The sequence below is a fragment of the Chionomys nivalis genome, chromosome 19 (genome assembly GCF_950005125.1).
Source record: "Chionomys nivalis chromosome 19, mChiNiv1.1, whole genome shotgun sequence".
In the NCBI taxonomy this organism is placed as follows: Eukaryota; Metazoa; Chordata; class Mammalia; order Rodentia; family Cricetidae; genus Chionomys; species Chionomys nivalis.
In genome coordinates, this window is record NC_080104.1 from 39,054,419 (window position 1) to 39,126,347 (window position 71,929).

A 71,929-nucleotide genomic window follows, 5' to 3' on the forward strand; every position below is an offset into this window, starting at 1 on the left:
CTCTACAGTTTGGGGCATTTGAGCACCAGTTTTGGGCACATTTGGTTAATTTCATGTGGTAGAGCCTTGGTGACTTATTAGTCAGAGTTCTCTAAACAACAGAGCACCTGATACAATGGTACAATCAGTCTCTCTTCCCCATGGAATTTATTGGAATGACTTACAGGCTGTTGTGCAGCTAGTCCAACAATGGCTGGCTATGTACTGAAACTTCAAAAAATCCAGGAGTTGTTCAGTCCACAGTGCTTTATCTCTTGTCTGGTCCTTCAGTATCTGCTGGAATCCCAAAGAAGTTAGCTCTTATTCCAATGAAGGAATGGACTTGATAACGAGGTGAGGGCAAGGGAGAAATGAACAAAAGCCTCCTGTTATGGCCTTATATAGTCTTCCAGCACAAGGCGTGGCCGAAATTAAAGGAGTGTCTTCTGGCTTCATGAACTGGATTAAAGGCGTGTGTCTTCCCACCAAATTCAATCATCAAAGGAGTGTCTATCCCTCCTTGAGATTGAGAACAAACCAATCAAAAATGATCCATTACAGGTGTGCCCTCCATTTTTGGCTTGTAGTTCGTTCCAGTTGTAGTCATGTTGGCAACCAAAAATAACACTCACAATAGCAGAATTCCCTCCATTTTATTGACCTTGCGATTAATGATCTTAGCCTTCATCATTTGCTGTCTGTGCTTTCTGATTTAATTTTAAAATGTTAGTGGTTCATCCCACCACCCAAGCCTTTAGAAAACTGCAGTATGTCACACAGCATATTCTTCTTCCCAGTCAGGTTTACAATGCAATTAGTCATTAGACTTTATTTTTTCTTTTTGTTACATTCTTCTATTACTTTTATTTTCGGCTCTTTGGGTTTTAGGCTCTGTGGTTCCTTTTACTTTTTGGATTTTGTAAGAGGGTTTATATGTGTAACAGCCCTGGTTGTCCTGGAACTCCATGTGTAAACCAGGTTAGCCTTGAACTCACAATCAGAGGTGGGTAATTCTGTCTGAAGGATGTTGGGATTAAAGGTGAGAACCACCACTGTTTGACAGTTTCTGGTTTCTTATGGATGATAAATACCAGATCAGCACTGGGGTTCTTCTCAGATATCACACAGAAAATGGGATCCTATTTTTGACAGGGCTTTGGGGTGAGGATTATTAGTGTTTCCTTGTGAATTCCGGGCTGCCAGCCACCTCTCTTCCCTTGAGGTCTTCCTCTCTAAGGTTTGCCAGGCTCTACCTTTAGGCTTGTAGGTGAAGACAGCACCACTGTCCCACCCTCACCCCCGACCCCAAACCCCAACAGGTGAGTCTCCCAGGAGAGCTGGCAGTGCTTACCGCAATAACAGCACCTCCAAGTTACAATCTCCAAGTAGATAAAAGACCTGTCCTATTTAGGGATGACATCTGCTTCTGCAGAACCAGCATCTCCATGTGCTCTAGCAGCTAGTGGAGTAGTTGTTGGTGTGTGTGGACTGAAAGCATTGGATCTTGTAAAACTTTAAGACAATTCTGAAGCCATTTCTGACAATTTGAAGTCTCTCAGCCTCCGTGCCATAGTTCTCCCCTCCTCCCCTGGGAACCAAGGACCTAACAGCTATATATGCACATGTGTTTCCAGAAATTGGGGCAAGATAACCTTTAAGAGGTTGGCTCAGTTTCTGAACAATTATCCATACACATATGTTTTGATTCTGTCCCTGGGAAAGGGGATCAAAATCACCTCTTGCCTCATCTGGTCTGGCAACAGTTCTCCAGCCCATTATGGGCCCTTTCGAATAAGCAAATCATAATAGTCAAAGAACCACCCCCCTTGCTTCTGTGGCCTTCTCCTTTGAAAGTAGCCTGTACCAGCTATTTGAGGTCTCATGGCTTCCCGAATGCTGAGGGACCCTGTCATAACAAAATTAATAAAATCCTCATGCTTTTACAACAGCTGTGGTGTGATGGGTGGTCTCTGGGGATGACTGCTCCTTGGTGTTTGGACTGTAGGATCAAACAATCTAAGCCCTGACGACATCAGAGTTGGTCAGCCTGTTTGGGCTTCCACCAGTCATGCAGGGCTTCCGAAAATGTCTTTGTTTTCCATTCATTTCAGTTTCCTCTTCGAATATTCTCTGGTTTTGGTTTCATCCATTTTTATGTGGTTGACTGTTTTTTTTCATATCTAGTTATTGAGTTTTATATATTGAGAATATTCTCCCACTATTGGATATGGAGTTGTTGAAAATGTTGTCCTGATCTATAGGCAGCCTCTTTTTCTGAATGGTGATCAATGTTGATGTGCCTCTTATGGACTAGTATCTGACATTATTTATAACACCTCTTTGTATTTTCACCACAAGAAACCAATCTATCTTCTCTTCTCAAACCCAGCCGTGGTTTTATTGGTTTTTTTCTTTTTTCTCACCTTCTACACCACAAAAGAGCCCTGGTTATTTTATCACGACTGTGATCGAGACTCAGTTAAGAATCAAGTCTAGACAGGTGGTGGTGGCACACGCCTTTAATCCCAGCACTCAGGAGGCAGAGGCAGGAGGAACTTTGTTAGGGCCAGGGAACTCTAGTCTACAAAAACTAATTTTTCGGCAGACTTTGGGAACATTGAAATAAGGTAAAAGTAAAGCACTTAAACACATGAGATATACATAGCAAGTGTGGCTCTTCACAAAAAATGACTCCAGGATAGACCCAACACCTAGGAATGAACATCTATATGTTGAGGTCACAAAGAATAGAGAACTCCAAATCTATCAGGACCACTGTTACATTCCAATTGCTGTGTAAGCATCTAACGGTGACTCCAATGTACAAGGAAAAGGCACAGCTGCAGGCTGTGTCCCGTATGGACTAGTATCTGCTATTATTTATAATGCCTCTTTGTTATTTCACCACAAGAAACCAATCAATCTTGTCTTCTCAAATCCGGCAATGTTTTTTTTTTTTTTCTCAGCTTCTATAGCATAACAGTGTTCTGGTATCAAGTCCCAGTTAAGAATCAATTCTAGCCAGAGGGTGGTGGCACACGCCTTTAATCCCAACACTTAAAACGCAGAAGCAGGAGGAACTTTGTGTGTCCAGGCAACTCTAGTCTACAAGAACCAATTCCTGGACAGACACCAAAGCTACAGAGAAATCCTGTCTCAAAACACAAACAAGCAAGGACACCATCAAAAGAATCAGTTCTAGAGAGGAAGGGTTTTACAGCACTCCGAATTTTAACAACACAGAAAGCTATGGTGCTGGAAATGTCTTGTTATTACAGAGCTGGGTTGTTATGTGGCTGGTGACATTGCATTAGAAATTCTCTATCGTCCAACGACTTTCTTCCTTAAAGTTTCACCTCTATGACTTCCAAAGCTTTCCAATCAGCACTAGCTAATTGTCACTTAGTTCTCAAAAACCTGAGATCGTGCTAAGAAAACCACTGTGGTAGTTTGAGTGAGACAGGTCCCTACAATATTGGGCGTTTGTGCACCAGTTTAGGGCCCATTTGGTTAATTTCATGTGGTAGAACCTTGTTGACTTATTAGTCAGAGTTCTCTAAACAACAGAGCACCTTATACAACAGTACATTCCACCTCTCTTCCCCTTGGAATTTATGGGAATCACTTAACAGGCTGCTGTCCAGGGAATCCGACAATGGCTGGCTATGAACTGAAACTTCAAAAATTTCAGGAGTTGCTCAGTCCACAGTGCTTTCTCTCTTGGCTCGTCTTCAGTATCTACTGGAATCCCAAAGAAGTTGGCTCTTATTCCCAGGAAGGAATAGAGATGCGAACAAGTGAGGACCAGAGACAAATGAGCCAAAGCCTCCTCCTGCGTGTTTATATAGTCTTCTAGCACAGGCGTGGCCGAAATTAAAGGTGTGTCTTCTGGCGCCATGAACTGGATTAAAGGATTATCTTCCCATCAAATCCACTCTTCAAAGGAGTGTCTTTGCCTCCTTGTGATTCAGGACAAACCAATCAAAAATGATCTAGTACAGGTGTGCCCTCCTTTTCTGGATTGCTGTTCACTCCAGATGTAGTCAAGTTGGCAACCAAAAACAACCATCCTGATGGCAAAATTCCTTCAGTGGCATTGACCTTGATAGGAAGGAGCCTAACCTTCATCATTTGCTGTCTCTGCTTTCTGATTTCATTTGAAGATGTTAGTTTTTCACCCCCCCAACTCAAGCCTTTGGAAAACTGCAATGTCTCACACAACATATTCTTCTGCCCAGTCGTTTTACAATGCAATTAGTCATTGGATTTTATGATTTCTCTCTCTCTTTTTTTTTTTTTTACGTTCTTTTCCTTTCTTTCTTGCACCCCTTTTTTGGCTCTTTGGCTTTTTGGCTCTAGGATTTTTTACTTTTTGGCTTTTGAGAGAGAGTTTTTTGTGTGTAACAGCTGTGATTGTCCTGAAACTCAATTTGTAAACCAGATTAGCCTTGAACTCACAGTCAGATCTGGATGACACTGCCTGAAGAATGCTGGGATTAAAAGTGTGAGTCACCATCATCTGACATTTTTTGCTTTCTTATGGATGATAACTAGCAGATCATCACTGGGGCTCATCTCAGATAACCAGGTGTTGCTGACAGAAAGTGTGATTCTATTGTTGACAGGGCTTTGGGATGGTTTGAGAGCTGGGTGGTTTGAGAGTTGGGTGTTTTGAGAGATGGGTGGTTGAGAGTTGGATGTTTTACCAACATGAAGCCCCTGGTCAGTGTGAAAAACAGCCCCCTTGGTGGAACCACAAGACAGAAGGTTTTTGAGCCCAATAAACCTCTCAAACACAATCATCAGAATTAAACCAAATGAAAGCAAAAAAAAAAAAAAAAAGCCCAGGTTTATGAATGCCAGAATTTCTGGGTGGCCCCACAGGCTCTTGGAGAGTACTTGGGGAACTAAGCCCTTCAAACTTTTTGTATTGTTGGGCTCTAAAATGCCACCAAGGAAGAGGTTGCCCCAAGAGACACTCTCAGCACAGTTGATGCAATAGCAAGAGGAATTTTTATTCTGCTGCCACAGCAAAGATCCCTCAGCCTCAAGAGGAGGACGCCTGCTTTGTCTATTATAGGTTCTTTTAAAGGAAAAAAACTACAGAATCAGGGAGGGGTAGTACAGAATCAAAAGGGAGAGTACAGAAATCATTTGTCAACTATTTTGACTAGTTTATTTAATGGTCAGCTAACTCTAATTGATCAATGCTATGGCGGTTGCTGGATTGGTTAAACAAGGAGGAACACTTGCAGTTTCTCCGCAGGTCATCTCATCCCAGTTACAGATTGGTTTCTGTCTCTCTGTCTCTCTCTGTCTCTCTGTCTCTCTGTCTTTCTGTCTCTCTCTCTTTTCTTTTTGGAATCATGGCTCTTTGATTTTTTGATTTTTTGACTTTTGAGAGATGGAGATGGTTTATGCATATAACAGCTCTGGTTGTCCTGAAAATCGAATATTAAACCACGTTAACCTTGAACAAACAGTCCGTTCTGAAAGACTCTGTCAGAAGAATGTTGAGATTACCATGTGAATCACCACCATCCAGCAGTTTCTGCTCTCATATGTATAATAAATACCACGTCATCACTAGGGATCATCACAGATAACCTACTGTTTCCCAGAGAAAGGGTTATCCTATTGTTGACAGGGCTTTGGGTCATGGCCATGAAACTTTACCTGTGAATTCCAGGCTTCCAGCTATCACTCTTCCCTTGATGTTTTCCTCTCTAAGATTTACCAGGCTCTTACTTTATGCTTGTTCTGCACACAGCACCACTGTCCAACCCCCATCCCCAACCCAAACCCACTACGTGAGTCTCCCAGGAGAGCAAGCAGTGCTGACTGCAACCACAGCAGCTCCAAGTTAGAAACTTCCTAGTGGACCAAAGTCCCTTATTTACGGATGACAACTACTTCTACAGGACCAGCTCCTCCATGTGCCGAAGACAGGCCAAACCCATTCTGTATGAGAGGACCGTGGCTGGTTTGGAGGGAATGCACACGAGGAATTGCTACCTACCCTGTCATCTGCTTGTAGCTATTTGAATGTAGTGTAGGGGCTTCTGTGTAGTACGTGATGCTTATCCATCCCTGTGTATGGCTGACATGAAAAGAAGAGAAATATAAGAGAAAGAGACACTTGCCTTTTGTGAATATTGTGACCATGATAATCAGGCAGGGGGTTATATAGTAAAGTTTAATTACGAATGGGGTTTATATAAGTGGGCTTTAAATTGTTAGAGGAGAGGTATACAGTCGGCCCTGATGTGTATGTGAGAAAGGAGCTGTTGCTTTGTGGGGAGGGCAGGGAATAACAAGACCTGAAATATAGACATATATGTATATGTGAGACTATGTCTATACACAATATGATACTAAAAAAGTCATGAATCAAACTGTGTGGAGGGCTTGTAGTTTATGTTTGTATACCATGCAGGCCCTGACACCCAGTTGTATGTGTTCATGCATTTCTCTGTTTGTGTGTGGTTTTGACTTCAGGGTGGAGATGCATAACAGGTGCAATATAGGATTATACTTTTGTCATTTAGAAAAATATATTTATTAATATAACAGAGTTAAAATACAACGAAAGGGAATATCTTGGTGGCAAAAGCAATTGTGCCCATCACCGATTACACTTTCAACACTTTTCTTTGGAGCATACAAAAGGATTCAGAGCTCAGTCTGGAATGGGCATGACACAGATCAACAGTGCATCCGAGTACATGGGAAATTCATTCCTCATCCGTTTCCAGCCCTTGAATGGCCTGGATGCAGAGGTTGTGGATTCGATCTCAGGCTGGTCATTGGGAATATTGGGTTCCATGGAAGGTTCCTCTGTCGAGAAGTCCATGTTCAGAAACAATGTGGGTCTTCCATCCAAGGGTAATTCAAATAAGGAGAGATCACCAGGCCAGATATCCACAAAACTCATGTTGTCTCCAATGTCCCCATTAGCACACTTAATAACATTAGCCATCAGGACATCTCCTTCTGGGACTGTGACTTCTGAACAGGGCTTCAGCTCCAAGCATGAGTATTTGTTGAGCTTGATAAGACTTTGGCAACTCTTGCATTTTCCTTCTACAAACTCTTCTTTAGATTGTCTCTTCCCAGCTTCTCTAATTGTTGCATGGGCTGGTTCACTGGCTCTCCTCTTCAATAAGAAAAGAGAGTGATCAGCATCTCTGTGGCTTCTCTTTAAACACGGATGCTCAGTTTGCTGGAAACTGTTCTCACACCTCAATTTGTGTTTTAGAATATTAAAAGTTGCTGTTATGTTATTTGGTTGCCTGTATTTTAGTGATGAAAAAATTGCTTCCAAGTTATAACCCATGGTGCACATAGTCTCTACAAGCCTTGGAAGGATTTCTTTAGTTGTAGGTGTTGTATGTTTTTTTATGGGGCCCAGCCACGGTCTTTTCAGAAGTTGACATATTGTTATTCTCCTGTTGGTGGGAACCATGAGTAATTGTGCAATGGTGATGTGACAGGGTTTTGACAAGTGGTCGAAGATGGGATACTTTGTGTTGGTGATGAGCCTGTGCATACCATGTAATGTATCTTCTGCATATGGATACTGTCCTGTGACCATTGCATATAGGACGACTCCCAAGCTCCACATGTCAACAGCCAGCCCATCATAAGGTTTCCTTGCCAACATCTCTGGAGCCATATAGTGCAAGGAACCACAGAGTTTTTCCAACTTCTGCCCCTCTGCGAGCTGAATTGCCATACCAAAATCACAAAGCTTGACATTGCCATCTCCGTCAATAAGGATATTCTCCAATTTAATATCGCGATGCGCAATGCGTCTTTGGTGGAGAAAGTGCACGGCTGATACAACCTGTTGGAAGATGGGTCTAGCCTCCTGCTCCTTTAAACATCCAACCTCACTGAGGAACATCTGTAGATCCTTTCCAGCCACATACTCCATGATTATATAAGTCCTTGACTGTGTGTCAATGACGTGAAAAAAATGAATGATGTTACTGTGTTCCAAAGTCTGAAGAATCTTTACTTCAGAGTTCATCTCATCCAGAGTATTGCTTTTTTTCCTAAGGATCTTGACAGCAACCTGTGTTTTGGTGGGAATGTGGCAGGCAAGCTTCACCTCCCCGAAAGTACCTACGCCTAGAAGTGTTAAGATCTTGAACTCTTTGTCAAGGATGTCGTCGTCCCAGGGGCTGGCCATCATGTGTCGTCTCAATCCACCTACTTCTCTTGTTGGCAGGCAATGCTAGAAACAAACATTTAATCAACGTTAAGATGCAGGTCTAGCACTATGAATCCATGGTCATCAAATCTTAGATTTCCCAAACAAAACTAATGATGCACTTCAAGGACATAGAAATACTAGAAGAACCCAACCTCAAAGCAGTAGGCAATGAATCACAATAAAGATTAAAGAGGGAATCGCTGATGTGTCCATGCAAATACAAATACTTACATCAGAGAAATAATGATTTGATTATTTTCAACAATGAACTAAATGAAAATTTTTGGCCAGTCTTATCAAGTGATAAGAGATACAAATTAAATTATAGGTATAAAGGGTAATGTTCTAGCCAAATAACAATCCAGAGAATACCTTCTGGATACTTCAAATATTAAAACCTAGGGAATTTGAAAGAATGAAAAAAAATCCTAGATTTGTGTGAACATTTAAATATGATAAAAGAAAACCCCTTAAACACATGAGACATACGTAGCAAGTGTGGCTATTGAGAGAAACACATAAAGCCATGGTGCTGGAAATATCGTGTTATAAAGCTGGGTTTTTTTGTGGCTGATGTCGTTTCGGTATGCATTCTCTATCCTGCACTGACTTACTTCCTATCAAGTGTCGCCTTTATGACTTCCAAAGCTTTCCAATCACCACTGGCTAATTGTCACTTAGTGCTCAAAAAACCTGAGTTCGTGCTAAGAAAACCACCGTGGTAGTTTGAATGAGACAGGTCCCTACAAAATTGGGCATTTGAGCACCAGTTTAGGGCCCATTTGGTTAATTTCATTTGGTGGAGCCTTGTTGACTTATTAGTCAGAGTTCTCTAAACAACAGAGCACCTTATACAACAGTACAATCAACCTCTCTTCCCCTTGGAATTTATGGGAATCACTTACATGCTGCTGTCCAGGGAATCAGACAGTGGCTGGCTATGAACTGAAACTTCAAAAATTTCAGGAGTTGCTCAGTCCACAGTGCTTTCTCTCTTGGCTCGTCTTCAGTATCTACTGGAATCCCAAAGAAGTTGGTTCTTATTCCGAGGAAGGAATAGAGAAGCGAACAAGGTGAGGGCCAGAGACAAATGAGCCAAAGCCTCCTCCTGCGTGTTTAAATAGTCTTCCAGCACAAGGCGTGGCCGAAATTAAGGGTGTGTCTTCCGGCATCATGAACTGGATTAAAGGCGTGTGTCTTCCCACCAAATTCAATCATCAAAGGAGTGTCTTTCCCTCCTTGAGATTGAGAACAAACCAATCAAAAATGATCCATTACAGGTGTGCCCTCCATTTTTGACTTGTAGTTCGTTCCAGTTGTAGTCATGTTGGCAATCAAAAATAACACTCACAATTGCAGAATTCCCTCCATTTTATTGACCTTGAGATTAATGAGCTTAGCCTTCTTCATTTGCTGTCTGTGCTTTCTGATTTAATTTTAAAATGTTAGTGGGTTATCCCACCGCCCTAGCCTTTAGAAAACTGCAGTGTGTCACACAGCATAATCTTCTGCCCAGTCAGGTTTACAATGCAATTAGTCATTAGACTTTATTTTTTCTTTTTATTACATTCTTCTATTACTTTTATTTTCGGCTCTTTTGATTTTAGGCTCTATGGTTCCTTTAACTTTTTGGATGTTGTAAGAGGGTTTATATGTGTAACGGCCCTGGTTATCCTGGAACTCCGTATGTAAACCAGGTTAGCCTTGAACTCACAATCAGATGTGGATGATTCTGCCTGAAGGATGTTGGGATTAAAGGTGAGAATCACCACTGTTTGACAGTTTCTGGTTTCTTATGGATGATAAATACCAGATCAGCACTGGGGTTCATCTCAGATATCACACAGAAAATGGGATCCTATTTTTGACAGGGCTTTGGGGTGAGGATTATTAGTGTCTCCTTGTGAATTCTGGGCTGCCAGCCACCTCTCTTCCCTTCAGGCCTTCCTCTCTAAGGTTTACCAGGCTCTACCTTTAGGCTTGTAGGTGGAGACAGCACCACTGTCCCACCTTCACCCCCGTCCCCAAATCCCACCAGGTGAGTCTCCCAGGAGAGCTGGCAGTGCTTACTGCACCAACAGCACCTCCAAGTTACAAGTTCCAGGTAAATAAAAGACCTGTCCTATTTAGGGATGACATCTACTTCTGCAAAACCAGATTGTGGAGTAGTTGTTGGTGTGTGTGGACTGAAAGCATTGGATCTTATACAATATAAATACTATTCTGAAGCCATTTCTGACAATTCTGAACCTTCTCAGCCTCCGTGCCAAAGTGTTTCCCCTCCTCCCCTTGGAACCAAGGACCTAACAGCTACACTCACACGTACTCAGTTCGTGAACAATTACCCATTACGCATGTTTTGATTCAGTCCCTGGGAAATGCGGTAAAATGACCTCTTACCCCATCTGATCTGACAACAGCTCTCCAGCCAATTATTGGTAATAGGCCTTTCGAATAAGCAAATCATAATAGTCAAAGAACAAGCCTGTTGCTTCTGTGTGTGTATGTGTGTGCATGTCCATTAATAGTAGCCTGTACCAGCTATTCAAGATCTCTCGGCTTCCCGAATGCTGAGGAACCCTGTGATGTCAACATTAATAAAATTCTCATGCTTTTACATCAGCTGTGGTGTGATGGGTGGTCTCTTGGGCGACTCCTCCTCAGTGTTTGGACTGTAGGATCAAACAATAAGCCCTGATGGCATCAGAGTTGGTCAGCCTGCATGGGCCTCCACTGGTCATGCAGGGCTTCAGAAAATGTCTCTGTTCACGTTCATTTCACTTTCCTCTTTGAATATTCTCTGGTTTTGGTTTCATCCATTTTTATGTGGTTGACTGTTTTTTTTATATCTAGTTATTGGGTTTTATATATTGAGAATATTCTCCCACTATTGGATATGGAGTTATTGAAAATGTTGTCCTGATCTATAGGCAGCCTCTTTTTCTGAAAGGTGATCAATGTTGATATGCCTCTTATGGACTAGTATCTGACATTATTTATAACGCCTCTTTGTATTTCCACCACAAGAAACCAATCTATCTTCTCTTCTCAAACCCAGCAGTGGTTTTATTGGTTGTTTTTCTTTTTTCTCACCTTCTACACCACAAAGGAGCCCTGGTTGATCAAGCCTCAGTTAAGAATCAATTTTAGTCAGGTGCTGGAGGCACACACCTTTAATCCCAGCACTCAGGAGGCAGAGGCAGGAGGCACTTTGTTAGGGCAAGACAACTCTAGTCTACATGAACTAATTACTTGGCAGACTATAAAGATACAGAGAAACGCTGTCTCAAAACACAAACATCTAGCAAACAAACAATCAAAAGAATCTGTCCTAGAAAGGAAGGATTTTTCAGCACTCAGATTTTCAATGACATAGAAATTTATGGGGCTCAAAGTATCTTGTTATTATAGAGCTTGGTTGTTTTGTACCTGGTGACATTGCATGCATGTTCATGGATATTTGTACCGAACATGCCAGAGAACTAGAAAAGTGTCCGTATGTGTGTGTGTGTGTGTGCGTGCGCATATGTGTGTGCATGTTTCATGTGTGTCTATGGAGTTCTCTACCTTCCAAGACCTGATCTGTTTGTCAGGTTATCATTTGTGGTATTTTGAAGTATTAGCCTCTTATACTATAATAGGAAAGGCATTTGTAGATGTGGATTAGGTGGAGTAGGTATGGCCTTGTTGGATGAAGTGTGCCACTGTGGAAGCAGGCCTTGACCTCTCATATATGCACAAACCATTGTTAGTGTATCAGTTCACTTCCTATAACCAAGAATTCACATGTATGTAGAATGTCTGTCTACACAGTACAGTGTTGAACATCATGACAAAGGACTAAACATCTGAGAGTGTAAGCCACCAAATCAAATGATTTCCGTTATTAGAGTTACAATTATCATGATGTTTCTTTCAGCAACAGAACCATAACTAATATAAAGTTGATGCCGAGAACTGGAGTCTTTCTGTGTTGGGTGTGATTGTGTTTCTGATGAAGGAATATGGACTTTGGTACTGTGGATTAGAAAAACAGTTCAAAGGTTTAAGTGCTCCTAGTTAGGGCATACAATTAAGAGCAAGGAAGACAGTGGTGCTGAGTGGGATTTGAACTGTGTGTGACAACATTGAAAGGTTTTAGAGGAGAATAAAATTAGTATATTCCCTAAGTAATCTTGTGACATATTCATGAAGAAATATCTGAGTTTTACCCTTTTCTGAACAGTCTGACTAAGGATAAAGTGGCAAGTTTGGAAATGATCCTTAAGGCAGAGGAAATCTCACAAAAAAAAATAGTATAGTCTCTGTCAATCTGTTGTTTGTAGTGACACTAAGTAGTATTTATAATGAAAAGAGGCAAACTGAGCATTGAAAATACGAAAGATGTAGAAAATTTAAGTTAAAAGAGCACCAGGAAGGCAGTAGAATAAAGTTGGATCTTGTGTTTAAGGAGAAAAACACACTAAGATATGAAATAAAGGGAGTGGTGATGTCACGGCAACATCAACCCAGTTAAGGTAACAACTAGTGAAAAAGAATTAAAGAAAAACTGAGAGCCAGCAGCTGTGGTACGTACGTTTAATCCCAGCTCTAGTAAGGTATAGGCTGGTGGATCTCTGAGATTTAGGCAAGCATAGTATCCACAGCAAATTCCTGAGGAGTCAAGCAAAGTTAGTGAAGGAAACAAAGAGAAACCGAAAATTGGTGAAGGTATAATTAAATCAGCTAGTAACAGAACTTGGCAGCCTTAGCTACATGGTTCTGACATTAAAATCAAAAGCAGAAGAATGGCATTTAAGTATCTCGCCTTTCACCTAAGGAAAGCAGATGAGGCCAGGTATTTGTCAAGAGTGACCCTCAATGGAAGCCTATAGTGAAATTGTGTAAAGGTGTGAACTTGAAACCTGTATTGCCTAGAGTACACCAAGATTTTGTGGATGCCAGAACCATTGGTTATCTGCCAAGGGTAGCTGCTTCTCTTGTTGGGACCTAAAGCCCCACCAAGGAGGAGGTCACCCCAAGAGACACTCTCAGAACGGTTGATTCAATAGCAGGAAGAATTTTTATTCTGCTGCTGTGGCAGAGATTCCTCAGCCTTGAGAGGAAAAGGAACCCTTCTTTGACTCCTACAGGCCCTTTTAAAGGAAAAAGCACAAAATCAGGGAGGGGTAGTACAAAATCAAAGGGAGAGTCCAGAAATCATTTGTCAACTATTTTGACTAGTTCATTCCACGGCCAGCTAACTCGAATTGATCAGTGCTATGGCGATTACAAGGAGCAACACCTGCAGCTCGTCTCACCTCAGGTCCAGGTTCTGGGTCTACTGTGAAGACTACAGAGGGGATGGAAAGTACTCAAAACTCCAGTGCATATGGCGTTGGTTACCAGGGTAGTGGTTCCCAGGAAGGGGGGTGCACTAATGCTGAAGTGCCCCAAAGTTTTTCACTCTAGTGTAGCATCAGCCTAAGTGAAAACAGTATGTTGACAGTTAAAGCACTAGGGATAAATGCAGGTTCCACAGTCAGTGGCCCAATCCTCACAACTCTCATCACATTCAGGCGTTCTAATTTGGTTTTTTACAGGCTCCATTCTATCAGTCCACAGTCACTGATCTCTCACTATCTCATATCAGCTATTCCTGTGAGTATACCTATCATAGTTTTGATCCCTAGGCTCGTTCTCTCTCTCTCTCTTTTTTTATTCATTTTTAATTGTGGTAATTTTTTTGCTTTATAAATAATATCATTCAAAGTTTCCACATCTTCCCCCTTCTCCCATTTCACTCATGCTCCCCCACTAACGCTACCCCTCGCACCCTCCAATCCTAAGAGGGGGCAGGGTGGTACCCTGCCCTGTGGGAAGTCCAAGGTCCTCCCCCTCCATCCTGTCTTAGAAAGGTATGCATCTAACTAGGCTAGGATCCCAAAAAGCCACTACATTAAGTAGAGAAAAATCCCAGTGCCATTATCATTGGCTTCTAATTCTGTCCCAACTGTCAGCCACATTCAGAGGGTCCAGTTTGTTCCCACGTTCATTCAGTCCTAGTCCAGCTTGCTTTGGTGAGCTCCCATTAGATCAAGCACACTGTCTCAGCTGGTAAACCAACCCCTTGCAGTCCTGACTTCCTTGCTCATATTCTCCCTCTTTCTGCTCTTCAACTGAACCTTGGGAGCTCAGTCCAGTGCTCAGATGGAGGTCTCTGTCTCTATCTCCATCTGTCGCCAGACGAACGTTCTGTGGTGATATTCAAGATAGTCATCAGTCTGACTATGGGACAAAGTCAGTTCAGGCACCCTCACCTCCACTGCCCAGGGTCCTAGCTGCAGACGTCCCCGTGGAAACCTGGGAACCCCTCTAAAGCCAAGCCTCTTGCCAACCCCAAATTGGCTCCCTTAATTAAGATATCTTCTTCTCTGCTCCCATATCCTTCCTTCCTCCATCTCAACCATCCCACTCCCCCAAGCTCTCCCCAAACCTCTTCTTCTCCCTACTCTCTCTCCCTCTCCTCTTTCCCTACAACATCCAATGCCCATGCTTCCACCTTTTGCCTGGCAATCTTGTCTGCTTCCAAATCCAGGAGGATCTCTAAATGTTTTCCCTTGGTTTAACATTATTATTTAATCGGAAGAGAGTGAAGAATGGGTGAGGCAGGAAATGAGAAGGGAGTTTGAACAGGGATAGCTATGTGAAATGAAAAAGATCATATAAAAATCATTTAAAATGGAAAAAAGAAAGTATGTTGCCAGCAATGAGCTGAAAAAAAGTTGGATATCAGAAAAGCGTTTTGGCATCAGACTTAAAGATGCAGACTTTGGAGTAAGCACTGATTTTTTTGGTCCAGTTTGCTTTGGTCTAGTATCTCCTCACTATGTTCTCTTTCCTACTTTTTGAACAGTAGTACATATCTTTTAACATTTTAGGTTGAAAGTGTTTAAAATGGCTTTTGTTTTTCAATTTTCCAGCAGATTATAATTAAAATATTATATGAACCTCCTCAGAGTGGACATTCAACGTTGAGTTCAAACATTGTTGAGACTGTGATATACAAAGGGGCAATTTGAGGCTGCATAAAACGAAATTTGCGTTATGATATTGCTACAAGTTTATAGGGCACAGGGATTAAAGGGGGTAGCTTGAATGTAACCAGCCTCGAAAAAATCCCAGGGTGTGGCGTTACTAGGAAGTGTGCCTTTGTTGGAGAATTGTGCCCTTGTTTTTGGACGTGTGTCACTTTGGAGGTGAGCTGTGAGGTGGCACATAGACTCAAGCCATGTGCAGTGTACGAAACCACTTCCCATTATCTGTAGGATGAAAATTTGCATCCTCATCCACTCTCAGCTCCTTCATCAGCACCATGTCTTCTTGCATGCCACCATGTCTGTGAAGGATGATCCTAGATTAAACCTCTGAAGCTTTACTTAGTCATCTAGCTAAATATTTTCCTTTGTAAGTGGTCAATGTGTACTCCACAGCAACAGAACCTCTAACAACATGCTGTGTGCTAAAGAACACAAGCTTATGTGTGGTTTTGTTATAGGAAAGTTTGTACCTAACAGGAGCTAAACCCATTCTGTATGAGAGGACCGTGGCTGGTTTGGAGGGAATGCACAGGAGGAATTGCCACCTACCCTGTCATCTGTTTGTAGTTATTTGAATGTAGTGTAGGGACTTCTGTGTAGTATGTGATACTTATCCATCCCTGTGTATGGTTGAGATGAAAAGAAGAGAAATATAAGAGAAAGAGACACTTGCCTTTTGTGAATATCGTGACCATGATAATAAGGCAGGGGATTATTTAGTAAATTTCAATAAGGAATGGGGTTTATATAAGTGGGCATAAAATTGTTAGAGGTGAGGTATATAGTCGGCCCTGATGTGTATATGAGAAAAGAGCTGTTATTATGTCGTGAGGGCAGCGAATAGCAAATAAGACCTGAAATATAGACATATATGTGTATTCGAGACTTTGCCTATACACAATATGATACTAAATAAATCATGAACCAACGCTATGTGGAGGGCTTGTAGTTTATGTTTGTTTACCTTGCAGGCCCTGACACCCAGTTGTCTGTGTTCATGCATTTCTCTGTGTGTTTGTGTGTGGTTTTGACTTCAGGGTGGAGATGCATAACAGGTGCCATATGAGACTGTACTTTTGTCATTTAGAAATATATATTTATTAATATAACAGAGTTAAAATACAATGGAAGGGAACATCTTGGTGGCCTAAGCAATTGGGGCCCTTACGGATTACACTATCACATCATCTCTTTCTTTGAAGCTTACACAAGGATTCAGAGTTCAGTCTGGAATGGGCATGCCACAGATCAACAGTGCACCGAGAACATGCGAAATTCGCTTCCTCATCCGTTTCCAGCCCGTGAATGGCCTGGATGCAGAGGTTGTGGATCCGATCTGAGGCTGGTCATTGGGAATATTGGGTTCCAGGGATAGTTTCTGTGTCGAGAAGTCCATGTTCAGAAACAATGTGGGTCTTCCATCCAAGGGTGGTTCAGATAAGGAGAGATCACCAGGCGAGCTGTCCAAAGAATTCATGTTGTCTCCAATGTCCCCAGTAGCACACTTGATAACATTAGCCATCATGACATCTCCTTCTGGGACTGTGACGTCTGAACAGGGATTCAGCTCCAGGCAGGAGTATTTATTGAGCTTGATAAGACTTTGACATTTCTTGTGTCTTCCTTCTACACCCTCTTCTTTAGATTGTCTCTTCCCAGCTTCTCTTTTTGAGGCAAGGGCTGGTTCACTGGCTCTCCTCTTCAATGAGAATAGAGGGTGATGAGCATCTATGTGGCTGCTCTTTAAACACAGATGTTCAGTTTGCTGGAAACTGATCTCACACCACAATTTGTGTTTTAGAATATTAAAAGTTGCTGTTACTTCATTTGGTTGCCTGTATCTTAGTGATGAAAAAATATCTTCCAAGTTATAACCCATGGTGCACATAGTCTCTACAAGCCTTGGAAGGATTTCTTTAGTTGTAGGTGCTGTATGTTTTTTAATGGTGCCCAGCCATGGTCTTTTCACAAGTTGACTTACTGTTATTCTCCTGTTGGTGGGGACCGTAAGTAATCGTGCAATGATGACAAAACAGGGTTTAGACAAGTCAAAGGGGATGGGATACCTTGTTTTAGTAATGAGCCTGTGCATACCATGTAATGTGTCCTCTGTGTATGGAAATTGTCCTGTGACCATTACATATAGGAGGACTCCCAAGCTCCACATGTCAACAGCCAGCCCATCATAAGGTTTCCTTGCCAACATCTCTGGAGCCATATAGTGTAAAGAACCACAGACCTTCTTCAACATTTGCCGCTTTGCAAGATGAATTGCCAAACCAAAATCACAAAGCTTGACATTGCCATCTTCGTCAATAAGGATATTCTCCAATTTAATATCGCGATGGGCAATGCGTCTTTGGTGGAGAAAGTGCACGGCTGATACGACCTGTTGGAAGATGGGTCTAGCCTCCTGCTCCTTTAAACATCCAACCTCACTGAGGAACATCTGTAGATCCTTTCCAGCCACATACTCCATTATTAAATAAGTCTTTGACTGTGTGTCAATGACGTGAAAAAAATGAATGATGTTACTGTGTTCCAAAGTCTGAAGGATCTTTACTTCAGAGTTCATCTCATCCACAGTATTGCTTTTTTTCCTAAGGATCTTGACAGCAACCTGTGTTTTGGTGGGAATGTGGCAGGCAAGCTTCACCTCCCTGAAAGTACCTACGCCTAGAGGTGTTAAGATCTTGAACTCTTTGTCCAGGATGTCGTCGTCCCAGGGGCTGGCCATCGTGTGTCGTCTCAATCCACCTACTTCTCTTGTTGGCAGGCAATGCTAGAAACAAACATTTAATCAACGTTACGATTCAGGTCTAGCACTATGAATCCATGGTTATCAAATCTTAGATTTCCCAAACAAAACTAATGATGCACTTCAAGGACATAGAAATACTAGAAGAACCCAACCTCAAAGCAGTAAACAATGAATCACAGTAAAGATGAAAGAGATAATCGCTGATGTGTCCATTCAAATACATATACTTACATCAGAGAAATAATGATTTGATTATTTTCAACAATGAACCAAATGAAAATCTTTGGCCAATCTTATCAAGTTTAAGAGATACAAATTAAATTATAGGTAAAAAGGGATAATGTTCTAGCCAAATAACAATCCAGATAATACCTTCTGGATACTTCAAATATTAAAACCTAGGGAATTTGAAAGAATGAAAAAAATTCCTAGATTTGTGTGAACATTGCAATATGATAAAAGAAAACCCCTTAAACACATGAGACATACGTAGCAAGTGTGGCTATTGAGAGAAACACATAAAGCCATGGTGCTGGAAATATCGTGTTATAAAGCTGGGTTGTTTTGTGGCTGATGTCATTTCAGTATACATTCTCTATCCTGCACTGACTTACTTCCTATCAAGTGTCGCCTTTATGACTTCCAAAGCTTTCCAATCAGCACTGGCTTATTGTCACTTAGTGCTCAAAAAACCTGAGTTCGTGCTAAGAAAACCACCGTGGTAGTTTGAATGAGACAGGTCCCTACAAAATTGGGCATTTGAGCACCAGTTTAGGGCCCATTTGGTTAATTTCATGTGGTGGAGCCTTGTTGACTTATTAGTCAGAGTTCTCTAAACAACAGAGCACCTATTACTATGAACCTCTCTCCCCCTTGGAATTTATGGGAATCACTTACACGCTGCTGTCCAGGGAATCCGACAATGGCTGGCTATGAACTGAAACTTCAGAAATTTCAGGAGTTGCTCAGTCCACAGTGCTTTCTCTCTTGGCTCGTCTTCAGTATCTACTGGAATCCCAAAGAAGTTGGTTCTTATACCCAGGAAGGAATAAAGATGCGAAAAAGGTGAGGGCCAGAGACAAATGAGCCAAAGCCTCCTCCTGCGTGTTTATATAGTCTTCCAGCACAAGGCGTGGCCGAAATTAAGGGTGTGTCTTCCGGCATCATGAACTGGATTAAAGGCGTGTGTCTTCCCACCAAATTCAATCATCAAAGGAGTGTCTTTCCCTCCTTGAGATTGAGAACAAACCAATCAAAAATGATCCATTACAGGCGTGCCCTCCATTTTTGACTTGTAGTTCATTCCAGTTGTAGTCATGTTGGCAATCAAAAATAACACTCACAATTGCAGAATTCCCTCCATTTTATTGACCTTGAGATTAATGAGCTTAGCCTTCATCATTTGCTGTCTGTGCTTTCTGATTTAATTTTAAAATGTTAGTGGGTTATCCCACCGCCCTAGCCTTTAGAAAACTGCAGTGTGTCACACAGCATATTCTTCTGCCCAGTCAGGTTTACAATGCAATTAGTCATTAGACTTTATTTTTTCTTTTTATTACATTCTTCTATTACTTTTATTTTCGGCTCTTTGGATTTTAGGCTCTATGGTTCCTTTAACTTTTTGGATGTTGTAAGAGGGTTTATATGTGTAACGGCCCTGGTTGTCCTGGAACTCCATGTGTAAACCAGGTTAGCCTTGAACTCACAATCAGATGTGGATGATTCTGCCTGAAGGATATTGAGATTAAAGGTGAGAATCACCACTGTTTGACAGTTTCTGGTTTCTTATGGATGATAAATACCAGATCAGCACTGGGGTTCATCTCAGATATCACACAGAAAATGGGATCCTATTTTTGACAGGGCTTTGGGGTGAGGATTATTAGTGTCTCCTTGTGAATTCTGGGCTGCCAGCCACCTCTCTTCCCTTCAGGCCTTCCTCTCTAAGGTTTACCAGGCTCTACCTTTAGGCTTGTAGGTGGAGACAGCACCACTGTCCCACCTTCACCCCCGTCCCTAAATCCCACCAGGTGAGTCTCCCAGGAGAGCTGGCAGTGCTTACTGCACCAACAGCACCTCCAAGTTACAAGCTCCAGGTAGATAAAAGACCTGTCCTATTTAGAGATGACATCTGCTTGCTTCTGCAAAACCAGATTGTGGAGTAGTTGTTGGTGTGTGTGGACTGAATGCATTGGATCTTATACAATATAAATACAATTCTGAAGCCATTTCTGACAATTCTGAACCTTCTCAGCCTCCGTGCCAAAGTGTTTCCCCTCCTCCCCTAGGAGCCAAGGACCTAACAGCTACACTCACACGTACTCAGTTCCTGAACAATTACCCATACACGTATGTTTTGATTCAGTCCCTGGGAAATGCGCTCAAAATGACCTCTTACCTCATCTGATCTGACAACAGCTCTCCAGCCAATTATTGGTAATAGGCCTTTCGAATAAGCAAATCATAATAGTCAAAGAACAAGCCTGTTGCTTCTGTGTGTATGTGTGTGCATGTCCATTAATAGTAGCCTGTACCAGCTATTCAAGATCTCTCGGCTTCCCGAATGCTGAGGAACCCTGTGATGAAAAAATTAATAAAATCCTCATGCTTTCACATAAGCTGTGGTGTGATGGGTGGTCTCTTGGGCGACTCCTCCTCAGTGTTTGGACTGTAGGATCAAAAAATAAGCCCTGATGGCATCAGAGTTGGTCAGCCTGCATGGAGTTGGATCCTGTGTTTAAGGAGAAAAACACATTAAGATATGAAATAAAGGGAGTGGTGATGTCACGGCAACATCAACCCAGTTAAGGTAACAACTAGTGAAAAAGAATTAAAGAAAAACTGAGAGCCAGCAGCTGTGGTACGTACGTTTAATCCCAGCTCTAGTAAGGTATAGGCTGGTGGATCTCTGAGATTTAGGCAAGCACAGTATCCACAGCAAATTCCTGAGAAGTCAAGCAAAGTTAGTGAAGGAAACAAAGAGAAACCGAAAATTGGTGAAGGTATAATTAAATCAGCTAGTAACAGAACTTGGCAGCCTTAGCTACATGGTTCTGACATTAAAATCAAAAGCAGAAGAATGGCATTTAAGTATCTCGCCTTTCACCTAAGGAAAGCAGATGAGGCCAGGTATTTGTCAAGAGTGACCCTCAATGGAAGCCTATAGTGAAATTGTGTGAAGGTGTGAACTTGAAACCTGTATTGCCTAGAGTACACCAAGATTTTGTGGATGCCAGAACCATTGGTTATCTGCCAAGTGTAGCTGCTTCTCTTGAAGCAAGAGAGGGGGTCACCCCAAGAGACACTCTCAGAACGGTTGATTCAATAGCAGGAAGAATTTTTATTCTGCTGCTGTGGCAGAGATTCCTCAGCCTTGAGAGGAAAAGGAACCCTTCTTTGACTCCTACAGGCCCTTTTAAAGGAAAAAGCACAAAATCAGGGAGGGGTAGTACAAAATCAAAGGGAGAGTCCAGAAATCATTTGTCAACTATTTTGACTAGTTCATTCCACGGCCAGCTAACTCGAATTGATCAGTGCTATGGCGATTACAAGGAGCAACACCTGCAGCTCGTCTCACCCCAGGTCCAGGTTCTGGGTCTACTGTGAAGACTAGAGAGGGGATGGAAAGTACTCAAAACTCCAGTGCATATGGCGTTGGTTACCAGGGTAGTGGTTCCCAGGAAGGGGGGTGCAGTAATGCTAAAGTGCCCCAAAGTTTTTCACTCTAGTGTAGCATCAACCTAAGTGAAAACAGTATGTTGACAGTTAAAGCACTAGGGATAAATGCTGGTTCCACAGTCAGTGGCCCAATCCTCACAACTCTCCATCACATTCAGGGGTTCTAATTTTCTTTTATACAGGTTCCATTCTATCAGTCCAGAGTCACTGATCTCTCACTATCTCATATCAGCTATTCCTGAGAGTATCACAATCATAGTTTTGATCGCTAGGCTCGTTCTCTCTCTCTTTTTTTTCCATTTTTTTAATTGTGGTAATTTTTTTGCTTTATAAATAATATCATTCAAAGTTTCCACATTTCCCCTTCTCCCATTTCACTCATGCTCCCCCACTAACGCTATCCCTCTCACCCTCCAATCCTAAGAGGGGGCAGGGTGGTACCCTGCCCTGTGGGAAGTCCAAGGTCCTCCCCCTCCTTCCTGTCTTAGAAAGGTACGCATCTAACTAGGCTAGGATCCCAAAAAGCCACTACATTAAGTAGAGAAAAATCCCAGTGCCATTATCATTGGCTTCTAATTCTGTCCCAACTGTCAGCCACATTCAGAGGGTCCAGTTTGTTCCCACGTTCGTTCAGTCCCAGTCCAGCTGGCTTTGGTGAGCTCCCATTAGATCAAGCACACTGTCTCAGCTGGTAAACCAACCCCTTGCAGTCCTAACTTCCTTGCTCATATTCTCCCTCTTTCTGCTCTTCAACTGAACCTTGGGAGCTCAGTCCAGTGCTCGGATGGAGGTCTCTGTCTCTATCTCCATCTGTCGCCAGACGAACATTCTGTGGTGATATTCAAGATAGTCATCAGTCTGACTATGGGACAAAGTCAGTTCAGGCACCCTCACCTCCACTGCCCAGGGTCCTAGCTGCAGACATCCCCGTGGAAACCTGGGAACCCCTCTAAAGCCAAGCCTCTTGCCAACCCCAAATTGGCTCCCTTAATTAAGATATCTTCTTCTCTGCTCCCATATCCTTCCTTCCTCCATCTCAACCATCCCACTCCCCCAAGCTCTCCCCAAACCTCTTCTTCTCCCTACTCTCTCTCCCTCTCCTCTTTCCCTACAACATCCCATGCCCATGCTTCCACCTTTTGCCTGGCAATCTTGTCTGCTTCCAAATCCAGGAGGATCTCTAAATGTTTTCCCTTGGTTTCACATTATTATTTAATCGGAAGAGAGTGAAGAATGAGTGAGGAAATGAGAAGGGAGTTTGAACAGGGATAGCTATGTGTAATGAAAAAGACCATATTATAAAAATCATTTAAAATGGAATGTTGCCAGCAATGAGCTGAAAAAAGTTGGATATTGGAAGAGCATTTTGGCATCAGACTTAAAGATGCAGACTTTGAAGTAAGCACTGATTTTTTTGGTCCAGTTTGCTTTGGTCTAGTATCTCCTCACTATGTTCTCTTTCCTACTTTTTGAACAGTAGTGCATATCTTTTAACATTTTAGGTTGAAAGTGTTTAAAATGGCTTTTGTTTTTTAATTTTCCAGCAGATTATAATTAAAATATTATATGAACCTCCTCAGAGTAGACAGTCAACGTTGAGTTCAAACATTGTTGTGACTGTGATATACAAAGGGGCAATTTGAAGCTGCATAAAATGAAATTTGCGTTATGATATTGCTACAAGTTTATAGGGCACAGGGACGAAAGGTGGTAGCTTGAATGTAACCAGCCTCGAAAAAATCCCAGGGTGTGGCGTTACTAGGAAGTGTGCCTTTGTTGGAGAATTGTGCCCTTGTTTTTGGATGTGTATTACTTTGGAGGTGAGCTGTGAGGTGGCACATAGACTCAAGCCATGTGCAGTGTACTACACCACTTCCCAGTATCTGTAGGATGAAAATTTGCATCCTCATCTACTCTCAGCTCCTTCATCAGCACCATGTCTTCTTGCATGCCACCATGTCTGTGAAGGATGATCCTAGATTAAACCTCTGAAGTTTTACTTAGTCATCTAGCTAAATAATTTCCTTTGTAAGTGGTCAATGTGTACTCCACAGCAACAGAAACTCTAACAGCATGCTGTGTACTAATGAACACCAGCTTAAGTGTGGTTTCGTTATAGGAAAGTTTGTACCTAGCAGGAGCTAAACCCATTCTGTATGAGAGGACCGTGGCTGGTTTGGAGGGAATGCACAGGAGGAATTGCCACCTACCCTGTCATCTGCTTGTAGCTATTTGAATGTAGTGTAGGGACTTCTGTGTAGTACGTGATGCTTATCCATCCCAGTGTATGGTTGAGATGAAAAGCAGAGAAATATAAAAGAAAGAGACACTTGCCTTTTGTGAATATCGTGACCATGATAATCAGGCAGGGGGTTATATAGTAAAGTTTAATAATGAATGGGGTTTACAAGTGGGAATAAAATTGTTAGAGGTGAGGTATATAGTCGGCCCTGATGTGTATATGAGAAAGGAGCTGTTATTTTGTCGGGAGGGCAGTGAATAGCAAGTAAGACCTGAAATATAGACATATATGTATATGTGAGACTTTGTCTGTACACAATATGATACTAAATAAATTATAACCAACGCTATGTGGAGGGCTTGGAGTTTATGTTTGTTTTCCTTGCAGGCCCTGACACCCAGTTGTTTGTATTCATGCATTTCTCTGTGTGTGTGTGTGTGGTTTTGACTTTAGGGTGGAGATGCATAACAGGTGCCATAGGAGACTGTACTTTTGTTATTTAGAAAAATATATTTATTAATATAACAGTTAAAATACAATGAAAGGGAATATCTTGGTGGCAAAAGCAATTGCGCCCATCACCGATTACACTTTCAACACATTTTCTTTGGAGCATAAAAAAGGATGCAGAGCTCAGTCTGGAATGGGCATGACACAGATCAACAGTGCATCGAGTACATGGGAAATTCATTCCTCATCCGTTTCCAGCCCTTGAATGGCCTGGATGCAGAGGTTGTGGATTCGATCTCAGGCTGGTCATTGGGAATATTGGGTTCCATGGAAGGTTCCTCTGTCGAGAAGTCCATGTTCAGAAACAATGTGGGTCTTCCATCCAAGTGTAATTCAAATAAGGAGAGATCACCAGGCCAGATGTCCACAGAATTCATGTTGTCTCCAATGTCCCCATTACCACACTTAATGACATTAGCCATCAGGACATTTCCTTCTGTGACTGTGACTTCTGAACAGGGCTTCAGCTCCAAGCATGAGTATTTGTTGAGCTTGACAAGACTTTGGCAACTCTTGCATCTTCCTTCTACACCTTCTTTTTTTGATTGTCTCTTCCCAGCTTCTCTAATTGTTGCCAGGGCTGGTTCACTGGCTCTCCTCTTCAGTGAGAATAGAGGGTGTTGAGCATCTATGTGGCTGCTCTTTAAACACGGATGCTCAGTTTGCTTATGACTGTCCTCAGAGCTCAATTTGTGTTTTAGAATATTAAAAGTTGCTGTTACGTTATTTGGTTGCCTGTATCTTAGTGTTGAAAAAATATCTTCCAAGTTATAACCCATGGTGCACATAGTCTCTACAAGCCTTGGAAGGATTTCTTTAGTTGTAGGTGTTGTATGGGTTTTTACGGAGTCCAGCCATGGTCTTCTCACAAGTTGATAGATTGTTATTCTCCTCTTAGTGGGAACCATGAGTAATTGTGCAATGGTGATGTGACAGGGTTTTGACAAGTGGTCAAAGACAGGATACTTTGTGTTGGTGATGAGCCTGTGCATACCATGTAATGTGTCTTCTGTGTATGGAAATTGTCCTGTGACCATTACATATAGGACGACTCCTAAGCTCCACATATCAACAGCCAGTCCATCATACGGTTTCCTTGCCAACATCTCTGGAGCTATATAGAGCAAGGACCCACAGAGTTCTTCCAACTTCTGCCCCTCTGCGAGCTGAATTGCCATACCAAAATCACAAAGCTTAACGTTACCATCTCCGTCAATAAGGATATTCTCCAATTTAATATCGCGATGGGCAATGCGTCTTTGGTGGAGAAAGTGCACGGCTGATACGACCTGTTGGAAGATGGGTCTAGCCTCCTGCTCCTTTAAACATCCAACCTCACTGAGGAACATCTGTAGATCCTTTCCAGCCACATACTCCATGATTATATAAGTCTTTGATTGTGTGTCAACGACGTGAAAAAAATGAATGATGTTACTGTGTTCCAAAGTCTCAAGGATCTTTACTTCAGACTTGATCTCATCCAGAGTATTGCATTTTTTACTAAGGATCTTAACAGCAACCTGTGTTTTGGTGGGAATGTGGCAGGCAAGCTTCACCTCCCCGAAAGAACCTACACCTAGAGGTGTTAAGATCTTGAAATCTTTGTCAAGGATGTTGTCGTCCCAGGGGCTGGCCATCATGTGTCGTCTCAATCCACCTACTTCTCTTGTTGGCAGGCAATGCTAGAAACAAAAATTTAACCACCGTTAAGATGCAGGTCTAGCACTATGAATCCATGGTTATCAAATCTTAGATTTCCCAAAGAAAACTAATGATGCACTTCAAGGACATAGAAATACTAGAAGAACCCAACCTCAAAGCACAGCACCTTATACAAGAATACAGTCAACCTCTCTCCCCTTTGGAATTTATGGGAATCACTTACACGCTGCTGTCCAGGGAATCCGACAATGGCTGGCTATGAACTGAAACTTCAAAAATTTCAGGAGTTGCTCAGTCCACAGTGCTTTCTCTCTTGGCTCGTCTTCAGTATCTACTGGAATCCCAAAGAAGTTGGCTCTTATTCCCAGGAAGGAATAGAGATGCGAACAAGCTGAGGGCCAGAGACAAATGAGCCAAAGCCTCCTCCTGCGTGTTTATATAGTCTTCCAGCACAAGGCGTGGCCGAAATTAAGGGTGTGTCTTCTGGCGCCATGAACTGGATTAAAGGATTATCTTCCCCCCAAATCCCCTCTTCAAAGGAGTGTCTTTGCCTCCTTGAGATTCAGAATAAACCAATCAAAAGTGATCTATTACAGGTGTGCCCTCCTTTTCTGATTTGCTGTTTACTCCAGAAGTAGTCAGATTAGCTATTCCTGTGGTTATCACTAAAATGGTTTTTGAACCCTAGTCTCATTCTCTCTCTTTTTTTTTCCTTTCCTTTAATTGTGGTAAAAAAAAATTTTATTGCTTTATAAATAATACCATTCAAAACGTCCACTTCCTCCCCTTCTCCCATTTCTCTCATGCTCCCCCTCTAATGCTCCCCCTCTCACCCTCCAGTCCTAAGACTGGGTGGTACCCTGCCCTGTTGGAAGTTCAAGGCCCTCCCTGTCTATCCGGTCTTAGAAAAATATGCATCCAAATAGACTAGGATCCCAAAAAGCCAGTAAATATGTAGAGACAAGTCCCTGTGCCATCAGCATTGGATTCTCAATCTGCCCCTATTGTTAGCCACATTCACAGGGTCCAGTTTGACCCCATGCTCGTTCAGTCCCAGTCCAGCTGGCTTGGTGAGCTCCCATTAGATCAGGCACACTGTCCCAGTGGATGGACCAACCCCTAGCGGTCCTGACTTCCTTCCTCATATTCTCTCTCTTTCTGCTTTTCAACTGGAACTTGGGAGCTCAGTCCAGTTCCCGCATGGAGGTCTCTGTCTCTTTCTCCTTCTGTCCCCAGATGAAGTTTCTGTGGTGATAGTTATCAGTCTGACTACAGGACCAGGCCAATTCAGGCACCGTCTCCTCCACTGCCCAAAGTCTTAGTTGTGGACATTCCAGTGACACCTGGGAACCACCCTAAAGACAAGCCTATTGCCAACCCCAAACTGGCTCCCTTAATTAAGAAATCTTCTTCCCTGCTCCCATATCCATACTCCCTCCATCTCAACCATCCCACTTCCTCAAACTCTCCCCAACCCTCCGTTTCTCCATTTTCTCACTCCCTCTCCTCTTCCTCTATACCACACCACACCCATACTCCCAACTATTGCCTGGGAATCTTGTCTGCTTCCAATTTCCAGGAGGATCTAATATGTTTCTCCTTGTGTTCGCATTATTACTCAGATGGAGAGAGGAATGGAGAATGGGTGGGGCAGGAAATGGGAAGGGAGTAGGAACTGGCAGCTATGTGAAATGAAAATGTATTATAAAAATCATTTAAAATGGAAAAAAAAGTATGTTACAGGCAGTGAGCTGAAAGGAGTTGGATATACGATGAGCTTTTTGGTATGAGACTTAACAATGCACAGTTTGGAGTAAGCACTGATGTTTTTGGTCAAGTTTGCTTTGGTCTAGCATCTCTTCACTCTGTTCTCTTCCCTACTTTTTGAAGAGAGGTGCATATCGTCTGCCATTAGAAGTTGTAAGTGTTGAAAATGGCTTTTGATTTTTAATTTTATAGCAGAGTATAATTAAGAGATTGTATGAACCTCCTCAAAGGAGGATTCAACTTTGAGTTCAAACATTGTTGAGACTGTGGTATACAATGGGCGAATTTGAAGCTGCATAAAATGAAATTTGCATTATGATATTGCTACAAGTTTATACGGCACTGGAATGAAAGGTGGTGGCTTGAATGTAACCAGCCTCGATAAAATCTCAGGGTGTGGCATTAATAGGAAGTGTGCCTTTGTTGGAGAATTGTGCCCTTGTTTTAGGATGTGTGTCGCTGTGGACAGAGCTTTGAGGTGGCACATGGACTCAAGCCATGTGCAGTGTACAAAACCACTTCCCATTATCTGTAAGATGAAAATTTGCATCCTCATCCACTCTCAGCTCCTTCATCAGCACCATGTCTTCTTGCATGCCACCATGGTTAGGCTGCATGATCCTAGACTAAACCTCTGAAGCTTTAATTAGCCATCTAGCTAAATATTTTTATTTGTAAGTGGTCAATGTGTACTCCACAGCAACAGAAACTCTAACAGCATGCTGTGTGCTAAAGAACACCAGTTTATGTGTGGTTTTGTTATAGGAAAATTTGTACCTAAGAGGAGCTAAACCCATTCTGTATGAGAGGACTGTGGCTCTTTTGGAGAGAATGCACAGGAGGAATTGCCACCTACCCTATTATCTACTTGTAGTTATTTGATTGTAGTGTAGGAACTTCTGTGTAGTACGTGATACTTATCCATCCCAATGTATGGCTGAGATGAAAAGAAGAGAAATATAAGAGAAAGAGACACTTGCCTTTTGTGAATATCATGACCATGATAATCAGGCAGGGGGTTATATAGTAAAGTTTATTTATGAATGGGGTTTATATAAGTGGACATAAAATTGTTAGAGGTTTGGCATATAGTCGACCCTGATGTGTATATGAGAAAGGAGCTGTTGCTTTGTGGGGAGGGCAGGGAATAGCAAGTAAGACCTGAAATATAGACATATATGTATATGTGAGACTTTGTCTATACACAATACGATACTAAAAAAGTCTTGAACTGATGGAGGAAGTTCATTGGTTAAAAAATAAAGGAAACTGCTTGGCCCTCATAGGTTAGAACATAGGTGGGTGGAGTAAACAGAACAGAATGCTGGGAGGAAGAGGAAGTGAGCTCAGGCTTGATAGCTCTGTTCTCTGGGGCAGATGCGATGAAGCTCCGACCCAGGAAGGACATAGGCTAGAATCTTCCCGGTAAGCATACCTTGGGGTGCCACACACTTTATTAGAAATGGGCTAGTCCAGGTGCGAAAGTTAGCCGAGAAGAGGCTAGATATAACGGGCCAAGCAGTGTTTAAAAGAATACAGTTTGTGTGTTGTTATTTCGGGGCATAAGCTAGCCAGGCGGCCAGGATCTGAGGCAGCAGGAACATAGCCCGAAGCTCCCACTACAATGAACCAAAGCTATGTGGAGGTTTTGGAGTTTATGTTTGTATAACTTGCAGGCCCTGACACCCAGTTGTATGTGTTCATGCATTTCTCTGTTTGTGTGTGGTTTTGACTTCAGGGTGGAGATGCATAACAGGTGCCATAGGAGACTGTACTTTTGTCTTTTAGAAAAATATATTTATTAATATAACAGTTAAAATACAATGAAAGGGAATATCTTGGTGGCAAAAGCAATTGCGCCCATCACCGATTACACTTTCAACTCTTTTTCTTTGGAGCATAAAAAAGGATTCAGAGTTCAGTCTGGAATGGGCATGACACAGATCAACAGTGCATCGAGTACATGGGAAATTCATTCCTCATCCGTTTCCAGCCCTTGAATGGCCTGGATGCAGAGGTTGTGGATCCGATCTCAGGCTGGTCATTGGGAATATTGGGTTCCATGGAAGGTTCCTCTGTCAAGAAGTCCATGTTCAGAAACAATGTGGGTCTTCCATCCACAAATAAGGAGAGATCACCAGGCCAGATGTCCACAGAATTCATGTTGTCTCCAATGTCCCCATTAGCACACTTAATAACATTAGCCATCAGGACATCTCCTTCTGGGACTGTGACTTCTGAACAGGCCTTCAGCTCCAAGCACAAGTATTTGTTGAGCATGATAAGACTTTGGCAACTCTTGCATCTTCCTTCTACAGCCTCTTCTTTAGATTGTCTCTTCCCAGCTTCTCTAATTGTTGCAAGGGCTGGTTCACTCGCTCTCCTCTTCAATGAGAATAGAGGGTGTTGAGCATCTATGTGGCTGCTCTTTAAACACGGATGCTCAGTTTGCTTGTAAGTGTCCTCAGAGCTCAATTTGTGTTTTAGAATATTAAAAGTTGCTGTTACGTTATTTGGTTGCCTGTATCTTAGTGATGAAAAAATATCTTCCAAGTTATAACCCATGGTGCACATAGTCTCTACAAGTCTTGGAAGGATTTCTTTAGTTGTAGGTGTTGTATGTTTTTTTATGGGGCCCAGCCATGGTCCTCTCACAAGTTGACATATTGTTATTCTCCTGTTGTTGGGAACCATGAGTAATTGTGCAATGGTGATGTGACAGGGTTTTGACAAGTGGTCAAAGACAGGATACTTTGTGTTGGTGATGAGCCTGTGCATACCATGTAATGTGTCTTCTGTGTATGGAAATTGTCCTGTGACCATTACATATAGGATGACTCCCAAGCTCCACATATCAACAGCCAGCCCATCATAAGGTTTCCTTGCCAACATCTCTGGAGCTATATAGAACAAGGAACCACAGAGTTCATCCAACTTCTGCCCCTCTGCGAGCTGAATTGCCATACCAAAATCACAAAGCTTGACATTGCCATCTCCGTCAATAAGGATATTCTCCAATTTAATATCGCGATGGGCAATGCGTCTTTGGTGGAGAAAGTGCACGGCTGATACGACCTGTTGGAAGATGGGTCTAGCCTCCTGCTCCTTTAAACATCCAACCTCACTGAGGAACATCTGTAGATCCTTTCCAGCCACATACTCCATGATTATATAAGTTCTTGATTGTGTGTCAATGACGTGAAAAAAATGAATGATGTTACTGTGTTCCAAAGTCTCAAGGATCTTTACTTCAGACTTGATCTCATCCAGAGTATTGTTCTTTTTACTGAGGATCTTGACAGCAACCTGTGTTTTGGTGGGAATGTGGCAGGCAAGCTTCACCTCCCCGAAAGAACCTACACCTAGAGGTGTTAAGATCTTGAACTCTTTGTCAAGGATGTCTTCGTCCCAGGGGCTGGCCATCATGCGTCGTCTCAATCCACCTACTTCTCTTGTTGGCAGGCAATGCTAGAAACAAACATTTAATCAACGTTAAGATGCAGGTCTAGCACTATGAATCCATGGTCATCAAATCTTAGATTTCCCAAACAAAACTAATGATGCACTTCAAGGACATAGAAATACTAGAAGAACCCAACCTCAAAGCAGTAGGCAATGAATCACAATAAAGATTAAAGAGGGAATCGCTGATGTGTCCATGCAAATACAAATACTTACATCAGAGAAATAATGATTTGAATATTTTCAACAATGAACTAAATGAAAATCTTTGGCCAGTCTTATCAAGTGATAAGAGATACAAATTAAATTATAGGTAAAAAGGGATAATGTTCTAGCCAAATTACAATCCAGAGAATATCTTCTGGATACTTCAAATATTAAAACCTAGGGAATTTGAAAGAATGAAAAAAATTCCTAGATTTGTGTGAACATTGCAATATGATAAAAGAAAAACCCTTAAACACATGAGACATACGTAGCAAGTGTGGCTATTGAGAGAAACACATAAAGCCATGGTGCTGGAAATATCGTGTTATAAAGCTGGGTTGTTTTGTGGCTGATGTCGTTTCAGTATACATTCTCTATCCTGCACTGACTTACTTCCTATCAAGTGTCGCCTTTATGACTTCTAAAGCTTTCCAATCAGCACTGGCTAATTGTCACTTACTGCTCAAAAAACCTGAGTTCGTGCTAAGAAAACCACTGTGGTAGTTTGAATGAGACAGGTCCCTACAATATTGGGCATTTGAGCACCAGTTTTGGGCCCATTTTGTTAATTTCATGTGGTAGAGCCTTGGTGACTTATTAGTCAGAGTTCCCTAAACAACAGAGCACCTTATACAACAGTACAATCAACCTCTCTCCCTCTTGGAATTTATGGGAATCACTTACAGGCTGCTGTCCAGGGAATCCGACAATGGCTGGCTATGAACTGAAACTTCAAAAATTTCAGGAGTTGCTCAGTCCACAGTGCTTTCTCTCTTGGCTCGTCTTCAGTATTTACTGGAATCCCAAAGAAGTTGGTTCTTATTCCCAGGAAGGAATAGAGATGCGAACAAGGTGAGAGCCAGAGACAAATGAGCCAAAGCCTCCTCCTGCGTGTTTATATAGTCTTCCAGCACAAGGCGTGGCCGAAATTAAGGGTGTATCTTCTGGCGCCATGAACTGGATTAAAGGCGTGTGTCTTCCCACCAAATTCAATCATCAAAGGAATGTCTTTGCCTTCTTGAGATTGAGAACAAACCAATCAAAAATGATCCATTACAGGTGTGCCCTCTATTTTTGACTTGTAGTTCATTCCAGTTGTAGTCATGTTGGCAACCAAAAATAACTCTCACAATGGCAGAATTCCCTCCATTTAATTGACCTTGAGATTAATGAGCTTAGCCTTCATCATTTGCTGTCTGTGCTTTCTGATTTAATTTGAAAATGTTAGTGGTTTATCCCACCGCCCTAGCCTTTAGAAAACTGCAGTGTGTCACACTGCATATTCTTTTGCCCAGTCAGGTTTACAATGCAATTAGTCATTAGACTTTATTTTTTTCTTTTTATTACATTCTTCTATTACTTTCATTTTCGGCTCTTTGGATTTTAGGCTCTATGGTTCCTTTTACTTTTTGGATTTTGTAAGAGGGTTTATGTAAATGGCCCTGGTTGTCCTGGAACTCTGTGTGTAAACCAGGTTAGCCTTGAACTCACAATCAGATGTGGATGATTCTGCCTGAAGGATGTTGGGATTAAAGGTGAGAACCACCACTGTTTCACAGTTTCTGGTTTCTTATGGATGATAAATACCAGATCAGCACTGGGGTTCATCTCAGATATCACACAGAAAATGGGATCCTATTTTTGACAGGGCTTTGGGGTGAGGACAATGAAAGCTTCTTTGTGAATTCCAGGATGCCATCCCCCTCTCTTCCCTTGAGGTCTTCCTCTCTAAGGTTTGCCAGGATCTACCTTTAAGCTGGTAGGTGGAGACAGCACCACTGTCCCACCCTCACCCCCGACCCCAAAGCCCCCAGGTGAGTCTCCCAGGAGAGTTGGCAGTGCTTACTGCAATCACAGCACCTCCAAGTTACAAGCTCCAGGTAGATAAAAGACCTGTTCTATTTAGGGATGACATCTCCTTTGCCAAATCAGATTGTGGAGTAGTTGTTGGTGTGTGTGGACTGAAAGCATTGTATCTTGTACAACTTTAAGGCAATTCTGAAGCCATTTCTGACAACTCTGAACATTCTCAGCCTCCGTGCCATAGTTCTTCCCCTCATCCCCTGGGAACCAAGGACCTAACAGCTATGTATGCACATATGTTTCCAGAAATTGGGGCAAGACAACCTTTAAGATGTTGACTCGGTTCCTGAACAAATACCCATACATGTATGTTTTGATTCAGTCCCTGGGAAATGGGGTCAAAATGACCTCACACCTCATCTGATCTGGCAACAGTTCTCCAGCCAATTATTGATGGAGCATGGTCATTGGCTAATAAAGAAACTGACTTGGCCCATTTGATTGGCCCGTCCTTAGGTGGGTGGAGTAAACAGAATAGAATGCTTGGAGGAAGAGGAAGTGAGCTCAGATGCAGGGCAGCTCCTCTCAGGGGCAGACACAATGAAGCAAGCCGCCAGGTCAGACATGCTGAATCTTTCCCGGTAAGACTGGTGCTACATAGATTATTAGAGATGGGTTGATCGGGATATGAGAATTAGCCAGTAAGGGCTAGAGCTAATGGGCCAAGCAGTGTTTAAAAGAATACAGTTTGTGTGTCGTTATTTTGGGGCATGAGCTAGCCATCGAACGGGAGCTGGGGCAGCAGGAACACAGCCCGCAGCTCCTTCAACAGAATGGCCCCCAATGTGTAGATGACTATATCCACAGAAAGCCTTAGAAAGCTTGGGAAAGAATAGAGTAAAGCATGTTTTCTGGTAGCAGCAATTTCTCAGGTCTACCCTGCTTGCTAGAGGCAAGCAAGCACTCTCATCTAAGAGAGGCTTCCTGACTCAGCTTTAGCTGCAAAACCCTGTAGCTCATTAAGAGGCCCTGCCACAAAACACTTAAATGGTACTGATAAAAGCTGACTGAATGCTTGTTTGTTTTCGGCTGTAGCAGGAAAAAAAAGTTGTGCTGTTTTAAAATGCTGGCGTTCTGGTCTGTCCTGCCAGGGCAAACTCTGACTGTTTGAGGCAGGAGGGCCGACTATAGAGAGAGGACTTGAGTGTTGTCTGTGGACGTAATGCTGCAGTTTGCTTGTTGGCAAAGACCTTGAAACGCCACAGACTTGTGGTGATAAACATGGCTACAGCCGGTACCTCTGCCTTGAGGCTGGAAAGCTAAGGAATGGGCTGGATTTAGCTGGCAAAGCCATGGCTTTAGTCCTATCTGCATTGCTCAGTAATTTAAAGGCTCGTGTGGTCAGAAAAAGGGAGAGAGATACATTAAAGAAAGATTCAAAGTCAAAGAAAATGTTTAAATGATTTACAGTGTGTTAAAAATATATGCAGGCTATAAGTTAAAATTCTTAAAGTACAAAACAAAACAAAACAAAAAAACGGAAGAAAGAGAGTAGTTGGGTATGGTAGTACACACCTTTAATCCCAACACTTGGGAGGCAGAGGGAGATTGACCTCTGTGACTTCAAGGTGTGGGAGTACACACCTTTAATCCCAATGCCTGAGAGGCAGAGACAGAGGGATCTCTGAGAGTTCAAGGACAGCCTGGTCTACAGAGTTATTCCAGGACAAAGATACACAGAGAATATAAAATAAAAGTAAAAATAAACAAAATAGAGGTTAAAATAAAGCCGCACAAAGATGGAAAATACAATGAGAATCTTGATACTATATGCTATTATGCTCTATTTGAATTGTTTGAATGCTGAGGAAGGAGCAACAGCTGCTAAAAGATATTTGTTTATAAATGCTACTGAACTAATACAACATAGATATTTTGAAAATACCTTGACTTCAGAATTTGGACCTAAGGATATGATACTTTGGAAAAGAGATTCTTCTTTTGTTTTCACAGAGAATGAGACTCTATGGATTGCTTCTTCGATCCCAATATGGTATGATAGACCACGCCCTCCTGAAGGGTTGCTGTGAACACCCTTAAAAAATTGCTTCGCTCAACTGCCAACTGAGATGAAACTAGCAGACAGGTTATCCCATAAAAGACCTGAATAACAGCGCCCCATTCAGCAGGAAGCAGTTTGGAGAGAAAAAACTGCGTCCATGTTCCCAAATATTGTTTATAAATGTTCTTTTACATTTAAAGAGGGAGATGATATATATAGATGTGAGTAATTTGCATTGATATGAATCTTGGTTTATTGATATAAATTTAAGGTCAATCTTCTTATATGTATATGTATTTCTGATCTTGATTAAGGTATTGTGATTGTGTAGTTCATGTAAAAATGTAATGTATATAGGTTGTTAATGGATAATCATCTATAATAGTCAAGTTTATAGTCATGTTAGTTAAGATTTTCTAGATGTACATAGATATATTTTAGATAGACATTCTTCATATCTTTCAAAGACTACGGAATATGCTATTTAATGTTTTAATAACTTAAGACTTTTCATGACAATAAGACACTCTGCTCCTGGTACCACCAATCTACTTTAAGAGGAAGATGGGCATCGAAGAGGATCCTTATGGAGTTTGATAGCCATTTGGGCAAGAAACTGCTCTTGCCTGGACTGTTGCATAAACTGGACACAGAGAACCCACAGAGAGAGGACTGTTGAACTTGCCTAAAGGTGAGATGATCTTTCGGGGTTCCTGATTCATGAAGGAGTCTGCAAGACATTCTGCAGGACACAGCAGATAGTGACTGAACTGACTTTGAAATTTCCTGCTTCATGGAAATTTCTCTGAATACTATGGGCCTGTAGGCCGAAGATGGATGCCCCAATGGTACAGAGAAACTTTGGGTGACTGTACAGGCAGCGAGATGTCTCTGTCATTTCTAGAATTTAGAAGTTGCTTATTTCTTGTTTGCTTAGGTAATATTATATCTTTCTGGAGTCTTTGATGGAGTTGAAGAATGGTTACTTAGAGTTAACGTTTTCCTTTGTTATGATAAAAGATAAAATAGATGTAAATATTGTAACTGTAATTCTTGCTTGATAACTGTTTTGTTATATGTAATTTTGATATGTTAAAGTTAAAGCCTTCCTTTTTTTCTTTTTTTGTTTAAACAGAAAAAGGGGAAATGATGGAGGAAGGTCATTGGGTAATAAAGAAACTGCCTTGGCCCATTTGATAGGCCAGCATTTAGGTGGGTGGAGTAAACAGAATAGAATGCTTGGAGGAAGAGGAAGTGAGCTCAGATGCAGGGCAGCTCCTCTCAGGGGCAGACGCAATGAAGCAAGCCGCCAGTTCAGACATGCTGAATCTTTCCCGGTAAGACTGGTGCTACATAGATTATTAGAGATGGGTTGATCGGATTTATGAGAATTAGCCAGTAAGGACTAGAGCTAAAGGGCCAAGCAGTGTTTAAAAGAATATAGTTTGTGTGTCGTTATTTTGGGGCATGAGCTAGTCATGCTACCGGGAGCTGGGGTGGCAGGAACATAGCCCGCAGCTCCTTCAACAAATTATGGGCCCTTTCAAATAAGCAAATCATAATAGTGAAAGAACAACCCCCCTTGCTTCTGTGGCCTTCTCCATTAATAGTAGCCATCAGCTGTGGTGTGAGGGGTAGTCTCTGGGGCTACTCCTCCTCGGTGTTTGGACTGTAGGATCAAACAATAAAAGCCCTGACGACATCAGAGTTGGTCAGCCTGCTTGGGCTTCCACCGGCCATGCAGGGCTTCCGAAAATGTCTTTGTTTTCCATTCATTTCAGTTTCCTCTTTGAATATTCTCTGGTTTTGGTTTCATCCATTTTTATGTGGTTGACTGTTTTTTTTTTATATCTAGTTATTGAGTTTTATATATTGAGAATATTCTCCCACTATTGGATATGGAGTTATTGAAAATGTTGTCCTGATCTATAGGCAGCCTCTTTTTCTGAAAGGTGATCAATGTTGATGTGCCTCTTATGGACTAGTATCTGACATTATTTATAACACCTCTTTGTATTTCCACCACAAGAAACCAATCTATCTTCTCTTCTCAAACCCAGCAGTGGTTTTATTGTTTTTTTTTTTCTTTTTTCTCACCTTCTACACCACAAAGGAGTCCTGGTTATTTTATCATGTCTGTGATCAAGCCTCAGTTTAGAATCATTTTTAGTCAGGTGCTGGTGGCACACACCTTTAATCCCAGCACTCAGGAGGCAGAGGCAGAAGGCACTTTGTTAGGACCAGACAACTCTAGTCTACATGAACTAATTACTTGGCAGACTATAAAGATACAGAGAAACGCTGTCTCAAAACACAAACATCAAGCAAACAAACAATCAAAAGAATCTGTCCTAGAAAGGAAGGATTTTTCAGCACTCAGATTTTCAATGACATAGAAATTTATGGGGCTCAAAGTATCTTGTTATTATAGAGCTTGGTTGTTTTGTACCTGGTGACATTGCATGCATGTTCATGGATATTTGTACCGAACATGCCAGAGAACTAGAAAAGTGTCCGTATGTGTGTGTGTGTGTGTGCGTGCGCATATGTGTGTGCATGTTTCATGTGTGTCTATGGAGTTCTCTACCTTCCAAGACCTGATCTGTTTGTCAGGTTATCATTTGTGGTATTTTGAAGTATTAGCCTCTTATACTATAATAGGAAAGGCATTTGTAGATGTGGATTAGGTGGAGTAGGTATGGCCTTGTTGGATGAAGTGTGCCACTGTGGAAGCAGGCCTTGACCTCTCATATATGCACAAACCATTGTTAGTGTATCAGTTCACTTCCTATAACCAAGAATTCACATGTATGTAGAATGTCTGTCTACACAGTACAGTGTTGAACATCATGACAAAGGACTAAACATCTGAGAGTGTAAGCCACCAAATCAAATGATTTCCGTTATTAGAGTTACAATTATCATGATGTTTCTTTCAGCAACAGAACCATAACTAATATAAAGTTGATGCCGAGAACTGGAGTCTTTCTGTGTTGGGTGTGATTGTGTTTCTGATGAAGGAATATGGACTTTGGTACTGTGGATTAGAAAAACAGTTCAAAGGTTTAAGTGCTCCTAGTTAGGGCATACAATTAAGAGCAAGGAAGACAGTGGTGCTGAGTGGGATTTGAACTGTGTGTGACAACATTGAAAGGTTTTAGAGGAGAATAAAATTAGTATATTCCCTAAGTAATCTTGTGACATATTCATGAAGAAATATCTGAGTTTTACCCTTTTCTGAACAGTCTGACTAAGGATAAAGTGGCAAGTTTGGAAATGATCCTTAAGGCAGAGGAAATCTCACAAAAAAAAATAGTATAGTCTCTGTCAATCTGTTGTTTGTAGTGACACTAAGTAGTATTTATAATGAAAAGAGGCAAACTGAGCATTGAAAATACGAAAGATGTAGAAAATTTAAGTTAAAAGAGCACCAGGAAGGCAGTAGAATAAAGTTGGATCTTGTGTTTAAGGAGAAAAACACACTAAGATATGAAATAAAGGGAGTGGTGATGTCACGGCAACATCAACCCAGTTAAGGTAACAACTAGTGAAAAAGAATTAAAGAAAAACTGAGAGCCAGCAGCTGTGGTACGTACGTTTAATCCCAGCTCTAGTAAGGTATAGGCTGGTGGATCTCTGAGATTTAGGCAAGCATAGTATCCACAGCAAATTCCTGAGGAGTCAAGCAAAGTTAGTGAAGGAAACAAAGAGAAACCGAAAATTGGTGAAGGTATAATTAAATCAGCTAGTAACAGAACTTGGCAGCCTTAGCTACATGGTTCTGACATTAAAATCAAAAGCAGAAGAATGGCATTTAAGTATCTCGCCTTTCACCTAAGGAAAGCAGATGAGGCCAGGTATTTGTCAAGAGTGACCCTCAATGGAAGCCTATAGTGAAATTGTGTAAAGGTGTGAACTTGAAACCTGTATTGCCTAGAGTACACCAAGATTTTGTGGATGCCAGAACCATTGGTTATCTGCCAAGGGTAGCTGCTTCTCTTGTTGGGACCTAAAGCCCCACCAAGGAGGAGGTCACCCCAAGAGACACTCTCAGAACGGTTGATTCAATAGCAGGAAGAATTTTTATTCTGCTGCTGTGGCAGAGATTCCTCAGCCTTGAGAGGAAAAGGAACCCTTCTTTGACTCCTACAGGCCCTTTTAAAGGAAAAAGCACAAAATCAGGGAGGGGTAGTACAAAATCAAAGGGAGAGTCCAGAAATCATTTGTCAACTATTTTGACTAGTTCATTCCACGGCCAGCTAACTCGAATTGATCAGTGCTATGGCGATTACAAGGAGCAACACCTGCAGCTCGTCTCACCTCAGGTCCAGGTTCTGGGTCTACTGTGAAGACTACAGAGGGGATGGAAAGTACTCAAAACTCCAGTGCATATGGCGTTGGTTACCAGGGTAGTGGTTCCCAGGAAGGGGGGTGCACTAATGCTGAAGTGCCCCAAAGTTTTTCACTCTAGTGTAGCATCAGCCTAAGTGAAAACAGTATGTTGACAGTTAAAGCACTAGGGATAAATGCAGGTTCCACAGTCAGTGGCCCAATCCTCACAACTCTCATCACATTCAGGCGTTCTAATTTGGTTTTTTACAGGCTCCATTCTATCAGTCCACAGTCACTGATCTCTCACTATCTCATATCAGCTATTCCTGTGAGTATACCTATCATAGTTTTGATCCCTAGGCTCGTTCTCTCTCTCTCTCTTTTTTTATTCATTTTTAATTGTGGTAATTTTTTTGCTTTATAAATAATATCATTCAAAGTTTCCACATCTTCCCCCTTCTCCCATTTCACTCATGCTCCCCCACTAACGCTACCCCTCGCACCCTCCAATCCTAAGAGGGGGCAGGGTGGTACCCTGCCCTGTGGGAAGTCCAAGGTCCTCCCCCTCCATCCTGTCTTAGAAAGGTATGCATCTAACTAGGCTAGGATCCCAAAAAGCCACTACATTAAGTAGAGAAAAATCCCAGTGCCATTATCATTGGCTTCTAATTCTGTCCCAACTGTCAGCCACATTCAGAGGGTCCAGTTTGTTCCCACGTTCATTCAGTCCTAGTCCAGCTTGCTTTGGTGAGCTCCCATTAGATCAAGCACACTGTCTCAGCTGGTAAACCAACCCCTTGCAGTCCTGACTTCCTTGCTCATATTCTCCCTCTTTCTGCTCTTCAACTGAACCTTGGGAGCTCAGTCCAGTGCTCAGATGGAGGTCTCTGTCTCTATCTCCATCTGTCGCCAGACGAACGTTCTGTGGTGATATTCAAGATAGTCATCAGTCTGACTATGGGACAAAGTCAGTTCAGGCACCCTCACCTCCACTGCCCAGGGTCCTAGCTGCAGACGTCCCCGTGGAAACCTGGGAACCCCTCTAAAGCCAAGCCTCTTGCCAACCCCAAATTGGCTCCCTTAATTAAGATATCTTCTTCTCTGCTCCCATATCCTTCCTTCCTCCATCTCAACCATCCCACTCCCCCAAGCTCTCCCCAAACCTCTTCTTCTCCCTACTCTCTCTCCCTCTCCTCTTTCCCTACAACATCCAATGCCCATGCTTCCACCTTTTGCCTGGCAATCTTGTCTGCTTCCAAATCCAGGAGGATCTCTAAATGTTTTCCCTTGGTTTAACATTATTATTTAATCGGAAGAGAGTGAAGAATGGGTGAGGCAGGAAATGAGAAGGGAGTTTGAACAGGGATAGCTATGTGAAATGAAAAAGATCATATAAAAATCATTTAAAATGGAAAAAAGAAAGTATGTTGCCAGCAATGAGCTGAAAAAAAGTTGGATATCAGAAAAGCGTTTTGGCATCAGACTTAAAGATGCAGACTTTGGAGTAAGCACTGATTTTTTTGGTCCAGTTTGCTTTGGTCTAGTATCTCCTCACTATGTTCTCTTTCCTACTTTTTGAACAGTAGTACATATCTTTTAACATTTTAGGTTGAAAGTGTTTAAAATGGCTTTTGTTTTTCAATTTTCCAGCAGATTATAATTAAAATATTATATGAACCTCCTCAGAGTGGACATTCAACGTTGAGTTCAAACATTGTTGAGACTGTGATATACAAAGGGGCAATTTGAGGCTGCATAAAACGAAATTTGCGTTATGATATTGCTACAAGTTTATAGGGCACAGGGATTAAAGGGGGTAGCTTGAATGTAACCAGCCTCGAAAAAATCCCAGGGTGTGGCGTTACTAGGAAGTGTGCCTTTGTTGGAGAATTGTGCCCTTGTTTTTGGACGTGTGTCACTTTGGAGGTGAGCTGTGAGGTGGCACATAGACTCAAGCCATGTGCAGTGTACGAAACCACTTCCCATTATCTGTAGGATGAAAATTTGCATCCTCATCCACTCTCAGCTCCTTCATCAGCACCATGTCTTCTTGCATGCCACCATGTCTGTGAAGGATGATCCTAGATTAAACCTCTGAAGCTTTACTTAGTCATCTAGCTAAATATTTTCCTTTGTAAGTGGTCAATGTGTACTCCACAGCAACAGAACCTCTAACAACATGCTGTGTGCTAAAGAACACAAGCTTATGTGTGGTTTTGTTATAGGAAAGTTTGTACCTAACAGGAGCTAAACCCATTCTGTATGAGAGGACCGTGGCTGGTTTGGAGGGAATGCACAGGAGGAATTGCCACCTACCCTGTCATCTGTTTGTAGTTATTTGAATGTAGTGTAGGGACTTCTGTGTAGTATGTGATACTTATCCATCCCTGTGTATGGTTGAGATGAAAAGAAGAGAAATATAAGAGAAAGAGACACTTGCCTTTTGTGAATATCGTGACCATGATAATAAGGCAGGGGATTATTTAGTAAATTTCAATAAGGAATGGGGTTTATATAAGTGGGCATAAAATTGTTAGAGGTGAGGTATATAGTCGGCCCTGATGTGTATATGAGAAAAGAGCTGTTATTATGTCGTGAGGGCAGCGAATAGCAAATAAGACCTGAAATATAGACATATATGTGTATTCGAGACTTTGCCTATACACAATATGATACTAAATAAATCATGAACCAACGCTATGTGGAGGGCTTGTAGTTTATGTTTGTTTACCTTGCAGGCCCTGACACCCAGTTGTCTGTGTTCATGCATTTCTCTGTGTGTTTGTGTGTGGTTTTGACTTCAGGGTGGAGATGCATAACAGGTGCCATATGAGACTGTACTTTTGTCATTTAGAAATATATATTTATTAATATAACAGAGTTAAAATACAATGGAAGGGAACATCTTGGTGGCCTAAGCAATTGGGGCCCTTACGGATTACACTATCACATCATCTCTTTCTTTGAAGCTTACACAAGGATTCAGAGTTCAGTCTGGAATGGGCATGCCACAGATCAACAGTGCACCGAGAACATGCGAAATTCGCTTCCTCATCCGTTTCCAGCCCGTGAATGGCCTGGATGCAGAGGTTGTGGATCCGATCTGAGGCTGGTCATTGGGAATATTGGGTTCCAGGGATAGTTTCTGTGTCGAGAAGTCCATGTTCAGAAACAATGTGGGTCTTCCATCCAAGGGTGGTTCAGATAAGGAGAGATCACCAGGCGAGCTGTCCAAAGAATTCATGTTGTCTCCAATGTCCCCAGTAGCACACTTGATAACATTAGCCATCATGACATCTCCTTCTGGGACTGTGACGTCTGAACAGGGATTCAGCTCCAGGCAGGAGTATTTATTGAGCTTGATAAGACTTTGACATTTCTTGTGTCTTCCTTCTACACCCTCTTCTTTAGATTGTCTCTTCCCAGCTTCTCTTTTTGAGGCAAGGGCTGGTTCACTGGCTCTCCTCTTCAATGAGAATAGAGGGTGATGAGCATCTATGTGGCTGCTCTTTAAACACAGATGTTCAGTTTGCTGGAAACTGATCTCACACCACAATTTGTGTTTTAGAATATTAAAAGTTGCTGTTACTTCATTTGGTTGCCTGTATCTTAGTGATGAAAAAATATCTTCCAAGTTATAACCCATGGTGCACATAGTCTCTACAAGCCTTGGAAGGATTTCTTTAGTTGTAGGTGCTGTATGTTTTTTAATGGTGCCCAGCCATGGTCTTTTCACAAGTTGACTTACTGTTATTCTCCTGTTGGTGGGGACCGTAAGTAATTGTGCAATGATGACAAAACAGGGTTTAGACAAGTCAAAGGGGATGGGATACCTTGTTTTAGTAATGAGCCTGTGCATACCATGTAATGTGTCCTCTGTGTATGGAAATTGTCCTGTGACCATTACATATAGGAGGACTCCCAAGCTCCACATGTCAACAGCCAGCCCATCATAAGGTTTCCTTGCCAACATCTCTGGAGCCATATAGTGTAAAGAACCACAGACCTTCTTCAACATTTGCCGCTTTGCAAGATGAATTGCCAAACCAAAATCACAAAGCTTGACATTGCCATCTTCGTCAATAAGGATATTCTCCAATTTAATATCGCGATGGGCAATGCGTCTTTGGTGGAGAAAGTGCACGGCTGATACGACCTGTTGGAAGATGGGTCTAGCCTCCTGCTCCTTTAAACATCCAACCTCACTGAGGAACATCTGTAGATCCTTTCCAGCCACATACTCCATTATTAAATAAGTCTTTGACTGTGTGTCAATGACGTGAAAAAAATGAATGATGTTACTGTGTTCCAAAGTCTGAAGGATCTTTACTTCAGAGTTCATCTCATCCACAGTATTGCTTTTTTTCCTAAGGATCTTGACAGCAACCTGTGTTTTGGTGGGAATGTGGCAGGCAAGCTTCACCTCCCTGAAAGTACCTACGCCTAGAGGTGTTAAGATCTTGAACTCTTTGTCCAGGATGTCGTCGTCCCAGGGGCTGGCCATCGTGTGTCGTCTCAATCCACCTACTTCTCTTGTTGGCAGGCAATGCTAGAAACAAACATTTAATCAACGTTACGATTCAGGTCTAGCACTATGAATCCATGGTTATCAAATCTTAGATTTCCCAAACAAAACTAATGATGCACTTCAAGGACATAGAAATACTAGAAGAACCCAACCTCAAAGCAGTAAACAATGAATCACAGTAAAGATGAAAGAGATAATCGCTGATGTGTCCATTCAAATACATATACTTACATCAGAGAAATAATGATTTGATTATTTTCAACAATGAACCAAATGAAAATCTTTGGCCAATCTTATCAAGTTTAAGAGATACAAATTAAATTATAGGTAAAAAGGGATAATGTTCTAGCCAAATAACAATCCAGATAATACCTTCTGGATACTTCAAATATTAAAACCTAGGGAATTTGAAAGAATGAAAAAAATTCCTAGATTTGTGTGAACATTGCAATATGATAAAAGAAAACCCCTTAAACACATGAGACATACGTAGCAAGTGTGGCTATTGAGAGAAACACATAAAGCCATGGTGCTGGAAATATCGTGTTATAAAGCTGGGTTGTTTTGTGGCTGATGTCATTTCAGTATACATTCTCTATCCTGCACTGACTTACTTCCTATCAAGTGTCGCCTTTATGACTTCCAAAGCTTTCCAATCAGCACTGGCTTATTGTCACTTAGTGCTCAAAAAACCTGAGTTCGTGCTAAGAAAACCACCGTGGTAGTTTGAATGAGACAGGTCCCTACAAAATTGGGCATTTGAGCACCAGTTTAGGGCCCATTTGGTTAATTTCATGTGGTGGAGCCTTGTTGACTTATTAGTCAGAGTTCTCTAAACAACAGAGCACCTATTACTATGAACCTCTCTCCCCCTTGGAATTTATGGGAATCACTTACACGCTGCTGTCCAGGGAATCCGACAATGGCTGGCTATGAACTGAAACTTCAGAAATTTCAGGAGTTGCTCAGTCCACAGTGCTTTCTCTCTTGGCTCGTCTTCAGTATCTACTGGAATCCCAAAGAAGTTGGTTCTTATACCCAGGAAGGAATAAAGATGCGAAAAAGGTGAGGGCCAGAGACAAATGAGCCAAAGCCTCCTCCTGCGTGTTTATATAGTCTTCCAGCACAAGGCGTGGCCGAAATTAAGGGTGTGTCTTCCGGCATCATGAACTGGATTAAAGGCGTGTGTCTTCCCACCAAATTCAATCATCAAAGGAGTGTCTTTCCCTCCTTGAGATTGAGAACAAACCAATCAAAAATGATCCATTACAGGCGTGCCCTCCATTTTTGACTTGTAGTTCATTCCAGTTGTAGTCATGTTGGCAATCAAAAATAACACTCACAATTGCAGAATTCCCTCCATTTTATTGACCTTGAGATTAATGAGCTTAGCCTTCATCATTTGCTGTCTGTGCTTTCTGATTTAATTTTAAAATGTTAGTGGGTTATCCCACCGCCCTAGCCTTTAGAAAACTGCAGTGTGTCACACAGCATATTCTTCTGCCCAGTCAGGTTTACAATGCAATTAGTCATTAGACTTTATTTTTTCTTTTTATTACATTCTTCTATTACTTTTATTTTCGGCTCTTTGGATTTTAGGCTCTATGGTTCCTTTAACTTTTTGGATGTTGTAAGAGGGTTTATATGTGTAACGGCCCTGGTTGTCCTGGAACTCCATGTGTAAACCAGGTTAGCCTTGAACTCACAATCAGATGTGGATGATTCTGCCTGAAGGATATTGAGATTAAAGGTGAGAATCACCACTGTTTGACAGTTTCTGGTTTCTTATGGATGATAAATACCAGATCAGCACTGGGGTTCATCTCAGATATCACACAGAAAATGGGATCCTATTTTTGACAGGGCTTTGGGGTGAGGATTATTAGTGTCTCCTTGTGAATTCTGGGCTGCCAGCCACCTCTCTTCCCTTCAGGCCTTCCTCTCTAAGGTTTACCAGGCTCTACCTTTAGGCTTGTAGGTGGAGACAGCACCACTGTCCCACCTTCACCCCCGTCCCTAAATCCCACCAGGTGAGTCTCCCAGGAGAGCTGGCAGTGCTTACTGCACCAACAGCACCTCCAAGTTACAAGCTCCAGGTAGATAAAAGACCTGTCCTATTTAGAGATGACATCTGCTTGCTTCTGCAAAACCAGATTGTGGAGTAGTTGTTGGTGTGTGTGGACTGAATGCATTGGATCTTATACAATATAAATACAATTCTGAAGCCATTTCTGACAATTCTGAACCTTCTCAGCCTCCGTGCCAAAGTGTTTCCCCTCCTCCCCTAGGAGCCAAGGACCTAACAGCTACACTCACACGTACTCAGTTCCTGAACAATTACCCATACACGTATGTTTTGATTCAGTCCCTGGGAAATGCGCTCAAAATGACCTCTTACCTCATCTGATCTGACAACAGCTCTCCAGCCAATTATTGGTAATAGGCCTTTCGAATAAGCAAATCATAATAGTCAAAGAACAAGCCTGTTGCTTCTGTGTGTATGTGTGTGCATGTCCATTAATAGTAGCCTGTACCAGCTATTCAAGATCTCTCGGCTTCCCGAATGCTGAGGAACCCTGTGATGAAAAAATTAATAAAATCCTCATGCTTTCACATAAGCTGTGGTGTGATGGGTGGTCTCTTGGGCGACTCCTCCTCAGTGTTTGGACTGTAGGATCAAAAAATAAGCCCTGATGGCATCAGAGTTGGTCAGCCTGCATGGAGTTGGATCCTGTGTTTAAGGAGAAAAACACATTAAGATATGAAATAAAGGGAGTGGTGATGTCACGGCAACATCAACCCAGTTAAGGTAACAACTAGTGAAAAAGAATTAAAGAAAAACTGAGAGCCAGCAGCTGTGGTACGTACGTTTAATCCCAGCTCTAGTAAGGTATAGGCTGGTGGATCTCTGAGATTTAGGCAAGCACAGTATCCACAGCAAATTCCTGAGAAGTCAAGCAAAGTTAGTGAAGGAAACAAAGAGAAACCGAAAATTGGTGAAGGTATAATTAAATCAGCTAGTAACAGAACTTGGCAGCCTTAGCTACATGGTTCTGACATTAAAATCAAAAGCAGAAGAATGGCATTTAAGTATCTCGCCTTTCACCTAAGGAAAGCAGATGAGGCCAGGTATTTGTCAAGAGTGACCCTCAATGGAAGCCTATAGTGAAATTGTGTGAAGGTGTGAACTTGAAACCTGTATTGCCTAGAGTACACCAAGATTTTGTGGATGCCAGAACCATTGGTTATCTGCCAAGTGTAGCTGCTTCTCTTGAAGCAAGAGAGGGGGTCACCCCAAGAGACACTCTCAGAACGGTTGATTCAATAGCAGGAAGAATTTTTATTCTGCTGCTGTGGCAGAGATTCCTCAGCCTTGAGAGGAAAAGGAACCCTTCTTTGACTCCTACAGGCCCTTTTAAAGGAAAAAGCACAAAATCAGGGAGGGGTAGTACAAAATCAAAGGGAGAGTCCAGAAATCATTTGTCAACTATTTTGACTAGTTCATTCCACGGCCAGCTAACTCGAATTGATCAGTGCTATGGCGATTACAAGGAGCAACACCTGCAGCTCGTCTCACCCCAGGTCCAGGTTCTGGGTCTACTGTGAAGACTAGAGAGGGGATGGAAAGTACTCAAAACTCCAGTGCATATGGCGTTGGTTACCAGGGTAGTGGTTCCCAGGAAGGGGGGTGCAGTAATGCTAAAGTGCCCCAAAGTTTTTCACTCTAGTGTAGCATCAACCTAAGTGAAAACAGTATGTTGACAGTTAAAGCACTAGGGATAAATGCTGGTTCCACAGTCAGTGGCCCAATCCTCACAACTCTCCATCACATTCAGGGGTTCTAATTTTCTTTTATACAGGTTCCATTCTATCAGTCCAGAGTCACTGATCTCTCACTATCTCATATCAGCTATTCCTGAGAGTATCACAATCATAGTTTTGATCGCTAGGCTCGTTCTCTCTCTCTTTTTTTTCCATTTTTTTAATTGTGGTAATTTTTTTGCTTTATAAATAATATCATTCAAAGTTTCCACATTTCCCCTTCTCCCATTTCACTCATGCTCCCCCACTAACGCTATCCCTCTCACCCTCCAATCCTAAGAGGGGGCAGGGTGGTACCCTGCCCTGTGGGAAGTCCAAGGTCCTCCCCCTCCTTCCTGTCTTAGAAAGGTACGCATCTAACTAGGCTAGGATCCCAAAAAGCCACTACATTAAGTAGAGAAAAATCCCAGTGCCATTATCATTGGCTTCTAATTCTGTCCCAACTGTCAGCCACATTCAGAGGGTCCAGTTTGTTCCCACGTTCGTTCAGTCCCAGTCCAGCTGGCTTTGGTGAGCTCCCATTAGATCAAGCACACTGTCTCAGCTGGTAAACCAACCCCTTGCAGTCCTAACTTCCTTGCTCATATTCTCCCTCTTTCTGCTCTTCAACTGAACCTTGGGAGCTCAGTCCAGTGCTCGGATGGAGGTCTCTGTCTCTATCTCCATCTGTCGCCAGACGAACATTCTGTGGTGATATTCAAGATAGTCATCAGTCTGACTATGGGACAAAGTCAGTTCAGGCACCCTCACCTCCACTGCCCAGGGTCCTAGCTGCAGACATCCCCGTGGAAACCTGGGAACCCCTCTAAAGCCAAGCCTCTTGCCAACCCCAAATTGGCTCCCTTAATTAAGATATCTTCTTCTCTGCTCCCATATCCTTCCTTCCTCCATCTCAACCATCCCACTCCCCCAAGCTCTCCCCAAACCTCTTCTTCTCCCTACTCTCTCTCCCTCTCCTCTTTCCCTACAACATCCCATGCCCATGCTTCCACCTTTTGCCTGGCAATCTTGTCTGCTTCCAAATCCAGGAGGATCTCTAAATGTTTTCCCTTGGTTTCACATTATTATTTAATCGGAAGAGAGTGAAGAATGAGTGAGGAAATGAGAAGGGAGTTTGAACAGGGATAGCTATGTGTAATGAAAAAGACCATATTATAAAAATCATTTAAAATGGAATGTTGCCAGCAATGAGCTGAAAAAAGTTGGATATTGGAAGAGCATTTTGGCATCAGACTTAAAGATGCAGACTTTGAAGTAAGCACTGATTTTTTTGGTCCAGTTTGCTTTGGTCTAGTATCTCCTCACTATGTTCTCTTTCCTACTTTTTGAACAGTAGTGCATATCTTTTAACATTTTAGGTTGAAAGTGTTTAAAATGGCTTTTGTTTTTTAATTTTCCAGCAGATTATAATTAAAATATTATATGAACCTCCTCAGAGTAGACAGTCAACGTTGAGTTCAAACATTGTTGTGACTGTGATATACAAAGGGGCAATTTGAAGCTGCATAAAATGAAATTTGCGTTATGATATTGCTACAAGTTTATAGGGCACAGGGACGAAAGGTGGTAGCTTGAATGTAACCAGCCTCGAAAAAATCCCAGGGTGTGGCGTTACTAGGAAGTGTGCCTTTGTTGGAGAATTGTGCCCTTGTTTTTGGATGTGTATTACTTTGGAGGTGAGCTGTGAGGTGGCACATAGACTCAAGCCATGTGCAGTGTACTACACCACTTCCCAGTATCTGTAGGATGAAAATTTGCATCCTCATCTACTCTCAGCTCCTTCATCAGCACCATGTCTTCTTGCATGCCACCATGTCTGTGAAGGATGATCCTAGATTAAACCTCTGAAGTTTTACTTAGTCATCTAGCTAAATAATTTCCTTTGTAAGTGGTCAATGTGTACTCCACAGCAACAGAAACTCTAACAGCATGCTGTGTACTAATGAACACCAGCTTAAGTGTGGTTTCGTTATAGGAAAGTTTGTACCTAGCAGGAGCTAAACCCATTCTGTATGAGAGGACCGTGGCTGGTTTGGAGGGAATGCACAGGAGGAATTGCCACCTACCCTGTCATCTGCTTGTAGCTATTTGAATGTAGTGTAGGGACTTCTGTGTAGTACGTGATGCTTATCCATCCCAGTGTATGGTTGAGATGAAAAGCAGAGAAATATAAAAGAAAGAGACACTTGCCTTTTGTGAATATCGTGACCATGATAATCAGGCAGGGGGTTATATAGTAAAGTTTAATAATGAATGGGGTTTACAAGTGGGAATAAAATTGTTAGAGGTGAGGTATATAGTCGGCCCTGATGTGTATATGAGAAAGGAGCTGTTATTTTGTCGGGAGGGCAGTGAATAGCAAGTAAGACCTGAAATATAGACATATATGTATATGTGAGACTTTGTCTGTACACAATATGATACTAAATAAATTATAACCAACGCTATGTGGAGGGCTTGGAGTTTATGTTTGTTTTCCTTGCAGGCCCTGACACCCAGTTGTTTGTATTCATGCATTTCTCTGTGTGTGTGTGTGTGGTTTTGACTTTAGGGTGGAGATGCATAACAGGTGCCATAGGAGACTGTACTTTTGTTATTTAGAAAAATATATTTATTAATATAACAGTTAAAATACAATGAAAGGGAATATCTTGGTGGCAAAAGCAATTGCGCCCATCACCGATTACACTTTCAACACATTTTCTTTGGAGCATAAAAAAGGATGCAGAGCTCAGTCTGGAATGGGCATGACACAGATCAACAGTGCATCGAGTACATGGGAAATTCATTCCTCATCCGTTTCCAGCCCTTGAATGGCCTGGATGCAGAGGTTGTGGATTCGATCTCAGGCTGGTCATTGGGAATATTGGGTTCCATGGAAGGTTCCTCTGTCGAGAAGTCCATGTTCAGAAACAATGTGGGTCTTCCATCCAAGTGTAATTCAAATAAGGAGAGATCACCAGGCCAGATGTCCACAGAATTCATGTTGTCTCCAATGTCCCCATTACCACACTTAATGACATTAGCCATCAGGACATTTCCTTCTGTGACTGTGACTTCTGAACAGGGCTTCAGCTCCAAGCATGAGTATTTGTTGAGCTTGACAAGACTTTGGCAACTCTTGCATCTTCCTTCTACACCTTCTTTTTTTGATTGTCTCTTCCCAGCTTCTCTAATTGTTGCCAGGGCTGGTTCACTGGCTCTCCTCTTCAGTGAGAATAGAGGGTGTTGAGCATCTATGTGGCTGCTCTTTAAACACGGATGCTCAGTTTGCTTATGACTGTCCTCAGAGCTCAATTTGTGTTTTAGAATATTAAAAGTTGCTGTTACGTTATTTGGTTGCCTGTATCTTAGTGTTGAAAAAATATCTTCCAAGTTATAACCCATGGTGCACATAGTCTCTACAAGCCTTGGAAGGATTTCTTTAGTTGTAGGTGTTGTATGGGTTTTTACGGAGTCCAGCCATGGTCTTCTCACAAGTTGATAGATTGTTATTCTCCTCTTAGTGGGAACCATGAGTAATTGTGCAATGGTGATGTGACAGGGTTTTGACAAGTGGTCAAAGACAGGATACTTTGTGTTGGTGATGAGCCTGTGCATACCATGTAATGTGTCTTCTGTGTATGGAAATTGTCCTGTGACCATTACATATAGGACGACTCCTAAGCTCCACATATCAACAGCCAGTCCATCATACGGTTTCCTTGCCAACATCTCTGGAGCTATATAGAGCAAGGACCCACAGAGTTCTTCCAACTTCTGCCCCTCTGCGAGCTGAATTGCCATACCAAAATCACAAAGCTTAACGTTACCATCTCCGTCAATAAGGATATTCTCCAATTTAATATCGCGATGGGCAATGCGTCTTTGGTGGAGAAAGTGCACGGCTGATACGACCTGTTGGAAGATGGGTCTAGCCTCCTGCTCCTTTAAACATCCAACCTCACTGAGGAACATCTGTAGATCCTTTCCAGCCACATACTCCATGATTATATAAGTCTTTGATTGTGTGTCAACGACGTGAAAAAAATGAATGATGTTACTGTGTTCCAAAGTCTCAAGGATCTTTACTTCAGACTTGATCTCATCCAGAGTATTGCATTTTTTACTAAGGATCTTAACAGCAACCTGTGTTTTGGTGGGAATGTGGCAGGCAAGCTTCACCTCCCCGAAAGAACCTACACCTAGAGGTGTTAAGATCTTGAAATCTTTGTCAAGGATGTTGTCGTCCCAGGGGCTGGCCATCATGTGTCGTCTCAATCCACCTACTTCTCTTGTTGGCAGGCAATGCTAGAAACAAAAATTTAACCACCGTTAAGATGCAGGTCTAGCACTATGAATCCATGGTTATCAAATCTTAGATTTCCCAAAGAAAACTAATGATGCACTTCAAGGACATAGAAATACTAGAAGAACCCAACCTCAAAGCACAGCACCTTATACAAGAATACAGTCAACCTCTCTCCCCTTTGGAATTTATGGGAATCACTTACACGCTGCTGTCCAGGGAATCCGACAATGGCTGGCTATGAACTGAAACTTCAAAAATTTCAGGAGTTGCTCAGTCCACAGTGCTTTCTCTCTTGGCTCGTCTTCAGTATCTACTGGAATCCCAAAGAAGTTGGCTCTTATTCCCAGGAAGGAATAGAGATGCGAACAAGCTGAGGGCCAGAGACAAATGAGCCAAAGCCTCCTCCTGCGTGTTTATATAGTCTTCCAGCACAAGGCGTGGCCGAAATTAAGGGTGTGTCTTCTGGCGCCATGAACTGGATTAAAGGATTATCTTCCCCCCAAATCCCCTCTTCAAAGGAGTGTCTTTGCCTCCTTGAGATTCAGAATAAACCAATCAAAAGTGATCTATTACAGGTGTGCCCTCCTTTTCTGATTTGCTGTTTACTCCAGAAGTAGTCAGATTAGCTATTCCTGTGGTTATCACTAAAATGGTTTTTGAACCCTAGTCTCATTCTCTCTCTTTTTTTTTCCTTTCCTTTAATTGTGGTAAAAAAAAATTTTATTGCTTTATAAATAATACCATTCAAAACGTCCACTTCCTCCCCTTCTCCCATTTCTCTCATGCTCCCCCTCTAATGCTCCCCCTCTCACCCTCCAGTCCTAAGACTGGGTGGTACCCTGCCCTGTTGGAAGTTCAAGGCCCTCCCTGTCTATCCGGTCTTAGAAAAATATGCATCCAAATAGACTAGGATCCCAAAAAGCCAGTAAATATGTAGAGACAAGTCCCTGTGCCATCAGCATTGGATTCTCAATCTGCCCCTATTGTTAGCCACATTCACAGGGTCCAGTTTGACCCCATGCTCGTTCAGTCCCAGTCCAGCTGGCTTGGTGAGCTCCCATTAGATCAGGCACACTGTCCCAGTGGATGGACCAACCCCTAGCGGTCCTGACTTCCTTCCTCATATTCTCTCTCTTTCTGCTTTTCAACTGGAACTTGGGAGCTCAGTCCAGTTCCCGCATGGAGGTCTCTGTCTCTTTCTCCTTCTGTCCCCAGATGAAGTTTCTGTGGTGATAGTTATCAGTCTGACTACAGGACCAGGCCAATTCAGGCACCGTCTCCTCCACTGCCCAAAGTCTTAGTTGTGGACATTCCAGTGACACCTGGGAACCACCCTAAAGACAAGCCTATTGCCAACCCCAAACTGGCTCCCTTAATTAAGAAATCTTCTTCCCTGCTCCCATATCCATACTCCCTCCATCTCAACCATCCCACTTCCTCAAACTCTCCCCAACCCTCCGTTTCTCCATTTTCTCACTCCCTCTCCTCTTCCTCTATACCACACCACACCCATACTCCCAACTATTGCCTGGGAATCTTGTCTGCTTCCAATTTCCAGGAGGATCTAATATGTTTCTCCTTGTGTTCGCATTATTACTCAGATGGAGAGAGGAATGGAGAATGGGTGGGGCAGGAAATGGGAAGGGAGTAGGAACTGGCAGCTATGTGAAATGAAAATGTATTATAAAAATCATTTAAAATGGAAAAAAAAGTATGTTACAGGCAGTGAGCTGAAAGGAGTTGGATATACGATGAGCTTTTTGGTATGAGACTTAACAATGCACAGTTTGGAGTAAGCACTGATGTTTTTGGTCAAGTTTGCTTTGGTCTAGCATCTCTTCACTCTGTTCTCTTCCCTACTTTTTGAAGAGAGGTGCATATCGTCTGCCATTAGAAGTTGTAAGTGTTGAAAATGGCTTTTGATTTTTAATTTTATAGCAGAGTATAATTAAGAGATTGTATGAACCTCCTCAAAGGAGGATTCAACTTTGAGTTCAAACATTGTTGAGACTGTGGTATACAATGGGCGAATTTGAAGCTGCATAAAATGAAATTTGCATTATGATATTGCTACAAGTTTATACGGCACTGGAATGAAAGGTGGTGGCTTGAATGTAACCAGCCTCGATAAAATCTCAGGGTGTGGCATTAATAGGAAGTGTGCCTTTGTTGGAGAATTGTGCCCTTGTTTTAGGATGTGTGTCGCTGTGGACAGAGCTTTGAGGTGGCACATGGACTCAAGCCATGTGCAGTGTACAAAACCACTTCCCATTATCTGTAAGATGAAAATTTGCATCCTCATCCACTCTCAGCTCCTTCATCAGCACCATGTCTTCTTGCATGCCACCATGGTTAGGCTGCATGATCCTAGACTAAACCTCTGAAGCTTTAATTAGCCATCTAGCTAAATATTTTTATTTGTAAGTGGTCAATGTGTACTCCACAGCAACAGAAACTCTAACAGCATGCTGTGTGCTAAAGAACACCAGTTTATGTGTGGTTTTGTTATAGGAAAATTTGTACCTAAGAGGAGCTAAACCCATTCTGTATGAGAGGACTGTGGCTCTTTTGGAGAGAATGCACAGGAGGAATTGCCACCTACCCTATTATCTACTTGTAGTTATTTGATTGTAGTGTAGGAACTTCTGTGTAGTACGTGATACTTATCCATCCCAATGTATGGCTGAGATGAAAAGAAGAGAAATATAAGAGAAAGAGACACTTGCCTTTTGTGAATATCATGACCATGATAATCAGGCAGGGGGTTATATAGTAAAGTTTATTTATGAATGGGGTTTATATAAGTGGACATAAAATTGTTAGAGGTTTGGCATATAGTCGACCCTGATGTGTATATGAGAAAGGAGCTGTTGCTTTGTGGGGAGGGCAGGGAATAGCAAGTAAGACCTGAAATATAGACATATATGTATATGTGAGACTTTGTCTATACACAATACGATACTAAAAAAGTCTTGAACTGATGGAGGAAGTTCATTGGTTAAAAAATAAAGGAAACTGCTTGGCCCTCATAGGTTAGAACATAGGTGGGTGGAGTAAACAGAACAGAATGCTGGGAGGAAGAGGAAGTGAGCTCAGGCTTGATAGCTCTGTTCTCTGGGGCAGATGCGATGAAGCTCCGACCCAGGAAGGACATAGGCTAGAATCTTCCCGGTAAGCATACCTTGGGGTGCCACACACTTTATTAGAAATGGGCTAGTCCAGGTGCGAAAGTTAGCCGAGAAGAGGCTAGATATAACGGGCCAAGCAGTGTTTAAAAGAATACAGTTTGTGTGTTGTTATTTCGGGGCATAAGCTAGCCAGGCGGCCAGGATCTGAGGCAGCAGGAACATAGCCCGAAGCTCCCACTACAATGAACCAAAGCTATGTGGAGGTTTTGGAGTTTATGTTTGTATAACTTGCAGGCCCTGACACCCAGTTGTATGTGTTCATGCATTTCTCTGTTTGTGTGTGGTTTTGACTTCAGGGTGGAGATGCATAACAGGTGCCATAGGAGACTGTACTTTTGTCTTTTAGAAAAATATATTTATTAATATAACAGTTAAAATACAATGAAAGGGAATATCTTGGTGGCAAAAGCAATTGCGCCCATCACCGATTACACTTTCAACTCTTTTTCTTTGGAGCATAAAAAAGGATTCAGAGTTCAGTCTGGAATGGGCATGACACAGATCAACAGTGCATCGAGTACATGGGAAATTCATTCCTCATCCGTTTCCAGCCCTTGAATGGCCTGGATGCAGAGGTTGTGGATCCGATCTCAGGCTGGTCATTGGGAATATTGGGTTCCATGGAAGGTTCCTCTGTCAAGAAGTCCATGTTCAGAAACAATGTGGGTCTTCCATCCACAAATAAGGAGAGATCACCAGGCCAGATGTCCACAGAATTCATGTTGTCTCCAATGTCCCCATTAGCACACTTAATAACATTAGCCATCAGGACATCTCCTTCTGGGACTGTGACTTCTGAACAGGCCTTCAGCTCCAAGCACAAGTATTTGTTGAGCATGATAAGACTTTGGCAACTCTTGCATCTTCCTTCTACAGCCTCTTCTTTAGATTGTCTCTTCCCAGCTTCTCTAATTGTTGCAAGGGCTGGTTCACTCGCTCTCCTCTTCAATGAGAATAGAGGGTGTTGAGCATCTATGTGGCTGCTCTTTAAACACGGATGCTCAGTTTGCTTGTAAGTGTCCTCAGAGCTCAATTTGTGTTTTAGAATATTAAAAGTTGCTGTTACGTTATTTGGTTGCCTGTATCTTAGTGATGAAAAAATATCTTCCAAGTTATAACCCATGGTGCACATAGTCTCTACAAGTCTTGGAAGGATTTCTTTAGTTGTAGGTGTTGTATGTTTTTTTATGGGGCCCAGCCATGGTCCTCTCACAAGTTGACATATTGTTATTCTCCTGTTGTTGGGAACCATGAGTAATTGTGCAATGGTGATGTGACAGGGTTTTGACAAGTGGTCAAAGACAGGATACTTTGTGTTGGTGATGAGCCTGTGCATACCATGTAATGTGTCTTCTGTGTATGGAAATTGTCCTGTGACCATTACATATAGGATGACTCCCAAGCTCCACATATCAACAGCCAGCCCATCATAAGGTTTCCTTGCCAACATCTCTGGAGCTATATAGAACAAGGAACCACAGAGTTCATCCAACTTCTGCCCCTCTGCGAGCTGAATTGCCATACCAAAATCACAAAGCTTGACATTGCCATCTCCGTCAATAAGGATATTCTCCAATTTAATATCGCGATGGGCAATGCGTCTTTGGTGGAGAAAGTGCACGGCTGATACGACCTGTTGGAAGATGGGTCTAGCCTCCTGCTCCTTTAAACATCCAACCTCACTGAGGAACATCTGTAGATCCTTTCCAGCCACATACTCCATGATTATATAAGTTCTTGATTGTGTGTCAATGACGTGAAAAAAATGAATGATGTTACTGTGTTCCAAAGTCTCAAGGATCTTTACTTCAGACTTGATCTCATCCAGAGTATTGTTCTTTTTACTGAGGATCTTGACAGCAACCTGTGTTTTGGTGGGAATGTGGCAGGCAAGCTTCACCTCCCCGAAAGAACCTACACCTAGAGGTGTTAAGATCTTGAACTCTTTGTCAAGGATGTCTTCGTCCCAGGGGCTGGCCATCATGCGTCGTCTCAATCCACCTACTTCTCTTGTTGGCAGGCAATGCTAGAAACAAACATTTAATCAACGTTAAGATGCAGGTCTAGCACTATGAATCCATGGTCATCAAATCTTAGATTTCCCAAACAAAACTAATGATGCACTTCAAGGACATAGAAATACTAGAAGAACCCAACCTCAAAGCAGTAGGCAATGAATCACAATAAAGATTAAAGAGGGAATCGCTGATGTGTCCATGCAAATACAAATACTTACATCAGAGAAATAATGATTTGAATATTTTCAACAATGAACTAAATGAAAATCTTTGGCCAGTCTTATCAAGTGATAAGAGATACAAATTAAATTATAGGTAAAAAGGGATAATGTTCTAGCCAAATTACAATCCAGAGAATATCTTCTGGATACTTCAAATATTAAAACCTAGGGAATTTGAAAGAATGAAAAAAATTCCTAGATTTGTGTGAACATTGCAATATGATAAAAGAAAAACCCTTAAACACATGAGACATACGTAGCAAGTGTGGCTATTGAGAGAAACACATAAAGCCATGGTGCTGGAAATATCGTGTTATAAAGCTGGGTTGTTTTGTGGCTGATGTCGTTTCAGTATACATTCTCTATCCTGCACTGACTTACTTCCTATCAAGTGTCGCCTTTATGACTTCTAAAGCTTTCCAATCAGCACTGGCTAATTGTCACTTACTGCTCAAAAAACCTGAGTTCGTGCTAAGAAAACCACTGTGGTAGTTTGAATGAGACAGGTCCCTACAATATTGGGCATTTGAGCACCAGTTTTGGGCCCATTTTGTTAATTTCATGTGGTAGAGCCTTGGTGACTTATTAGTCAGAGTTCCCTAAACAACAGAGCACCTTATACAACAGTACAATCAACCTCTCTCCCTCTTGGAATTTATGGGAATCACTTACAGGCTGCTGTCCAGGGAATCCGACAATGGCTGGCTATGAACTGAAACTTCAAAAATTTCAGGAGTTGCTCAGTCCACAGTGCTTTCTCTCTTGGCTCGTCTTCAGTATTTACTGGAATCCCAAAGAAGTTGGTTCTTATTCCCAGGAAGGAATAGAGATGCGAACAAGGTGAGAGCCAGAGACAAATGAGCCAAAGCCTCCTCCTGCGTGTTTATATAGTCTTCCAGCACAAGGCGTGGCCGAAATTAAGGGTGTATCTTCTGGCGCCATGAACTGGATTAAAGGCGTGTGTCTTCCCACCAAATTCAATCATCAAAGGAATGTCTTTGCCTTCTTGAGATTGAGAACAAACCAATCAAAAATGATCCATTACAGGTGTGCCCTCTATTTTTGACTTGTAGTTCATTCCAGTTGTAGTCATGTTGGCAACCAAAAATAACTCTCACAATGGCAGAATTCCCTCCATTTAATTGACCTTGAGATTAATGAGCTTAGCCTTCATCATTTGCTGTCTGTGCTTTCTGATTTAATTTGAAAATGTTAGTGGTTTATCCCACCGCCCTAGCCTTTAGAAAACTGCAGTGTGTCACACTGCATATTCTTTTGCCCAGTCAGGTTTACAATGCAATTAGTCATTAGACTTTATTTTTTTCTTTTTATTACATTCTTCTATTACTTTCATTTTCGGCTCTTTGGATTTTAGGCTCTATGGTTCCTTTTACTTTTTGGATTTTGTAAGAGGGTTTATGTAAATGGCCCTGGTTGTCCTGGAACTCTGTGTGTAAACCAGGTTAGCCTTGAACTCACAATCAGATGTGGATGATTCTGCCTGAAGGATGTTGGGATTAAAGGTGAGAACCACCACTGTTTCACAGTTTCTGGTTTCTTATGGATGATAAATACCAGATCAGCACTGGGGTTCATCTCAGATATCACACAGAAAATGGGATCCTATTTTTGACAGGGCTTTGGGGTGAGGACAATGAAAGCTTCTTTGTGAATTCCAGGATGCCATCCCCCTCTCTTCCCTTGAGGTCTTCCTCTCTAAGGTTTGCCAGGATCTACCTTTAAGCTGGTAGGTGGAGACAGCACCACTGTCCCACCCTCACCCCCGACCCCAAAGCCCCCAGGTGAGTCTCCCAGGAGAGTTGGCAGTGCTTACTGCAATCACAGCACCTCCAAGTTACAAGCTCCAGGTAGATAAAAGACCTGTTCTATTTAGGGATGACATCTCCTTTGCCAAATCAGATTGTGGAGTAGTTGTTGGTGTGTGTGGACTGAAAGCATTGTATCTTGTACAACTTTAAGGCAATTCTGAAGCCATTTCTGACAACTCTGAACATTCTCAGCCTCCGTGCCATAGTTCTTCCCCTCATCCCCTGGGAACCAAGGACCTAACAGCTATGTATGCACATATGTTTCCAGAAATTGGGGCAAGACAACCTTTAAGATGTTGACTCGGTTCCTGAACAAATACCCATACATGTATGTTTTGATTCAGTCCCTGGGAAATGGGGTCAAAATGACCTCACACCTCATCTGATCTGGCAACAGTTCTCCAGCCAATTATTGATGGAGCATGGTCATTGGCTAATAAAGAAACTGACTTGGCCCATTTGATTGGCCCGTCCTTAGGTGGGTGGAGTAAACAGAATAGAATGCTTGGAGGAAGAGGAAGTGAGCTCAGATGCAGGGCAGCTCCTCTCAGGGGCAGACACAATGAAGCAAGCCGCCAGGTCAGACATGCTGAATCTTTCCCGGTAAGACTGGTGCTACATAGATTATTAGAGATGGGTTGATCGGGATATGAGAATTAGCCAGTAAGGGCTAGAGCTAATGGGCCAAGCAGTGTTTAAAAGAATACAGTTTGTGTGTCGTTATTTTGGGGCATGAGCTAGCCATCGAACGGGAGCTGGGGCAGCAGGAACACAGCCCGCAGCTCCTTCAACAGAATGGCCCCCAATGTGTAGATGACTATATCCACAGAAAGCCTTAGAAAGCTTGGGAAAGAATAGAGTAAAGCATGTTTTCTGGTAGCAGCAATTTCTCAGGTCTACCCTGCTTGCTAGAGGCAAGCAAGCACTCTCATCTAAGAGAGGCTTCCTGACTCAGCTTTAGCTGCAAAACCCTGTAGCTCATTAAGAGGCCCTGCCACAAAACACTTAAATGGTACTGATAAAAGCTGACTGAATGCTTGTTTGTTTTCGGCTGTAGCAGGAAAAAAAAGTTGTGCTGTTTTAAAATGCTGGCGTTCTGGTCTGTCCTGCCAGGGCAAACTCTGACTGTTTGAGGCAGGAGGGCCGACTATAGAGAGAGGACTTGAGTGTTGTCTGTGGACGTAATGCTGCAGTTTGCTTGTTGGCAAAGACCTTGAAACGCCACAGACTTGTGGTGATAAACATGGCTACAGCCGGTACCTCTGCCTTGAGGCTGGAAAGCTAAGGAATGGGCTGGATTTAGCTGGCAAAGCCATGGCTTTAGTCCTATCTGCATTGCTCAGTAATTTAAAGGCTCGTGTGGTCAGAAAAAGGGAGAGAGATACATTAAAGAAAGATTCAAAGTCAAAGAAAATGTTTAAATGATTTACAGTGTGTTAAAAATATATGCAGGCTATAAGTTAAAATTCTTAAAGTACAAAACAAAACAAAACAAAAAAACGGAAGAAAGAGAGTAGTTGGGTATGGTAGTACACACCTTTAATCCCAACACTTGGGAGGCAGAGGGAGATTGACCTCTGTGACTTCAAGGTGTGGGAGTACACACCTTTAATCCCAATGCCTGAGAGGCAGAGACAGAGGGATCTCTGAGAGTTCAAGGACAGCCTGGTCTACAGAGTTATTCCAGGACAAAGATACACAGAGAATATAAAATAAAAGTAAAAATAAACAAAATAGAGGTTAAAATAAAGCCGCACAAAGATGGAAAATACAATGAGAATCTTGATACTATATGCTATTATGCTCTATTTGAATTGTTTGAATGCTGAGGAAGGAGCAACAGCTGCTAAAAGATATTTGTTTATAAATGCTACTGAACTAATACAACATAGATATTTTGAAAATACCTTGACTTCAGAATTTGGACCTAAGGATATGATACTTTGGAAAAGAGATTCTTCTTTTGTTTTCACAGAGAATGAGACTCTATGGATTGCTTCTTCGATCCCAATATGGTATGATAGACCACGCCCTCCTGAAGGGTTGCTGTGAACACCCTTAAAAAATTGCTTCGCTCAACTGCCAACTGAGATGAAACTAGCAGACAGGTTATCCCATAAAAGACCTGAATAACAGCGCCCCATTCAGCAGGAAGCAGTTTGGAGAGAAAAAACTGCGTCCATGTTCCCAAATATTGTTTATAAATGTTCTTTTACATTTAAAGAGGGAGATGATATATATAGATGTGAGTAATTTGCATTGATATGAATCTTGGTTTATTGATATAAATTTAAGGTCAATCTTCTTATATGTATATGTATTTCTGATCTTGATTAAGGTATTGTGATTGTGTAGTTCATGTAAAAATGTAATGTATATAGGTTGTTAATGGATAATCATCTATAATAGTCAAGTTTATAGTCATGTTAGTTAAGATTTTCTAGATGTACATAGATATATTTTAGATAGACATTCTTCATATCTTTCAAAGACTACGGAATATGCTATTTAATGTTTTAATAACTTAAGACTTTTCATGACAATAAGACACTCTGCTCCTGGTACCACCAATCTACTTTAAGAGGAAGATGGGCATCGAAGAGGATCCTTATGGAGTTTGATAGCCATTTGGGCAAGAAACTGCTCTTGCCTGGACTGTTGCATAAACTGGACACAGAGAACCCACAGAGAGAGGACTGTTGAACTTGCCTAAAGGTGAGATGATCTTTCGGGGTTCCTGATTCATGAAGGAGTCTGCAAGACATTCTGCAGGACACAGCAGATAGTGACTGAACTGACTTTGAAATTTCCTGCTTCATGGAAATTTCTCTGAATACTATGGGCCTGTAGGCCGAAGATGGATGCCCCAATGGTACAGAGAAACTTTGGGTGACTGTACAGGCAGCGAGATGTCTCTGTCATTTCTAGAATTTAGAAGTTGCTTATTTCTTGTTTGCTTAGGTAATATTATATCTTTCTGGAGTCTTTGATGGAGTTGAAGAATGGTTACTTAGAGTTAACGTTTTCCTTTGTTATGATAAAAGATAAAATAGATGTAAATATTGTAACTGTAATTCTTGCTTGATAACTGTTTTGTTATATGTAATTTTGATATGTTAAAGTTAAAGCCTTCCTTTTTTTCTTTTTTTGTTTAAACAGAAAAAGGGGAAATGATGGAGGAAGGTCATTGGGTAATAAAGAAACTGCCTTGGCCCATTTGATAGGCCAGCATTTAGGTGGGTGGAGTAAACAGAATAGAATGCTTGGAGGAAGAGGAAGTGAGCTCAGATGCAGGGCAGCTCCTCTCAGGGGCAGACGCAATGAAGCAAGCCGCCAGTTCAGACATGCTGAATCTTTCCCGGTAAGACTGGTGCTACATAGATTATTAGAGATGGGTTGATCGGATTTATGAGAATTAGCCAGTAAGGACTAGAGCTAAAGGGCCAAGCAGTGTTTAAAAGAATATAGTTTGTGTGTCGTTATTTTGGGGCATGAGCTAGTCATGCTACCGGGAGCTGGGGTGGCAGGAACATAGCCCGCAGCTCCTTCAACAAATTATGGGCCCTTTCAAATAAGCAAATCATAATAGTGAAAGAACAACCCCCCTTGCTTCTGTGGCCTTCTCCATTAATAGTAGCCATCAGCTGTGGTGTGAGGGGTAGTCTCTGGGGCTACTCCTCCTCGGTGTTTGGACTGTAGGATCAAACAATAAAAGCCCTGACGACATCAGAGTTGGTCAGCCTGCTTGGGCTTCCACCGGCCATGCAGGGCTTCCGAAAATGTCTTTGTTTTCCATTCATTTCAGTTTCCTCTTTGAATATTCTCTGGTTTTGGTTTCATCCATTTTTATGTGGTTGACTGTTTTTTTTTTATATCTAGTTATTGAGTTTTATATATTGAGAATATTCTCCCACTATTGGATATGGAGTTATTGAAAATGTTGTCCTGATCTATAGGCAGCCTCTTTTTCTGAAAGGTGATCAATGTTGATGTGCCTCTTATGGACTAGTATCTGACATTATTTATAACACCTCTTTGTATTTCCACCACAAGAAACCAATCTATCTTCTCTTCTCAAACCCAGCAGTGGTTTTATTGTTTTTTTTTTTCTTTTTTCTCACCTTCTACACCACAAAGGAGTCCTGGTTATTTTATCATGTCTGTGATCAAGCCTCAGTTTAGAATCATTTTTAGTCAGGTGCTGGTGGCACACACCTTTAATCCCAGCACTCAGGAGGCAGAGGCAGAAGGCACTTTGTTAGGACCAGACAACTCTAGTCTACATGAACTAATTACTTGGCAGACTATAAAGATACAGAGAAACGCTGTCTCAAAACACAAACATCAAGCAAACAAACAATCAAAAGAATCTGTCCTAGAAAGGAAGGATTTTTCAGCACTCAGATTTTCAATGACATAGAAATTTACGGGGCTCAAAGTATCTTGTTATTATAGAGCTGGGTTGTTTTGTACCTGGTGACATTGCATACATGTTCATGGATATTTGTACCGAACATGCCAGAGAACTAGAAAAGTGTCCGTGTGTGTGTATGAGTGTGTGTGTGTGTGTGTGCGTGCGCATATGTGTGTGCATGTTTCATGTGTGTCTATGGAGTTCTCTACCTTCCAAGACCTGATCTGTTTGTCAGGTTATCATTTGTGGTATTTTGAAGTATTTGCCTCTTATACTCTAATAGGAAAGGCATTTGTAGATGTGGATTAGGTGGAGTAGGTATGGCCTTTTTGGATGAAGTGTGCCACTGTGGAAGCAGGCCTTGACCTCTCATATATGCACAAACCATTGTTAGTGTATCAGTTCACTTCCTATAACCAAGAATTCACATGTATGTAGAATGTCTGTCTACACAGTACAGTGTTGAACATCATGACAAAGGACTAAACATCTGAGAGTGTAAGCCACCAAATCAAATGATTTCCGTTATTAGAGTTGCAATTATCATGATGTTTCTTTCAGTAACAGAACCATAACTAATATAAAGTTGATGCCAAGAACTGGAGTCTTTCTGTGATGGGTGTGATCGTGTTTCTGATGAAGGAATATGGACTTTGGTACTGTGGATTAGAAAAACAGTTCAAAGGTTTAAGTGCTCCTAGTTAGGGCATACAATTAAGAGCAAGGAAGACAGTGGTGCTGAGTGGGATTTGAACTGTGTGTGACAACATTGAAAGGTTTTAGAGGAGAATAAAATTAGTATATTCCCTAAGTAATCTTGTGATATATTCATGAAGAAATATCTGAGTTTTACCCTTTCCTGAACAGTCTGACTAAGGATAAAGTGGCGAGTTTGGAAATGATCCTTAAGGCAGAGGAAATCTCACAAAAAAAAAATAGTATAGTCTCTGTCAATCTGTTGTTTGTAGTGACACTAAGTAGTATTTATAATGAAAAGAGGCAAACTGAGCATTGAAAAAAAATGAAAGATGTAGAAAATTTAAGTTAAAAGAGCACCAGGAAGGCAGTAGAATGGAGTTGGATCTTGTGTTTAAGGAGAAAAACACATTAAGATATGAAATAAAGGGAGTGGTAACGTCACGGCAACATCAACCCAGTTAAGGTAACAACTAGTGAAAAAGAATTAAAGAAAAGCTTAGAGACAGCTGCTTTGGTACAGACGTTTAATCCCAGCTCTAGTAAGGTATAGGCTGGTGGATCTCTGAGATTTAGGCAAGCACAGTATCCACAGCAAATTCCTGAGGAGTCAAGCAAAGTTATGTGAAGGAAACAAAGAGAAACCGAAAATTGGTGAAGGTATAATTAAATCAGCTAGTAACAGAACTTGGCAGCCTTAGCTACATGGTTCTGACATTAAAATCAAAAGCAGAAGAACGGCATTTAAGTATCTCGCCTTTCACCTAAGGAAAGGAGATGAGGCCAGGTATTTGTCAAGAGTGACCCTCAATGGAAGCCTATAGTGAAATTGTATGAAGGTGTGAACTTGAAGCCTGTATTGCCTAGAGTACACCAAGATTTTGTGGATGCCAGAACCATTGGTTATCTGCCAAGGGTAGCTGCTTCTCTTGTTGGGACCTAGCCCCACCAGGGAGGAGGTCACCCCAAGAGACACTCTCAGAACGGTTGATTCAATAGCAAGAAGAATTTTTATTCTGCTGCTGTGGCAGAGATCCCTCAGCCTTGAGAGGAAAAAGAACCCTGCTTTGACTCCTACAGGCCCTTTTAAAGGAAAAAGCACAAAATCAGGGAGGGGTAGTACAAAATCAAAGGGAGAGTCCAGAAATCATTTGTCAACTATTTTGACTAGTTCATTCCACGGCCAGCTAACTCGAATTGATCAGTGCTATGGCGATTACAAGGAGCAACACCTGCAGCTCGTCTCACCCCAGGTCCAGGTTCTGGGTCTACTGTGAAGACTACAGAGGGGATGGAAAGTACTCAAAACTCCAGTGCATATGGCGTTGGTTACCAGGGTAGTGGTTCCCAGGAAGGGGGGTGCAGTAATGCTAAAGTGCCCCAAAGTTTTTCACTCTAGTGTAGCATCAGCCTAAGTGAAAACAGTATGTTGACAGTTAAAGCACTAGGGATAAATGCTGGTTCCACAGTCAGTGGCCCAATCCTCACAACTCTCCATCACATTCAGGGGTTCTAATTTTGTTTTTTACAGGCTCCATTCTATCAGTCCACAGTCACTGATCTCTCACTATCTCGTATCAGCTATTCCTGTGAGTATCACTATCATAGTTTTGATCCCTAGGCTCGTTCTCTCTCTCTTTTTTATTCATTTTTAATTGTGGTAATTTTTCTGCTTTATAAATAATATCATTCAAAGTTTCCACATTTCCCCTTCTCCCATTTTACTCATGCTCCCCCACTAACACTACCCCTCGCACCCTCCAATCCTAAGAGGGGGCAGGGTGGTACCCTGCCCTGTGGGAAGTCCAAGGTCCTCCCCGCTCCATCCTGTCTTAGAAAGGTACGCATCTAACTAGGCTAGGACCCCAAAAAGCCAGTACATTAAGTAGAGAAAAATCCCAGTGCCATTATCATTGGCTTCTAATTCTGTCCCAACTGTCAGCCACATTCAGAGGGTCCAGTTTGTTCCCACGCTCATTCAGTCCCAGTCCAGCTGGCTTTGGTGAGCTCCCATTAGATCAAGCACACTGTCTCAGCTGGTAAACCAACCCCTTGCAGTCCTGACTTCCTTGCTCATATTCTCCCTCTTTCTGCTCTTCAACTGAACCTTGGGAGCTCAGTCCAGTGCTTGGATGGAGGTCTCTGTCTCTATCTCCATCTGTCGCCAGACGAACATTCTGTGGTGATATTCAAGATAGTCATCAGTCTGACTATGGGACAAGGTCAGTTCAGGCACCCTCTCCTCCACTGCCCAGGGTCCTAGCTGCAGACATATCATGGACATGGGAACCCCTCTAAAGCCAAGCCTCTTGCCAACACTTATTGTCTCCCTTAATTAAGATATCTTCTTCCCTGCTTCCATATCCGTCCTTCCTCCATCTCAACCATCCCACTCCCCCAAGCTCTCCCCAAACCTCCTCTTCTCGCTACTCTCTCTCCCTCTCCTCTTTCCCTACAACATCCCATGCCCATGCTTCCACCTTTTGCCTGGCAATCTTGTCTGCTTCCAAATCCAGGAGGATCTCTAAATATTTTCCCTTGGTTTCACATTATTATTTAATCAGAAGAGAGTGAAGAATGGGTGAGACAGGAAATGAGAAGGGAGTTTGAACAAGGATAGCTATGTGAAATGAAAAAGATCATATTATAAAAATCATTTAAAATGGAAGAAAGAAAGTATGTTGCCAGCAATGAGCTGAAAAAAGTTGGATATCGGAAAAGCGTTTTGGCATCAGACTTAAAGATGCAGACTTTGGAGTAAGCACTGATTTTTTTGGTCCAGTTTGCTTTGGTCTAGTATCTCCTCACTATGTTCTCTTTCCTACTTTTTGAACAGTAGTGCATATCTTTTAACATTTTAGGTTGAAAGTGTTTTAAATGGCTTTTGTTTTTTAATTTTCCAGCAGATTATAATTAAAATATTATATGAACCTCCTCAGAGTAGACATTCAACGTTGAGTTCAAACATTGTGGAGACTGTGGTATACAATGGGCGAATTTGAAGCTGCATAAACGAAATTTGCGTTATGATATTGCTACAAGTTTATAGGGCACAGGGATGAAAGGGGATAGCTTGAATGTAACCAGCCTCGAAAAAATCCCAGGGTGTGGCCTTAATAGAAAGTGTGACTTTGTTAGAGAATTGTGCCCTTGTTTTAGGATGTCTGTCACTGTGGACGGAGCTGTGAGGTGGAATATGGACTCAAGCTATGTGCACTGTACTACACCACTTCCCATTATCTGTAGGATGAAAATTTATGTCCTCATCCACTCTCAGCTCCTTCATCAGGACCATGCATTCTTGCATGCCACCATGTCTGTGAAGGATGATCCTAGATTAAACCTCTGAAGCTTTACTTAGTCATCTAGCTAAATAATTTCCTTTGTAAGTGGTCAATGTGTACTCCACAGCAATAGAAACTCTAATACCATGTTGTGTGCTAATGAACACCAGCTTATGTGTGGTTTTGTTATAGGAAAGTTTGTACCTAGCAGGAGCTAAACCCATTTTGTATGAGAGGACCGTAGCTGGTTTGGAGGGAATGCACAGGAGGAATTGCCACCTACCCTGTCATCTGTTTGTAGTTATTTGAATGTAGTGTAGGGACTTCGGTGTAGTACGTGATGCTTATCCATCCCAGTGTATGGTTGAGATGAAAAGCAGAGAAATATAAGAGAAAGAGACACTTGCCTTTTGTGAATATCGTGACCATGATAATCAGGCAGGGGGTTATAGTAAAGTTTAATAACAAATTTGGTTTATATAAGTGGACTTAAAATTGTTAGAGGAGAGGTTTACAGTCGGGCCTGATGTGTAGATATGAGAAAGGGGCTGTTGCTTGGTCGGGATGGCAGAGAATAAGTAGGAAGACCTGAAACATACACATATATGTTTATGTGAGACAGTGTCTATACACATTATGATACTAAATAAGTCATGAATCAACACTATGTGGAGGGCTTAGAGTTTTTGTTTGTATACATTGCAGGCCCTGACACCCAATTGTATGTGTTCATGCATTTCTCTCTGTGTTTGTGTGTGGTTTTGACTTCAGGGTGGAGATACATAACAGGTGCCATATGAGACTGTACTTTTGTCATTTAGAAAAATATATTTATTAATATAACAGAGTTAAAATACAATGGAAGGGAACATCTTGGTGGCCTAAGCAATTGGGCACCTTACACATTACACTATCACATCATCTCTTTCTTTAAAGCTTACACAAGGATTCAGAGTTCAGTCTGGAATGGGCATGCCACAGATCAACAGTGCACCGAGAACATACGAAATTCGCTTCCTCATCCGTTTCCAGCCCGTGAATGGCCTGGATGCAGAGCTTGTGGATCCGATCTGAGGCTGGTCATTGGGCATATTGGGTTCCAGGGATAGTTCCTTACTCGAGAAGTCCATGTTCAGAAACAATGTGGGTCTTCCATCCAAGGGTGATTCAGATAAGGAGAGATCACCAGGCGAGCTGTCCAAAGAATTCATGTTGTCTCCAATGTCCCCAGTAGTACACTTGATAACATTAGCCATCAGGACATCTCCTTCTGGGACTGTGACGTCTGAAAAGGGTTTCAGCTCCAGGCAGGAGTATTTGTTGAGCTTCATAAGACTTTGACATTTCTTGTGTCTTCCTTCTACACCTTCTTCTTTAGATTGTCTCTTCCTAGCTTCTCTATTTGGTGCAAGGGCTGGTTCACTGGCTCTCCTCTTCAATGAGAATAGAGGGTGATGAGCATCTATGTGGCTTCTCTTTAAACACGGATGCTCAGTTTGCTGGAAACTGCTCTCACACCTCAATTTGTGTTTTAGAATATTAAAAGTTGCTGTTACTTCATTTGGTTGCCTGTATCTTAGTGATGAAAAAATATCTTCCAAGTTATAACCCATGGTGCACATAGTCTCTACAAGCCTTGGAAGGATTTCTTTAGTTGTAGGTGTTGTATGTTTTTTTATGGGGCCCAGCCACGGTCTTTTCAGAAGTTGACATATTGTTATTCTCCTGTTGGTGGGAACCATGAGTAATTGTGCAATGGTGATGTGACAGGGTTTTGACAAGTGATCGAAGATGGGATACTTTGTGTTGGTGATGAGCCTGTGCATACCATGTAATGTGTCTTCTGCATATGGATATTGTCCTGTGACCATTGCATATAGGACGACTCCCAAGCTCCACATGTCAACAGCCAGCCCATCATAAGGTTTCCTTGCCAACATCTCTGGAGCCATATAGTGCAAAGAACCACAGACTTTTTTCAACATCTGCCCCTTTGCAAGATGAATTGCCATACCAAAATCACAAAGCTTGACGTTGCCATCTCCGTCAATAAGGATATTCTCCAATTTAATATCGCGATGTGCAATGCGTCTTTGGTGGAGAAAATGCACCGCTGATACGACCTGTTGGAAGATGGGTCTAGCCTCCTGCTCCTTTAAACATCCAACCTCACTGAGGAACATCTGTAGATCCTTTCCAGCCACATACTCTGTGATTATATAAGTCCTTGACTGTGTGTCAATGGCGTGAAAAAAATGAATGATGTTACTGTGTTCCAAAGTCTGAAGGATCTTTACTTCAGAGTTCATCTTACCCAGAGCATTGCTTTTTTTACTAAGAATCTTGACAGCAACCTGTGTTTTGGTGGGAATGTGGCAGGCAAGCTTCACCTCCCCGAAAGAACCTACACCTAGAGGTGTTAAGATCTTGAACTCTTTGTCAAGGATGTCTTCGTCCCAGGGGCTGGCCATCATGCGTCGTCTCAATCCACCTACTTCTCTTGTTGGCAGGCAATGCTAGAAACAAACATTTAATCAACGTTAAGATGCAGGTCTAGCACTATGAATCCATGGTCATCAAATCTTAGATTTCCCAAACAAAACTAATGATGCACTTCAAGGACGTAGAAATACTAGAAGAACCCAACCTCAAAGCAGTAAACAATGAATCACAGTAAAGATTAAAGAGGGAATCGCTTTTGTGTCCATGCAAATACAAATACTTACATCAGAGAAATAATGATTTGATTATTTTCAACAATGAACCAAATGAAAATCTTTGGCCAGTCTTATCAAGTGATAAGAGATACAAATTAAATTATAGGTAAAAAGGGATAATGTTCTAGCCAAATAACAATCCAGAGAATACCTTATGGATACTTCAAATATTAAAACTTAGGGAATTTGAAAGAATGAAAAAAATTCCTAGATTTGTGTGAACATTGAAATATAATAAAAGAAAAACCCTTAAACACATGAGACATACGTAGCAAGTGTGACTATTGAGAAAAACATATAAAGCCATGGTGCTGGAAATATCGTGTTATAAAGCTGGGTTGTTTTGTGGCTGATGTCATTTCAGTACACATTCTCTATCCTGCACTGACTTACTTCCTATCAAGTGTCACCTTTATGACTTCCAAAGCTTTCCAATCAGCACTGGCTAATTGTCACTTACTGCTCAAAAAACCTGAGTTCGTGCTAAGAAAACCACTGTGGTAGTTTGAATGAGACAGGTCCCTACAAAATTGGGCATTTGAGCACCAGTTTTGGGCCCATTTGGTTAATTTCATGTGGTGGAGCCTTGTTGACTTATTAGTCAGAGTTCTCTAAACAACAGAGCACCTTATACAACAGTACAATCAACCTCTCTCCCCCTTGGAATTTATGGGAATCACTTACATGCTGCTGTCCAGGGAATCCGACAATGGCTGGCTATGAACTGAAACTTCAAAAATTTCAGGAGTTGCTCAGTCCACAGTGCTTTCTCTCTTGGCTCGTCTTCAGTATCTACTGGAATCCCAAAGAAGTTGGCTCTTATTCCCAGGAAGGAATAGAGATTCGAACAAGCTGAGGGCCAGAGACAAATGAGCCAAAGCCTCCTCCTGCGTGTTTATATAGTCTTCCAGCACAAGGCGTGGCCGAAATTAAGGGTGTGTCTTCTGGCGCCATGAACTGGATTAAAGGATTATCTTCCCCCCAAATCCACTCTTCAAAATAGTGTCTTTGCCTCCTTGTGATTCAGAACAAACCAATCAAAAATGATCTATTACAGGTGTGCCCTCCTTTTCTGGATTGCTGTTCACTCCAGATGTAGTCAAGTTGGCAACCAAAAGTAACCATCCTGATGGCAGAATTCCTTCAGTGGCATTGACCT

At 41.9% G+C, this 71,929-nt stretch overlaps 5 protein-coding genes across 5 annotated transcripts; all 5 read right to left on the reverse strand.

The window, feature by feature from the left end:
• Positions 1-16,498: 16,498 nt before the first annotated feature.
• LOC130890391 (putative sperm motility kinase W) lies at positions 16,499-18,013 on the reverse strand. Its single transcript, XM_057794322.1, has one exon. It carries the CDS (start codon positions 18,011-18,013, stop codon positions 16,499-16,501), a length of 1,515 nt encoding a protein of 504 aa, XP_057650305.1.
• A 6,603-nt stretch (positions 18,014-24,616) lies between these two features.
• LOC130890392 (sperm motility kinase-like) lies at positions 24,617-26,107 on the reverse strand. The gene has a single exon (XM_057794323.1). The coding sequence runs from the start codon at positions 26,105-26,107 to the stop codon at positions 24,617-24,619; it is 1,491 nt and encodes a 496-aa protein (XP_057650306.1).
• Positions 26,108-42,751: 16,644 nt separating this feature from the next.
• LOC130890393 (putative sperm motility kinase W) lies at positions 42,752-44,266 on the reverse strand. The gene has a single exon (XM_057794324.1). It carries the CDS (start codon positions 44,264-44,266, stop codon positions 42,752-42,754), a length of 1,515 nt encoding a protein of 504 aa, XP_057650307.1.
• A 6,603-nt stretch (positions 44,267-50,869) lies between these two features.
• LOC130890394 (sperm motility kinase-like) lies at positions 50,870-52,360 on the reverse strand. The gene has a single exon (XM_057794325.1). It carries the CDS (start codon positions 52,358-52,360, stop codon positions 50,870-50,872), a length of 1,491 nt encoding a protein of 496 aa, XP_057650308.1.
• A 16,649-nt stretch (positions 52,361-69,009) lies between these two features.
• Positions 69,010-70,527, reverse strand: LOC130890395 (putative sperm motility kinase W). The gene has a single exon (XM_057794326.1). The coding sequence runs from the start codon at positions 70,525-70,527 to the stop codon at positions 69,010-69,012; it is 1,518 nt and encodes a 505-aa protein (XP_057650309.1).
• Between the last annotated feature and the right edge of the window lie 1,402 nt (positions 70,528-71,929).

Bases quoted from the DNA above. Each gene is read 5' to 3' on its own strand.
- LOC130890394 (XM_057794325.1), bottom strand. From the start codon at position 52,360: ATGATGGCCAGCCCCTGGGACGACAACATCCTTGACAAAGATTTCAAG.
- LOC130890391 (XM_057794322.1), bottom strand. From the start codon at position 18,013: ATGGCCAGCCCCTGGGACGACGACATCCTGGACAAAGAGTTCAAGATC.
- LOC130890393 (XM_057794324.1), bottom strand. From the start codon at position 44,266: ATGGCCAGCCCCTGGGACGACGACATCCTGGACAAAGAGTTCAAGATC.
- LOC130890395 (XM_057794326.1), bottom strand. From the start codon at position 70,527: ATGATGGCCAGCCCCTGGGACGAAGACATCCTTGACAAAGAGTTCAAG.
- LOC130890392 (XM_057794323.1), bottom strand. From the start codon at position 26,107: ATGATGGCCAGCCCCTGGGACGACAACATCCTTGACAAAGATTTCAAG.